Source organism: Denticeps clupeoides, chromosome 12 (assembly GCF_900700375.1).
Source record: "Denticeps clupeoides chromosome 12, fDenClu1.1, whole genome shotgun sequence".
NCBI lineage: Eukaryota > Metazoa > Chordata > Actinopteri > Clupeiformes > Denticipitidae > Denticeps > Denticeps clupeoides.
The window spans coordinates 3,630,190-3,691,137 of NC_041718.1; the positions used below are offsets into that span (position 1 = coordinate 3,630,190).

General features: G+C 43.1%; 5 protein-coding genes across 8 annotated transcripts; 4 read left to right on the plus strand and 1 right to left on the minus strand.

Moving 5' to 3' along the window:
- Positions 1-10,254: 10,254 nt before the first annotated feature.
- On the plus strand, positions 10,255-22,379 carry LOC114800282 (von Willebrand factor A domain-containing protein 1-like). Of its 2 annotated transcripts, XR_003751370.1 has the most exons (7): positions 10,255-10,368; positions 13,921-14,475; positions 15,508-15,783; positions 16,617-16,892; positions 18,684-18,941; positions 20,246-20,759; positions 22,115-22,379. XR_003751370.1 is itself a non-coding variant. In XM_028997447.1 (6 exons), exons 1-6 carry the CDS (start codon positions 10,308-10,310, stop codon positions 20,257-20,259), a joined length of 1,440 nt encoding a protein of 479 aa, XP_028853280.1. In that variant the 5' UTR covers positions 10,255-10,307; the 3' UTR covers positions 20,260-20,812. The 2 variants fall into 2 exon arrangements, 1 of the variants encoding a protein (XP_028853280.1); XM_028997447.1 differs by lacking the exon at positions 22,115-22,379 and having other exon boundaries at positions 20,246-20,812.
- Positions 22,380-36,443: 14,064 nt separating this feature from the next.
- On the plus strand, positions 36,444-45,203 carry LOC114800280 (glutamine-rich protein 1-like). Of its 2 annotated transcripts, none has more exons than XM_028997445.1 (12): positions 36,444-36,868; positions 37,830-38,106; positions 38,341-38,421; positions 38,609-38,749; positions 39,545-40,285; positions 40,430-40,589; positions 40,732-40,886; positions 41,013-41,127; positions 41,517-41,625; positions 43,511-43,662; positions 43,760-43,850; positions 44,320-45,203. In XM_028997445.1, the coding sequence occupies exons 2-12, from the start codon at positions 37,858-37,860 to the stop codon at positions 44,507-44,509; spliced, it is 2,184 nt and encodes a 727-aa protein (XP_028853278.1). In that variant the 5' UTR covers positions 36,444-36,868; positions 37,830-37,857; the 3' UTR covers positions 44,510-45,203. The 2 variants fall into 2 exon arrangements, with proteins under 2 accessions (XP_028853278.1, XP_028853279.1); XM_028997446.1 differs by having other exon boundaries at positions 38,341-38,415.
- Positions 45,204-45,791: 588 nt separating this feature from the next.
- Positions 45,792-48,580, minus strand: LOC114800286 (mitochondrial RNA pseudouridine synthase rpusd4-like). Of its 2 annotated transcripts, XM_028997455.1 has the most exons (8): positions 48,309-48,580; positions 47,677-47,873; positions 47,400-47,565; positions 47,118-47,322; positions 46,938-47,031; positions 46,543-46,693; positions 46,355-46,452; positions 45,792-46,273 (listed from the first exon to the last, which is right to left on the minus strand). In XM_028997455.1, the coding sequence occupies exons 2-8, from the start codon at positions 47,764-47,766 to the stop codon at positions 46,067-46,069; spliced, it is 1,011 nt and encodes a 336-aa protein (XP_028853288.1). In that variant the 5' UTR covers positions 47,767-47,873; positions 48,309-48,580; the 3' UTR covers positions 45,792-46,066. The 2 variants fall into 2 exon arrangements, with proteins under 2 accessions (XP_028853288.1, XP_028853287.1); XM_028997454.1 differs by lacking the exon at positions 47,677-47,873.
- A 1,152-nt stretch (positions 48,581-49,732) lies between these two features.
- On the plus strand, positions 49,733-55,942 carry LOC114800287 (twinfilin-2-like). The gene is made up of 11 exons (XM_028997456.1): positions 49,733-49,908; positions 50,838-50,918; positions 51,288-51,466; positions 52,160-52,255; positions 52,643-52,747; positions 52,854-52,868; positions 52,985-53,026; positions 53,250-53,369; positions 53,939-54,089; positions 55,505-55,626; positions 55,709-55,942. Exons 1-11 carry the CDS (start codon positions 49,884-49,886, stop codon positions 55,874-55,876), a joined length of 1,104 nt encoding a protein of 367 aa, XP_028853289.1. The 5' UTR covers positions 49,733-49,883; the 3' UTR covers positions 55,877-55,942.
- Positions 55,943-56,502: 560 nt separating this feature from the next.
- LOC114800291 (cytokine-inducible SH2-containing protein-like) lies at positions 56,503-60,570 on the plus strand. The gene is made up of 3 exons (XM_028997460.1): positions 56,503-56,644; positions 58,056-58,255; positions 59,836-60,570. The coding sequence occupies exons 2-3, from the start codon at positions 58,078-58,080 to the stop codon at positions 60,309-60,311; spliced, it is 654 nt and encodes a 217-aa protein (XP_028853293.1). The 5' UTR covers positions 56,503-56,644; positions 58,056-58,077; the 3' UTR covers positions 60,312-60,570.
- Positions 60,571-60,948: the final 378 nt, after the last annotated feature.

Sequence of the window (60,948 nt, forward strand, 5' to 3'; positions counted from 1 at the left end):
TGACAAAGTGCATAATGCTATCTTATGCTGTGTCTCGCTCTCGCTCTATTTATCTTAGTCAATATGTCTTTCTATCTCTCCCTGGCTCCATCAACACATCATCTTTGTTAACCTGTACAGTTTTCCTACATGCTTTTTCTCTTAGGCTCTGCTGGCTCCTGTCCTATAATAACCTTTTCTCCCCATCCCCCTGAACTTTCCACCCCCTCCATCGGTCCTTCCACTTCCAGCCCGACCTCTAAGAGTTTTCAGAGGGCAAAAGGAAACATCAAACACAATGAAATCCATCCCCGGAGCTTACCTCACTTCGGCTCTCATCAGCACTCGCCGAATGGGGAAGAACTCCAGTCACTTGCACCAGCTTATTTAATTTATTTGCTAATCTTTCTTTGGCTTCCCATCGTTTTTATATAAAATTTAATTCCTCATATCACATCGACTTCTTTGTGTTCCATTGTCTCTGCTGGTTTCCTCTCAGCAACATATTACAGGCATTACACAGACAGGAGCTATTCACACAGACAGGCGTTGCCACCACCTTTGTGCTGCTCCCTGGGAGGTTTGTACTCTGCAGAAGGTTCCTTTAGAGGAAATTGGGAGGCGTATTGTATCCCCTTCTTACTGAGAAATGTAATCTTTTATGGGGGCATCTCATGGCTAAGTACTGTTTTTTGGGTATTACATCCCGTTTTTATATCCTTTTAAGTACATCCCACACATTTAGTATGTTTTGTGTTGGGTTAAAATATTTTGCTTTTTTATCTCAGATGTGGTAACATTCTTGTTTAAATGAAAAACTGGTTATTTGACTGGATCGGGTTTAAGTAACAGACTCCAGATGATGTTGAAGCTGAGGAGATGTATGTATGTGTGTAGATACACCATGTCTGAAGACACACACACACACACACTCACACACACACACACACAGTAGACTGGCCAGGACAGGCAGTACCTGCTGAGGTGTTGATGGAAGGGATCCAACTAAGAAGAGTAGACAGGTGTGAGGGTCTTGAAGAAAAAACACATACCCATAGGTAGGTTTCTACAAACACAGACTCTACATCTTAAAAGTGGGACTTAGCAAACAAAGCAGACATAGCCTCTAGGCAAGAAATTAAAAGAGTTGGATAAAGTTAGGCAGTTAACAAAAGGAAATAATAATAATTCAGACGTGTGGGATCAAGGTGAAGAAAGCGAAACGGTGGTAGAAATTAGAGTTGAAGGTGGCTGGGAACAAGTAAAAAAGAAACAGGGCCCCTGAACAGCTGGGTCCTTTCATTCCTTAGTCACAGCTAGAGACAGGACAGGTCTATCTTTCTATCTGTCTGTTTATGTCTTTAGTATGCAATTATCATAATTCTGCCCCCACAGGCTTGTACAGTGGGATTATAAATGACGGGTACATTGCAGAGGTGAAAAAAATGTAATTAAGTCAAAGTATCTTTACTTTGCTTCAATTCTTCTCAAGTAAAAGCAAAAGTACCCATCTAAAAATCTAATTGAGTAAAAGTACAAACAGTACTTAATTTAAAATGTACTTATATTAAAAGTTACTTAGTTACTTTGAATTACTAGATGTAAAACAGGATTAGTCATAAATCCAGTACAGCACTAGTTGTGTTATTAAACTTTTAGGCGGTATATTGTATATTCAAACTAATTAAGTACTATATCCAAGGTCAAACCCATGCATTTGTCACCCCATGGCTGGATTACTGTAATTATACTTTGGTATTGGGCTGTCTTTAACCCATCGGCTGCAGCTAGTGCCCGTCTTCTCACTGGCAAGCGAATGCGGGATCACATTTCGCCGATTCTGGCCTCAGTTCATTGGTTAGTTAAATTTAGGATAAATTTTTAAGATCTTGCTGATTGTTTTTAAAGCTGTTAATGGGTCAGCACCTCGGTACCTCTGTGACCTTCTCCACATCTACTTTGATCATCTGATAAGCTGCTCTTGACCACCCCTAGGACTAGGCTAAAGATTCGAGGAGATAGAGGGGTCACAGCTCTCAAGCTGTGGAACCAACCTTCCCTGGTATATCAGATCTGCTCCCACTCTAGGTTTTAAAGACAGAAGAAGTCAGTACTGGGTAAGGAGTGATGTTTATTGTCATTTTTTCTACTTTTATTTTTTTATGTGCTCTGGTTATGTTTTCTTGCTTTATGTCCTGCTTTTATGCTTTGTTTATTTTATGTTCTAAATGTTTTATGCTTACTTGCATTAGTTCTTAGCTGTCAATTTTATGTACACATTACCTTGTAAAGAACCTTGGTCAACTGGTTGTTTAAAGGTGCTCTATAGATAAACGGAACTTGTTTTATATAGGTATTAGTGGTCTCCTAATACTGTATCTGAAGTCTCTTTATGAAATTCAGCCTTGGAGCAGAATTACAGTCACTTTGATCCAGTCCCACAATGAGATTTCCCCAGGACGGGCCGTTTCAGTGTCTGTAGCTTTAAATGATAATGAGGAGGAGAGAGGCGGGACGAGTTGAAGAGCGGCCTATAGAAGTTGAGCATTTGACGTCATCAACACCATTCACCAACCACAATGTTTGGTGAAGACAGGAAGTTGTGTCTGCATTTTTCCAGAAAAATAAGATCTCACATGACAGAACTAAAAATACATTTGTGCTCATTTTTACAACCAATCACAGAGCATCTGCAAAACTTTGCACATTTGTCAGTGGAGATATTGTTTTAGGGGAAGGGTTGGAAATTCTCTGGACGGAAAAAGCATGAGAAACAGGAGGGTAACCTTTCCCCTTGTGACAACATAAGGGGGCAAATTCCAGATCGAACAGTGAAGCAGAATGACCAAAGCACTCTTTACACCATTTCTAGCGACTACAGGACCATAGACAGGCTAGGGGAACTCGTATTAATGTTAAATAATCTCACAAAGTGAAATCTTCATGTCATAGGACAGTTGGCCACAAAAGAACCAAATTCTGAATTGCATGGTCCAACAAAATAAAGCCAAAATGAAGCAAACTGTGAAAATGTTCAATAACTCCTTATTAACAAATGGTGCTTTTTGTTCTTTCTTTAGCAAACAAACAGTGGGTGCAGAAAGTATTCAGACCACCTTAAATTTTTATTTTTGATTTTTTTTCCGATGACAGGAATAAAAAGTGCTTTGGTCATTCTGCTTCTCATTAATGTACACACAGCACCCCATGTAGACAGAAAAACACAGAGTTATTACCAAAGAAAAACTGAAATATCACATGGTCCTAAGAATTCAGACCCTTTGATGTGACGCGATGCTGTGAAGTGATAGTCATTGTGATTCACAGCAGCACAGCACACGGTGCACACAGTGAAATGTTTCCTCTGCATTTAACCCATCACCCTTAGAGATCAGTGGGCAGCCATGACAAGGCCAGGGGAGCAGTGTGTAGGGACGGTGGTTTGCTCAGTGGCACCTTGGCGGATCGGGATTCGAACCGCTAGACCAGCACTGCCCCCCTCAGGTGCTGTCCATTTCTTCTGATAATTCTTGAGATGGTTCTAAACCTTAATTTGAAAAGCAACTTGTTCAGTTTCAGCAATATTTGGCATAAAAAGCTTTACCACCACAGGCTTTCGCAGATTTCATGTGGACCTTGTAAAACACTGACAGCTCTGTCCAATGGAGCAGGCCTGTCTCGTTTGTGTTTGAACACAAAGAGCTTTGTGTTCAAGTGGTGAACAGCAGGCAGTGGTGACCTAGCGGTTAAGGAAGCGGCCCCATAATCAGAAGGTTTCCCAATCTGCCAAGGTGCCACTGAGTAAAGCACCGTCCCCACGCAGCCTGTCATGGATGGCCACTGCTCGCCAAGGGTGATGGTTAAATGCAGAGGACACATTTCATTGTGTCACCTTGTGCTGTGCTGCATTGTTTCACAATGACAATCTCTTCACTTTCACTTCACTTTCTGCAGGGATCTCAAGATTTGAAGACAGGTAACCTCCACACAAACACCACAACCTATGTCTATGCAGTGTCACTGTCATTTGTCATTCTACCTTGTCTTGTATGTGTTTACTTTACATGTCTGCATGAGGACCAGTGTGCACTGCTCCCATATTGGGCTTATTGGGAAGTGGCTGCCAAATGCCATTCCTGGACATGCTCTGCCTACCGCAAAATGCCAGCGGCAGGGCTGAGCTGCACTGAATCACACGGTATTGCACTGCTGGTATTTAGGTATGCAGTGTGATGAAGGGTCGCGAATCTCCAGTCTCTGTGGGCTTTTGGGGATGATATATCTGTCAGCTTTCCAAAGTAAGCTGCTAAGCCCCACCTGGCAGGGTCAGCTACATTAATGTCTCACTTTCAAATGGAGTCAGACAGTACTGACAGATGGTGGTGCATGATCTTTTTCTGGCATGTCACCCTTACCCTTACAACTGAAGGGGTGCCACACAAGGGGAGGTGTTCAGCTAGATAGCATAACACCCTCATGTGTTCACGTGCTCAGATCTTGAAGACACTTTCAACAGAAATGCTGATTTTACTTGTTTTTTCTTCAATCCTGCACACAGACTGCCGGTAAAATTACTTTGCTGCTAAGATTAAAAAGATCTGATAAAGATTGATAACAAGAATTCTCTACAGACCAACCAGCATGAACACTCTTTTTTGCTGGGTTTTGGTCATGGGATTGCTGGTTTGGACACTTGTCATTAAACATTAAGGTACAAGAAGTAAATTAAGTAAGTAAATGAAATGCAAATGAAATGCCACACAGTGTCCATATACTGGGTTTATTAGCTAAATAAGTGCACATGTAAAGTGAACGTGTAAAGGGCATTTAGTTAGATGGTGTATTGTACTTTACATAGAACTAACAAGGTCCAGGAGAATAAAGAGAGAACATTAGCTCATAGACTGCAAAATGTGCCACCAACCTCATTATGTGCCTTTGGGCAGTGGTGGCCGAGTGGTTAAGCAAGTGGTCCCTTAATCAGAAGGATGCTGGTTCAAATCCAGATCCACCAAGTTGCCACTGAGCAAAGTACCATTCCCACACACATCCAGTGGGTGATAACCAATCTCACGTGTGGGATGCACCCAGAGAGGAAGAGTCTGATTTGACCTGAAGTCTTCTGTCTTATTAGCCAAGGATAAGTAGCACTCCCATTTTAGAACTGCTGAATGATGTCCTGTCTTGGTCTATCGCGGCTCTCTGAGCATCAGCTCATCATGCTGTGGAGCATCGGATGGAACCTTGTTGTCCAGAGCGACATTGTATCTCCTCCCACTTGGTAATAGCCAACTACCATGGCGGAATGTGATGACTGTCATTACCCTTACTTAAGTTGGCCTGTTTAAGTATTTATCCTACAATATTAGATCAATTAAACAAAGATTTTAAATACATATTCAAAGTCTTCTTCTTCCCCTTAGGCTGTTCCCATTAGGGGTCGCCACAGTTTGCATCATTGACTTGGTAATACACTATCATGTGCATCCCCAGTGGCCCCGTTAAACAGTATATTCAAAGTAATAAATACTTAATATATGTTCATATGATTAAGAGAAGCAGAGATCTAACAACATAGACAGGGTATGTTATGAAAATCACAAGCCCACTACCAGGCTGGCCCATGTTTTTCAATTCAATAAAAGAAATAACTTTTCATTTCAGTTTTTTTTTACATTTTGTAACAATCTTTGAGTTGTCCAAGTACACACACACAGATCTTACAAAAGCCATTGATGTTACTGCTTACTCAGGACCTTCTGCTCCTACACAGAGAGTGTCATTTGTTTTTCCATTGTCTGCTGGTATCACTCCATCAGCCTGCAGTACAAGCCCTTCTGCACAACACAGGGAAATTCTGCTCTAACATGATTGGACTCCCGATCAGAGTACTTTCATCTTTGTGCGAGCAGCATTCAGGATCGTACAGAGCCCCTCCCGTCCTCTGATCCCGGAGTTTGAGTGGCTTCCCTTGGGACGATGGCTTTGCTGTGCAGGATGCAGGACACAGCAAAGGAGAGTGACCTTTGTTCCCAGGAGTGTTCGTCTCCTCAATTCACAGACTTCTCCTCTCCCTGTCTCCCTGCAACAGAACTTCATTCATCTTGTTCTGTTATGTTTTGGGGAAAATTAAAATAAATTTGGATGGAATGGAATGGAATTTTGAATGGAATTGAATTCAGACCAGATCTCAGAACAACATCTCTGAAAAGCAGATTGACAGGCTGAGAATAGGACACAGTGAAATGCGGCTGGCATAATTTGTGCATTGAGCTCAATTAACTATCAATTCCACTCCCACTCAGGAGCCAGCCTTGGCTCAGCTCCGTTTAAAAATGGTTAAATAGATAGCGGATCCCTTAATGTGGGTGTCTAGCTGATTCCTGCAGAATCTGTCAAGTATTCACAAGCACTGAGCATGAATGTTCCTCTGGTGCTACTGGGATACTCCAATCTGTCAAGACTTCCCATGAAGAAACTCTTATTACGACTTCAGGACTAAGATATTCTGCTTCTTGGGGGATGCGGAAGCTCGCTCAGCTACTTTGGCAGAGTCATTGCATTCTTCTTTGTATTCATGGATCACCTAATGGACAGTGAAGCCCTCCAAACAATGGAGCACAGAAGGCTGACAGCTCATTTGACACATGTTTCATCCAAGGCTTTGCAAAAATGCATTATATATTGGGGAAATTAGAAAACTAATCTCCTCCTGTCTTCTTAGGAGCCTTGAACCTCATGGTCAGATTATTTTTGGCATGTACTTTTACAGTAGATCATCTGAAAGGCTGAGCTTCCGTGGCACTTCATCACAGACCAGCATCCAGACGGGGACGTTTTTCATTCTCGCGCCTGTCACCATGCAGGAAGTGTGGACCAGCTCAACCTGTGATCCAGCCCTGCCTGCAAGAAGACAGCTACAGTATAAATTACTGCTATTCACGTTGAGAGATGAGTCACTCTACCAGAGGCCTTCACACACACGCACACACACACACACACACACACACACACACACACACACATCCACATGATAAGTTGTCTGTAGCACCTCTGGACACACATCCACAGGGCCACACAATGATGGACTTCACTTCTAAGTTGACTTTGATGTGGTTCCCTGGAACTAACCACTGCCATTCAATGGTTACAAAGGGCAGTCTTTGATAAAAGGCAACAAAATAAAGACTGGAATTGTGTCATTGTTTGGCTTTTTTCCACTGAGGAAGACACTGCCACTGTGTTTCCAGTTCATATATTTCCTCATGCATAAAGCCCCACAAGCGACGCTGCAGAATTTCCACACACACTCTCTCTACCTCATCTGGAGACCCTGGGAAAACGAATTCTGCTATTCCAAATCCTATTTGGGAAGTGTGTCTGTCTGTCTGTCTGTCAGGGGATGTGTTCCTATCAGATATTACTCTGGGATAGACTCCATCCTCCCTGTTATTCTGGCTTCAGAGAACAGATCAGTGCCACGCTGACTGCATCCTTTCACAGGGACCATTATTAACTCATCAACTGTTGCATTTGTTTTTATAGACTTTCCATAAAAATAAATCTATTTTCATTGTAGGAATATAAAAGTTCTCCAGTACTGAGATTCTGTTTTTCTTTCTGGAAGAGAATGACAGACAAATCGAAGGACATCACACATTTGACATTTAAACTCTGTTGAATTTGCTGCTGTTCTTATCAAAAAGGCCATTGTGAGTGTGACAATTGCTTCTCTTTTCTTATTCTGTGGGCTTCCAATGCGCAATCCAGTTCCAATACACAACCTCTCTGTATTGGCAGAGCACACAATACAAATACCACGCCACAAAAAAAGGGACATAAGTGCTTCTGTGACATTAACAACGTCCTCGGTCTTCTCTTCCCATCTCTATTTGTACAGGCAGCTGTCTATTTTGCACCATATGCAGGAACAATCATAAAAGGACATAAAAAGTCTTTTTGAAAATATGTATTCTCTGCAGATACATTGAAATCTCGAGCTTAAATGGTATGCTTCATCCACACTAATCAGCATTTACATTAATATCACCCACCTAATTTTGAGTAGGTTCCTCTTTTGCTACTGTCCTATCCAGGCATAGACTAGACCTCTGAAACGATGCTCCAGTATCTGACACCAACTTCTGAACATTTTCAGATTTAAAGTATATCATTAAGTAATGGAGCACCTGCATGATCGAAGCTGTCAAAATGTCTGACCAACCTGAAGACATTAATATGCTGAAGTGTCCACACAGACCTCCAACAGCACAAAGACACCACAGGGGGGATTTCCATTTTCCATGTGTGATCTATAATAGAACATGCTGCAGCATGTCAAGCATGAATTTATGGATGGTGTTAGTAGTGGTAGCTTATGGCAGATCATGATCCTGCCCTTTAGATAATGATCTTTCAGAAAACTTTTGCCCACCTCTATGCAGTGGATAATGTACTAGGGAGTATACAGCAGTTTTCTGGAATGTTCCATACTGCGAATCCTTCCACATAAGTGCAAAGTATGTATTGATATTTATATAAGCAATTTGCTTGAATGCATACCTCAACTGGCACTTTGAAGACAAAAACCCCACAGGGAAGTTCTTAAAGGTGTATTCAGGCATACTTTGAGGAAGTGCCCCAATAAAGATTGTTAAGGGGTGAGGCCACAGGGCTCAGACATACTTACATCTAAATGCATCTTTTCAAAGCATGCATAGACAAAAGTGCTCATGGAAACAATAGCAATACTATAATACAGTACCTTGTTAGCATTAATGGACTAGTGCACTCTTACATATCAGATAAGACAAACGATTCGCAGTGTTTAAATCCCATAAGGTATATTATAAATTAGCAAAAGTAATAGTTAGAGTGAAAACTCCCTCCTTTAAATACGCTGCACACCTGGGTGTAAAACAGTATCAAACTGTTCCCTTTGTCTCACGTTGTCTCGACTTCATTCAGGAATTCTGATGAACAAGTGAACCACACCCCTTGACACATCATTTCTACCTTATTAGGTTAAATTCAGTGAAATTTGGCTTTGTGCCTTATTCACTTTTCAAAAGAAAGATTACACCAGTTTACACTTTTGCATTTGGTGGAAAGACACACAAGAACACTTGTGAAAATCATTGCCCAATATGTGCAGGCAGCCACCTGAGCTGAACCCAGCCTGAACCCAGTCATGCCATCATGTCCACCTCTCCATACCTCCAGTCCCATTATCGCCACAAAGCGTGGAAAAATGTCACTATTAAAATTCCATTTTGCTGTGGGGAGTACTGGTCATACAGTCAGATGGCTAAATTTCATAAACTGGATCCCTCGTTCACATGCCGCACTAACCAGGTTAATCTGGGTCAGCAGCTAGCAGACTAAAGGATACGGATTTATACTAATCTTATACAGGTTTAAGGTGACTGTATTTGTTATTGACTGTAGGTAGCCGGCGTCTGACATGCATGTCTGAATGAAATATGGTTTTTCTGAGTTCACCACTCTCATGTGCACTTTGAAAGGCCCACCACATCAAAGACAACATAGATGAAAGCTGCAAAGAGGTTTAAGTGTCCATTTCCGTTCATAATTCCCATTTTCTTATATTAGGAAAAGTCATGTGAGTCTTCTGAACAAAACAGAAAATATCATATAATGTAATATATTTCGAATCCAAGTACTCACAGGTGCACACAGAGACACACACACACACACACACACACACACACACACACACACTCACACACACCTTCAAAAGCTGAGTGTATTCGGAAGTTATGACCAGCAGGGATATGTACAAAAAAAATACAAATATATATACACACACACACACTTTCAGTGACTATTAAGTCCCTAATGTGACATAAGCTGACACTGCTGCCTCTGGCTGCTTATGCTGTCCTGTATAACATTTTGCAATCAATAAACCTGATAATTAGAAATCAATGACTATAAATCGATGATTATAAAAATACACACATGTATCGGTTTTAACATGATTTCACCAAGAAATGTAACCATGTACAATGCCTGTATTTTAAAGGATCAGATATTTTCAGAGAAATACACCCAAACCTGAACAAGTTCCAGCATTTTTATAACATTTAGCAATCATTCTACATTCAGTCCCAACGCTATCACTGTGCTGACTTGGTTGATTTGTCGTAGGGGTGAAAAATAAAACAGGCCCAGCCCCAGACGTGGTGACGCATGAATTGCCTGCTTGCCTGGGGTGGGTGGAGGCAGGCAGGCAGGCAGGCAGGCAGAGGGAGAATCAGGTCTGGGAGGGGAGCGGCGTTCCACAGCGTGGCGGGCGGCGTGTTAGGATGCGGGGGACCGGCGTCACCTTGACCTTCACCTGCCTGCTGCTCGGCACTTGCGGTGCAGGTGAGTCACCTTGTCCGGGGAAGATATGACCCTAAACCTGCAGGGAAGCATTAATAACTAGTTTTGGAATTTGCAGAAGAATCTTGTGGGTTGGAAATAAGAATTTTGCTGTTTTGCGTCTCACTGTCTACATTCAGTAAATGTACTGATTCATACATAACGAACTAAACCATGAGTAAAAATAACAGTTAATGTTAAAAGTACTCTCAACGGCTCCATATATCTAGTAGATATTAATGAAGTATATCCCATACATATAATGATTTACTGATAAATGCTAATATTTTCAGTAGTAATTTTTAATGATTAAAAGACCTTACGGTGTGTGTGTGTGTGTGTGTGTGTGTGTAAGGACTAGTTATAGTAATGGGGGTGCTCAAATGGAGTCTTTCTGTATTGGATGTGGCCTAATTGGTCTACGCCACCAAAGTCACCTTATTTAGACCTTCCTTTCATAAAAAATGGATTCAGCTTTGCATGGTCTTGCATGCCTAAAAAAAATAGTGTGTCGTCATCCTCGTCCTTTGGCTGCTCGCGTCAGGGGTCACCACAGTGGACCAGCCGGTCTGGTTGTGCGCATAATCGATTTAGAAGAAGTTTTGCGCCGGATGCCCTTCCTGACCCAACCTCCATTTACCTGGACTCCGGACTGACACCTAGAAATACACGGTCACATGCGTCCCCAGTGGCTGCGTTAAGAAGTTATCGTGTGTATCTTCCTTTATTTACAGATAAATATATAATTTTTGTGTTTTTGGACAGGCTTGAAATTAAATGTTTTCATCTAAAAGATTTATTTGCTTATCCGTTTTGTTCTCCTTCTGGAATTTTGTGGCTGGAGGTATTTGTCAGCTAATATAATCTTTGTTCTTTTTTTCTTACTGAAGCCAGATAAGATGACAGAGTGGATCTGCACATGGTACATGATGGTACACGTTTTTTTTTTTTAACAAAGTGGTGGAGGTGATCAAGGCTTTAATTTAGTTTTCGTAATAAGAGAAAAGCCAATGTAAAACTTTCCAAACTTTCCAACTGTGGAATGCCTTGAAGGGACGGAATCACACCTTTCCTGCGATTGCAGTGCTGCCAACGATCCACCCTCCCCTTTCATGCTTTGTCACGTGTTATTATTGCATTCGTGCCTTTTATTTTATTCATTTTATGTCTGTTTAGGGGCACTGACTGATGTTGCACTCTCCCTCCTTCCCACTTTCCTCTGTCTACCTCTTACTCATTTTCAATACATCCAGAAACCACCTCAGGCTGTTCTTTAAATGGGAATCGAGAGTGTGTGTATGTGTGCTTGTGTGTGTGTCTGTGTATGTGTATGTGTGTGAGACAGAGATAGAGTGAGAGGCGGGTGGGGTAATGACAATAGCAAAGACACTACAGAGTAAGAGAAAGAAAGGAAGTAGAAAGGAACATAAGCAGCTTGTTTGCTGGTATAGAGCATTTGTGTGTACTGTGGTGTACTGTGTGTAGTTTTACATGAGGGGCCGTTTAGGAAATATTTCAGACTTTTGTTACACAAACACATGTGAAACACACACATTCACATATGAAACTGATAAGCATGCATTTATACTACTGAAAACTCGCACACACACATATGAAACACTCACACAGATACATGTGAAATGGACACAGACACACACACACACACACACACACACATATGTATATATATATATATATATATATATATATATATATATATATATATATATGTATATTTGTGTGTGTGTGTGTGTGTGTGTATATATATATATATATGTATATATATGTTTACATGAAACACTCAGACAGAAACAGATGAAATAGACCATTATGTAACAAACAAATGGCTTCAGCATTAAACTTAAATGGTGTGTTAAATGCCAATATAGCATTAGTGACGCTTTTCACATGTTCGTGTGTGAAAAGTTTTCACACACATGAACATGTGAAAAGCTTTACTAATGCTAAATGGGTGTTTAAAATACCGTTTAAGTTTAATTTTAGTTCATTACATAAGAGTCTATTTCACGTGGATCTGTGTGACCGTTTCATATATGTGTGTGTGAGTTTTCAATAGTATAAATTCATGCTTATCAGTTTCATATGTGAATGTGTGTGTGTTTGAAATATTTCAAAAGTCTGAAATATTTCCTAAACAGCCCCTCATAGTTTTACTCCTTTTACATGATCAGAAAGTGGGAAGGAAAGTGCTGGCTAATTAGCCACTGTTCTGCAATGTTCTTTTTTTAGTGGGTTATTATTAAGTCCAAGAATATGCACTTTACCAGTTATCAGTGAACCTGTCCACATTTTGTTTAGCTCAGTGAAATTATGAAAATACCCGCTGCTTTTTTGTGTCTTTATGCAGTTAGTGTGATAACTCATTAAAATGCAATTATGTGCAGAGCTATATGAACAAGGGTGTCATTTTGGGTGGAATTATATCCATTTATACCGCTGCATCTTAACAAAACACCCAAGAATCTGTTTGTTTTAAAAGTAGATGCACTGGTAAGGATCAGACTGACATTCTGAGCACGGCTATGAAGCCATTCTAATACTGACACCCTGCTGTACGTGTACCTGGGAGGGGACAATCACCTCCCTGTACACTTGGCCTTGATCCAGGATACCAAACCTTCAACTTGAGCATGACATTAAAGACTCAGGCTCATTACATCAATCAGGATTTGGTTCTGAAAAGTAGTGCCGGCTGAATACTGACTTATCTGCATAATTGATTTGGCAAAAGTTTTACATCGTATACTTTTCCTGATACCGGATACTCAGGCCTGGGACCAGGACAATGTCACATGTATCCCCTTTGGCTGAGGTAATGACAGAATACTGAGTAAATTGCCACAAATATATTCAGTAATGTATTCTGCTACAATACATAAAATGCCATGCTTTCAGAATACTTTTAAGAATACACATACAATAGTGTTTTAATTTAATATTTTAATTTAATATTGCTGTATCATTATATGCTCATTATTCCTTTGCAGTACTGAGCAATATATATTGATATGAATGTTACATATTATGTAACAAGTCATATTTGAGTGCATGAAATATATGTGTTTACTAATTTAAAAAATACTGCTTATTTAGTATGCTGCTTTGTAAAATGTAACAAGGACAGAAGACATGGACTGAAAACGTTCTCATTATTCAGGGTCATATGCAGTTTACCAGCTTTACAGCCCCAGCAATTAACTCTGCCCACCTCCATCAGTGGAAAGTGGATTTTAATGGCAACCTCTCAATTTTCACCCATAACACAATAAATTGAGATGCTTGTTGTAAAACAGAATAATGTTCAGCAGCAGTAATAGACACCAGTGTTAGATCATGTTGACGGTGGGTGAAATCCTGCTTTCTGGGGTTCCCTTCTCTTTTGATCGTAGCCCCTGTCTGGTCTGAGCCTTTCATGACATTCTCATAGAGGGGATTGCGGAGTGAAAGTGCTCCCTGTAATTTCACCACTTGATATATGATGCACAGGTAGTTTTTTTTTTATGTTGTTCCGTGCCTCCTTCCCATCTGTTGCAGGGCTGGACTGCTGTGAGGGGGACATTCTCCTTCTGTTGGACTCCTCTGGCAGCGTCTTGGCCTATGAGTTCTCCCGCATGCTGGACTTCTTGTCTCAATTGCTCCGACCATTCCAGTTAGGACGGGGCCAGGTGCGAGTGGGGCTGGTGCAGGTGGGAACTGAACCAAAGCTTGAATTTGGGCTGGATGACCACACCTCCCAAACAAGCCTTCAAAGAGCACTGCATAATATCCAGCAACTCCAAGGCGACACCAACACAGAAAGGGCCCTGGCCCTGGCCCAGAGCCTGCTGGGAATGCCTCCTGGGGAATACGGCGTGGCGCAACGGCCCAGGGTGCTGCTGTGGCTGACGGACGCCCTGGAACCAGGAGAGGTAGAAGGACCAATGGAAGAACTGCGTCACGCAGGCATCTTTGTGCTCGCCGTCTCTACACGGCCCAGTAACTATCTTGTCCTGCGGAGGGCAGTGAGCCCACCTATCGAGGCCCATCTGCACTTTGTGGATGTGGATGACATAGACATCATCACCGAGGACTTGAGGGCTGCCATCATTGGTGAGGGCCAAACTGAGAATTGTTAAGAGTCAGAGAGACAAATGGAGCCATGACTAAAACATAATTATTTTTGTACAAAGAAAAGAACAGTAGGGTGAAGAGAAAAGACTGGCTGGCATGCTGAGATCATTTAATGAAAAAAAATATTTGGAGTTATGGAGAGAATTAATTTCCTGTTTCTCTGCACTTCTGTTCAGCGCCCTATAAAAACTCTACAGAAGAGCTCGCACTCGCACAGAGAAAAGACATAGCAACCGTTGCTACTGCTGTGTTAGGCAAGCATGCAGTTTTGCAATCATGAACCAGATGAAGTCAGTAAATTTAGGATTTATGCCTTCATGCACTGATTTAAAAATTTCCCTGGCGACTGTCACCACATTAAAATGTAAGATAATAAATTGTGCTTTCTGTTCCGGTGGCTTAGTTGTATTCAGTGCATCTGCCTGATCAACACTGACTGGCCTATCCAGTCTACAAATGTGCAGACATCCTCCCAAGCACAGACACACAGACATCGAATTCACCAAATGATGCATTCCAGATTGAGGCAAACACTACAGATTAGGTACTGATAAGCATTCATCTGTTAATCAGTTGTTATATCTGCTGTAGTTATAGGTATTTGTTAATTTGAATAGAATTTGTCATATAATTATAATATAAATTATTAGTTAGAGTTTTTGTTAGAGTTTTTTCATCTGGAATAACAGCATGTTTATGAAAAAAGAATTTCCTCTGGGATTAAAAAAAAAAAAAAAACTTATTATCTTATCTTAATACTAATGCCTGAATATGCTTTTTTTATTTGGCAAAATAAAATACTATTACAGTACAGTAAGCAGAAGGCCAACTGAATCAAATGCATGGAGCACATTTTCACTGTCTAAATGCAAGATGTAAATGTAAGATACTGTAATACAATAATGCCTCCCGAACAACGTTTTATGATATCTGATGAAGCAGTTTTAAAATGTGATATGAAAAAAGCCATTTAAACTTCTCAGAATGTTCCTTATTTCTTTCTTGTTGAAGATCTGATCCGAGCAGAGAGGCTGCAGGTTCGAGAGGTGACTTCCAACAGCGCAGAGCTACAATGGCGGCCAGTGCTGAGCAGTGGGACAATAATTTATGACCTGCGCTACGGTCCCACAGGGAGCAACCAGATCTTCAGACAGACCTTGCAAGGAGACTCTAGCTGGGTGAAGCTAACAACACTACAGCCCCAAACCCACTACCATGTCACGCTCACACCTGAGAGCAACCTGGAGCCCCTGAAGCCTCTCATAGTCAGTTTCACTACACTATCTGGTGAGCCTCTCGGGAGGGTGAATGACGTAGGGTGAGCGGACAGAATTCACAGGGCACAAATCAACTGAACAAGGTTAAGAATCAATTTGTTGACTTTAAACGTTTTTTTTTGCCGTGAAACTATACAGGGTTTCGTCATGCTGACTGCTAGTGGTGGCCTAGCAGTTAAGGCCCCGTAATCAGAAGGTTGTAGGTTCGAATCCCAATCTGCAAAGGTGCCACTGAGCACAGCACCGTCCCCACACACTTCTCCCCAGGCACCTGTCACGGCTGCCCACTGCTCACTAAAGGTGATGGTTAGAAGCAGAGGACACATTTTGTTGTGTCACCGTGTGCTGTGCTGCAGTGTTTCACAATGACAATCACATCACTGTTATGTTAACCCAGGCCTTGACCAATAAGGTTGTATGGTATGGTTGTATGCTTGACTGCGGATATGATATGTAATTTATCCATCACTCTTGGTGAGCAGTGGGCAGCCATGACAGGCGCCTGGGCAGCAGTGTGTGGGGACGGTGCTTTACTCAGTGGTACTTCAGTGGCACCTTGTATTTAAACCAGCAGCCTTCTGATTTCGGGTCCGTTTCCTTATCCAGGGTTAATCAGCCATTTTTTCTCAATACCATTTTTTTCAGCTATAGGACTTACTTAGTACTAATTATATATTTTTCTGAAGAACTAATTAAGTTCCTGGGTAGGAAACCATTACATATTTTGACAGTTCCCCCAAAATCTTGGTATGATTGCTGTAAGCCAAATAGCAGGAACTATTATATAGATTTTTATAGATTTTTAGATTTTTTTGTCCTCACCCACTTGTCCTCTCCTATTAGAGGTTCTGAGTCCAGCTGTTGTCACAGTGTCTGAGTCGGGGACAGACAGTGTTCGTGTGAGCTGGGGTCCACAGCAGCCTGGCCAGGTACAGCAGTATACCGTGGAATACAGTGCCATTCCCATGGGTCAGGTCCAGACTGTCACTCTAAATGGGAACTGGGATTCCACAGTGTTGAGACACCTTCAAGTGAACACACAGTACTTGGTGACAGTCAGTGCGCTGCACTCTTCTGGTCAGAAGAAGGCAATATCTGTTAAAGCCTGTCCTCAGAACAGTGAGTAAGAGTCATTTTTTGTGTTTCTAATGCAATGTCTTCCAACCATGTTCTGTATTCCATAGTTCCGCCAGAATTCTGTTTCAACTGCAAATCCGTCATCAATCCAGTCCCAGCAGTGATATCCACTGACTATCAACAATTGATAACATGTTGTCTTATCATAAGACTGTGAGAATGGGCAAAACAGTACAACAGAAGGGTCTTCACTCTGGTGAAAAACCATATACATACCCATACAATTTGGGATGTTCCTTAAATGTGAATAAAATCTACACTTCAAGACTTTCAAATTACATAAACCAATATTTAATTCAAAACAGACCACATATAACATATCAAATTCGAACACATTTATAAGAAGAGATGTTGTCGTCGTTGATATATTTTTTGTTTAATGATGTGTCAAATGTTCTCTATAGGTGAAAGTCTGGATCTGCAGGCAGGCATTTCAGGCCAATAGCCTGAATAGTCCAGAGAAAATCACATGAATATCAACAAGATTGTCACTTTCCCACTTTGAAATGGTCCATTTCAAATGATTCTGGACTATGTTCAAATGTGGCTTACTTTTTGTGTCCACAATATTTTCTTAAAATACCTGAATGAGCTGCTTGTTTATAGTAGATCCAATCCATGATCCTGTAGAAGAATGATCCATGTTTACCTAATTCGTCACAGGAATGTCAGGGAGTGGTTTGTTTCGACAGTTCTTCTCTTCTTAGGAATTTGTCTCCTCGCTGAAATGATTAAGTCATGCAATAGGCACAACAGATCCAAATTCAGCATTTACTGCTGCCTGGAGGTTAATTTTGTGAGCCCTTTTACTGCCAAGGAAAATCTTTCCATCTGAGTCAAAGCCACAGGTGAGGCGGAAAGGTATCCTCAGTAAGTATTAACTTTAACAAAGTAAATACTGCGTACAGTACACACGTGAAATCACAGTAGCGTTTAGCAGTTGAATTTGAAGTCAGTGAGAAGTAAGGCAGAGTTTCACAGCCCCGCTACAGAAGTAACCCCGGCCTCAATACATAATGAGTTTGAATGTCAACCATGACATTCCCACTGGGCTTACCCGGACTGTGTTAGCTTTCTTGGACTGGATCCTATGCAGAAAACACTGTATGCATTACATCAGGATTACATCCTCGAGTACCAGCCGCCATAAAGCTTTCAGTTTAGTACGTCCTTCTCCCTCACTCACTTTTCATTATACTTCATCACGATCCTGACTTTTTGGGACACTCCGGTTCCCTGGTATGGGCAGGAGTGCCATGTTCACTTTGCGTGTCCCTAGTTTCCTGAGTGTGTACACTAAGTATATGTTTAGTATCATTTTTCTGTCCTGTCCCCAGTCATTTTGTATTTTACCGTGACCATGTGACTTTGGTCACTGCTGCTGCTGATTCCTGACACCGCTTCTTCCTTCCCGGGACATCCTGGGACAGTCATGGTTGCACCGGCCGTCATTCACACACCACTCACTCACAAACCCATAACTATGGACAATGTAGTGTTGCCAGTTCACTTGCATGACTTGGGAGGGCAGAAAAGAACCGGAGAACCTAGAGGAAACCTGTGACAACATGCAAATTCCGCAGTCAGGCATGTGACCATACTATGTGCCACATCCCACACTATTCTTAATGGCCTAAAAATGAATGAGTATAGTTGAAACTATATAGTTTAAGCTGTTATATTAATAGATATTAATAACAATTATATGGGCAGATTTGACATCTGACATTTGACATCTGACTGTCAGTTGTGTTTTATTTTCATTCCCCTCAGTTCTCCCTGCCTTGGAAGACCTCCAGTTGATCCCAGTGCGCTGGGACTCCGTAAAAGTCCAGTGGAGGGGAAATGGTGAGGGTCTGCAGGGATACTGGGTTAACTGGAAACCCGAAAAGGAATCCTATTCTTCTTCCAAATACCTGCCTCTGGGCTCTGAATCCACGGTCCTCTCTCACCTTTCGGGCTCCACCAGGGTTTGTGTGTCACCTGTGTACAACGCAACCCGTGGCCACGGTCTCTGCTGCACACACACAGGTCAGACACACGCAATATGTGTCACCATGGCAATATGGCAATCAGAAACCGATCAGTCACAACATTAAAAAACTAGTGGCCGATATTCTGTAGGACTCGTGCAGGCAATTACAGCTCTTCAGCTACACAGCACTTAATGCAGAAACCTGTGATGCAGGTTTAACAGACCCGATGGACAAGCATTGTATGGAATCAGATTTGGTCCAACATTATTCAACAACATTGCAAGAAACAACTTCGTCCTCCTTTGTTTTCTTTCTGCCGTTGGGCGTTGGAGTTGACGTGCATTATGCAGCAGTATTAACATGCACATTCGCACTACACAGATTTCGGATTGACTCTACCAGCATTCAACTCGAGCTCATTCAACTTCATCGTGTGAACTCTGGTAACGTCACATGCGTGTCGAGTATAACTGCTTAGCAGTAACACTTCTGGGCAATCTATCAACTGCACATACAATCTTACATAACAAAAAGGACACTATGGAACTGAAATACACCCCATGCAGACATTTTATATATTAAACTGTGAAATCTGGATTGCAACAATTACACAGAAATAAAACGCTGGAAAAAAATATATATATATATATTACTGATGGAGAAAAAACATGAGGCAAAAGTCCATACCCAAAATGCATTGATGCATTTAGTCCTATAGACTGCCATAGACATTTAAGCGACATCTAGTGTTTATATCTATGGTTTGCGATGCCTGGTTGATCCATAAATTACGTTGCATTATGTTGCTAGCGTATTCTAGCATATCACATCAGTGTCAACAAATTTGCTAAATACTTTTTTAATCGTGCAATGGATGGACAAGGAAAACTTCTTATTGTCTTCATCCCCAAAATTCTCGCTTCTGGAGATGTCACTCAAATATTTGCCACGCAATGATGGAAATCCCTGCCCACAAGAGGTTTGTGTCGAAACTCAACCTGTCAGTAATTTGGCACAAATCTGTTTCCATAGCCTTGACTCTCCATGAGTATCTGTGTACCTTGGGGGTCATTTTAATGATCAATGGTCCTACCTTGGACTAGTTGTCTGGCTTTCTACCATCCCACTTCTTTGTCATTGAAATAATCAATGTGGTTTTAATGTTGTGACTGATCTGATTATTTAACATCTTAAAGGTGTAAATGTTACAATTTTGTTGACTTTCTTAATAATCTTATTTAACATGGTTTTCCTTAGTTTTCATCACTGGCATTGACGTATTGTAAATCTGTATAGTTTATGTTATCGTAATGTTCTCTCTCTCACTTCCTTTCTTTCTCTATCCTGTTCCATCTGCAGCCTGGAGGCAGTAGTGGTGAAGCACATCCTGTGAAATCGTTTTGGTGTGCGGCATGTCATAAACATTAAAAAGTCACGAAACAGCACTCACTGCTTTACAGTCATTCACCATGGTCTGAAATGGAGAGTTAATGAGAGCAGCTGAAAAGAAAACATCGTGCCCGACAACACTAGTCAGCCTCTGTGAAAAACACCATGGAAACAAAGAACGGGAAGTGGCTGTAACAGTTTACTCTGGTCTCCTTGCATCTACAGTGGAACCCTTACAGATGGTCTACAGTGTGGTGGCCTGTCTGTTATCAAATCAGTCAAAAAGGGGACATATCACCCCAGTGTCCATAGGCCTCCACTGGCTGCTAGTGTTGTATTTCATCAACGAAGATGAGACAAGACACAACGTTGGTCATGTGACAATAACTGTAACAAAATACTTGTAGTGATTTAGCAGATGTCTGGGAGAAAATGACAAAATTCCATGTCTGGAATGGATGTCGAGTATTATTGAGTCTATAAGGTAACAATAATATAATAATAAGATAACTTTGTTTTAATTGAAATGGGTTTGACTAAAATATTGTTTTTTGTCTTTTCTACTAGTTACTTGAACTATATTGACTGGGTTAAATAGAATTGTATTACAAAAAATATAGAAACTAAAATATGATTTTCATTGACTAAAACTAGAGTGAAATAGTTATGGATAATTCTGATTAAAATAAAACTGAAAGGCTCAGACTTTTAGTCTACTGAAAATTGAATAGACTAAAATGAGTCTGAATTTAACTCTTAGTCTGGAGTATTGAAACCACACCTTTTCCACCTTTTATTCTAAGACAGTGACAGTAGCATGGCAGATCCACTCCGGATTCTGTTCAAAAAAAGATTCAGGTAGTCAGCTGACCTCAATCTTTGGGGACAGAATGTCACTGAACCTCGACCTGAACCAACTGCAGCAACCCTAGATCATAGCACAGTAGGAACTTGGCATGATGGCAGCATCACATCATGTGTCTCTCTTCTTACCCTAATGTCCCCGTCACTCTGGCACAGACTCAATTTGGACTCGTCAGACCACATGACCTTCTTCCATTGCTCCAAAGGCCCATGGTTATGCTACCTAGCAAATGTTTTTTCGAATAAGCCTCACTCTTAAAGCTACACAGCTGTTTAGTCCAAATCCCATGAGTTCCCTTCACACTGTGTATGTGGATATGCATAGCCGTGAGTCCAGCTTTAGATTTTTTACGATTTTGATTTCACCAAAAATATCAGTGCTCGCTGATCATGATCATTCAAGATTTTTTCCCAACCACTTCAACCAAGAAAATCTTTGATTAACTATGATTAATTGATTAAATCTTTTGAATAATTATTAACATCTTTTCTACTAACACAGGATCTGTGTCTAGTTTTTAAGGAAATGAGAAGCAGTTAACTTGTTACCATCTGAAAGATAATCATCCATGCAGTAATTATCCAATGGGAGACTCCTGCTATTTTTGGACATGTAGTGTATTATAGTGGTGTGTGTTTTTGTTCTTGCTTGCATAGTGTGCCACCCAGTGGTCATTAGATCACACTAGCTTCAGATGTTTCATGATGATTCCCTTTCTCAACATTAATAAAAAGTGTGAAAACATTGAAATTTAAACCAACAATTACTATCAAGCTACATTTGAGTGTAAGAGCTTACATGGTTCATTATTATTTCATTGTGTGTAAAATTAAAGATTTTTTTTTTCCTAGTCACTGTGGAGTAATGCATATTCAGATCCAAACGTCTTTAGATCATCTCAGCTGGTTTATTTGCACTTTGCAAAACAAATGTATTCAGTTATTTGATCTAAATATATATTAATGTTATTGCAGTAACAGACAACTGAAGACATCCAAAGTACGCCGGATGCCCTACTTGACACAACCCTCCCCCTTTACCCAAGCTTGGGACCAGCACCAAGACGTACGCTGTGATGTACATCCCCAGTGGACACCACAGAGAACACCCTCTATGTTCAATTCAATAATCTATTAATATCAGGCCCTGTGTACGTTAATCATCTTCTCTACCCATTCCGAAAAGTGTATGTCAGAAGCCTATTCCATCCATCAAATAATGGAATTAGTCCAAATCAAATACTGGAATTAGTCCAATGATCATGCAAAGATAATCCACAAGGATAGATGAGGCATGAGGTTGACTCTTGGGCCTCCTTGACTCACCAAGGCCGGATCGACGTCACCCAGTAGAAGGGAGCAAGCACAACACTGGCCTGGCCTGTCCATGCCAGAACCTTCAAACAACATGCCTGTCTCTGCCCCTTTCCTTGGGCTGGGTGTCAGAGGTCTGTGCTGCAGAGTCTGATGACATCAGCACATCAAATATCAGATCATATTTGACCTCAGATCATATTTGACCAACCGATATCAGTTTGTGGACATCAATGGTGTTTCGTCTTCACATAGTAAAGTAGAGTTTGGTGTTCCACAAGGTTCTGTCCTAGGTCCGTTACTTTTTTCTCTATACATGTTACCTTTAGGCAACGTCATCCGCAAACACGGTATTAGCTTTCATTGCTACGCTGACGACACACAGCTGTATCTGTCAGCAATGCCAGATCAGAGGCAGCAGCTGAACAAAATAGAGAATTGTCTGAAGGACATTAGACAGTGGATGCTCACCAACTTTCTCCTGCTAAACCCTGACAAGACAGAAGCGCTCGTAATCGGGCCTCAAGCAGCCAGGCATAAACTGGCTGACTACACAATAACCCTGGATAGCCTTTCTATCTCACCGAGTATTGAAGTGAAGGATCTAGGTGTCATCATTGATGCAGGTCTCTCATTCAGTTCGCACGTAGATAATGTCACTAGAATAGCATTCTTTCACCTTAGAAATATTGCGAAAATAAGAAATATCATTTCAATGCATGATGCAGAAAAGTTGGTCCATGCATTTATTACATCAAGGTTAGATTACTGCAATGCATTATTGTCTGGATGCTCTAGTAGGTGCATGAGTAAACTCCAGCTAGTACAGAATGCTGCAGCCAGAGTTCTAACCAGAACCAGGAAATTTGACCACATCACCCCAGTCTTACAATCACTGCACTGGTTACCCATCAAATTTAGGATTGACTACAAAATCCTACTTTTAACCTATAAAGCTCTACATGGTCTCGCCCCACAGTACCTGAGTGAACTTTTGGTTCCTTACTAACCGCCACGCCCCCTTCGATCAATGGGTGTGGGGTCACTACTGGTACCAAAGGTGCAGAAGGTCACAGCTGGGAGCAGATCCTTCTCCTATAGAGCTCCGCAGTTGTGGAACAGCTTGCCTGTCAGTGTCCGGGATTCAGACACAGTCTCAGTGTTTAAATCCAATCTCAAAACCTATCTGTTTTCTCTGGCTTTTTGCTAAAGTCCTAGACCCTCATTTCACTTGATTTTGACGCAGTGTCAATTATAAAGTCCAGTTTATCACAGAGTCCCCCTGTTAGACACAGACAGAGTTAAATTCACCCTAGTTAGGCTGTCCTAGTTAGGGTACCGGGCCACTGTAGCACCAATATACCACTATTACCACATATTTCAGTATCGGTCGTACAGTGCCACCGTCTGCCGCTGCTTCTGTTTGTTTTTCTCCGAGACACGGAATCAAGCACCCAGACTACTGGCAGACCCCAGTGATCAGACCAGCAAATAAATCCTGGTTCCTGACAAGTGCTAAACAAGGACATACCATGAAACAAACCAGAGGGTCACCACAGCCACCACCACCATTACAACTACAGCTTCAGGGATCTTCAAATGGACCAGTAACATCATTACGGACACGTAATCTAGACCATGACACTGAATACATCCTGGACTTCTCCAACCCTACAACTGTAGGACTCATTATATCATATCCAACCCTGCACTGACACCATTTGCAGGCTCACTCTACCCTGGAAGGGGGTCCCTCTCTGTATCACTCCTTCCCAAGGTTTCTTCCTTTCTTTTTTTTTCTCTCTCCTAGAGTTTTTTTTGTGTGGAGTTTTTCCTTGTGTGCAGAAGGGTCAAGTGTGGGGGGTGTCAACTGTAGGGCCTGTCAAAGCCCATTGAGACACACTGTATGTGATTTTGGGCTATATAAGAAATAAATGTTGTTGTTGTTATCTTCAGGGTACTGCCGCCTGTCTTCAATCACACACAGTCATATGTCGGGGGTCTGCTCCTGAGTCCATTCCATGGGGACGTGGAAATCCTCTTTTTGAGGCTGTCACGATCCGGTCCGAAATGGGGGTTACTCCGGTCCGGGATCCGGTTGTTGTCCTGTGTAATGTTCCCTAATCGTTTTCACCTGTGTTAATTGTATAAAGCTGCCCTGTTCGTTTCTGTTCGCTGTCAGGTCTTTAAAGTTATGTTCCGTGTTCACCAGTGTCTACGTCTTGGATGTCTCCCCTGTCCTGTGATTCACCGTTAACCCCGTTTCGTGATGTCAGGTGAACGCGTCCTTCATTCCTCGTCATTCCTCGTCACTCTTCGTCCTCCTCTCCGTTCACCCGCCGCGTCATGCCCACATGGACGTGACAGAGGCATGATGTGTTTCACGGGTCTTGCAGGCCAGGCCAGGAGCAGTCAGCTTCCACCCTTTCAGCTGCTTCTACGAGTTCCTGGAGCGTCCTGGGCACCACGTGTCCCACTACGATCTGAACTGCATTTGGTAGGGCCCATGATGGACAAAGCCAGTGACTGGTCAGCTGAAAGAATTGGGCTGCTTGGGCGTGGTGAGGTTCAGCTGGGGTGTGTTCCCAGCTGCAGTGCTCCTGGGTGGCCTGTCCTCAGGTCAGCCCAGGTCAGCTGGTATGAGGTTAGGAAGGAAACAAGGATGTCAGCCCACTTGGATGTGTGGAGGTAGGAGGAAATGTTGGGCTGAACAAGTCTCCACATTGTCCTCAGCCATCAGATTTGTGGAGGCACCATATGATCTTACAAAAGGCTCAACTGGTGGCCAGTTCGCACATACAGAAGAAATTGTAGCATGTGAAGGTTAAAGGAACATATCCAGTTCCTCTCAATCTTTTACTGCTGTTATGCACTGCAGATGATGAGATTTGCAAAGCCTTTGTAATTTGACATTGAGGAACACACTCGTCCACACATTGGAGAGCTTCAGCTCATCTTCACTTCATATGCTATACATGTGTTATAAATATTTGGGGTGTGAGTGTATCGTTGTATTTTGTGTTATGTGTTATTGTGAAAAAGTATATAACAGCCCTTTCGGGAACTTTTACAAATCTTTATACTCACCACAGATTAACCTATCTAAAGATGAAATTGATCAGTTTTGATCGAAGGGAGGCACTCATTAACATAAATTTGGTTTTCGACACCCTTTCATTAACTGGTTATAAATATTAAATAGTTCCCAAACATCATGTGTCAGGACATGTGACCAAACATCTTCCAGCTTCAGTCTCAAGAGGGGCACCGGGCAGGGACGTCCAATCTCCCCCTCACTGTTTGCAATTTTTATTAATCTGCTAGCAGCAGCAATTTGACAGACTTTAGCAATTAAAGACATTAAATGCAGGAATATGGAATATACAGTTGGCCTTTATAGGGGTGATGTGTTACCTTTTCTCCAGCAGTCACAAACTAGTCTCACTGAGGTAATAACATTAAAAAGCTCTTTCTCAAGAATATCAAACTATTCGATAAACTACAGTTTCACCGGATCCGGAGTTCGGACCGGAGTTTCATGTTCGTGCTGTGTAATGTTCCCTGATCGTGTTCACCTGTTGTCTATTTATATAATTGTATAAAACTATCCTGTTCGTGTCTGTTCGCCGTCAGGTCACTGCGTGTTCATGTTCCCTTGTCTCGTGTGTAGTCTGTATTAAACCCCTGTCCTGTGAAGTCGTGCGAATGCGTTTTCCTTCATCGCCATGTCCAGCCCATCGTGACAGAAGGACCCGACCATGTGGACGCAGCTGATCGACGCCCCGCTGAGATCCAGGGAGCCATGGTTGGTCGGGAGGACGTCTGCTCCACAGTTCCATGTCTAAGGTTCCATGTATGGACGTCCCCCGACGCCACCGTCTCGTCCGGATTCCAGCGATGCACCTCCGGTAAACGGCAGTTCCCCGCCATGATCCAGGTCATGTTTAATCGGTTCCCCAAGCGTGACAGACTCTCGGCGGCCTATGAAAGCTACCGTGGGGTCGAGAGGATCTGTCACACGGTCCATGTACCCCCCGGCGATTCCGGAGGCGGGGAGTATCGACGAATTTGTCGATGGCTACGAAACCTACCGTGGGGTCGAGGAGAGCGGTCGCGCAGTTCAGGTGCTCCCGGCGTTAACCGAGACGAGGAGGCCAGCGGATTTTCCAGCGGGGCGTACCAGAGACTGACCGGAGTGACTGGTGCCTGTAGACAGGATGCCGGTCCCCCACGGACAAGCCGTGCTGCAGGACAGCCGCCACTCGTCCTTATGGACCCCCCCCTTTCATGGACCGTTTTGTGGGGCAGCTCCGGAGGTTGTGCCTTTGAGGGGGGGTACTGTCATGATCCGGACCGGCAGGGTTTACTCTGGATCCGGAGTTCGAACCAGAGTTTCATGTTAGTCTCGTTTAATGTTCCCTGATCGTGTTCACCTGGTGTATATTTATATAATTGTATAAAACTATCCTGTTCGTGTCTGTTCGCCGTTGGGTCATTGTGCGTGTTCATGTTCCCTTGTCTCGTGCAGTCTGTATTAAACCCCTGTCGTGCGAAGTTGTGCGTATGCGTCCTCCTTCATCGCCATGTCCAGCCCAACGTGACAACTGCTCACACAGTCAAGATGACACACCAGATGGGGGTCTTGGTTTTGTCCTGCTTGGGGCATCTGGGGTTCACTGTGGTCCAGGCTGGGATGGGGCTCTGGTGGCTCTTGAAGGGGGGGTTGCACCAGTGGTTGCATGCTGCGCTGCTGCCATAACTCCACATGTGGCCTTTACTGTATATGGAATGAGATTTGTGCACATGATTAACTGCATGATTAACCAATTGTAAACATTGATTAGATACGGATTATGATGTGATCCATATGAGATGGATAATAGCTGATGCTGCTCTGTGTGTTCTTGAAGCCCACGTATCTCACATAGAGTTCCGAAGAACGTAGCTGTCACTCAAATGCCTGCTGGCCAATGGGGCGATGCCCCGCCCACACAAGAGAATTGTGCCAAAGGTATAACCGTATTCTAGCAATTGAAACCGCATTTTAGCAACTGAAACACCAGCAGTGAAACTGTAACAACAACCAACTTAACTGAAAGTCTCAGAAGCGAAAATGAAAAAAACAGAGATGTAAGCAAAATACCTGTCCACACAGGCGTACGTATATTGAGGCATTGATAATTGTAATCGAATTGTGAGACCAGTGAAGGTTCACACCTCTAACGCATATGAAAAATATCAGTGATATATTTAATGAAGGACAGGTTTAAAGTGTAATGGCTGCCAGTACCGGAGCCGTTGGAAAAGAAGACTGATTGTAACTACAGATTTTAAGTCGCTCTGGATAAGGGCGTCTGATAAATGGCATAAATGTAAAGAGGAGGTGCGGCTGGGGACTTGTTTATTATATCAGCAGCTTTGCATATCAGCAAATTTTTTTTGTTCTGTCAAAAAAAACTCTCATCTTCATGAGATAAAGGTTACGTCCAACATATTTTAATTAATTGCCTATATTGTTATCTAGACACTGGGTTTAAATCTGTACGATACAGACTCTCTGCAACACTTTCCTCCATAGACATATTCTCCATTTTCACTTCCTGCCCTCCATTAGAAACCAGACCTATTACATACAAATCCTACAAAAAATTACCATAAACTCCAGACTGTACAGTGCACCCATATATAATCTGCTCCTACTCATTTTTTAAAGAAAAAAGAAATTGTACATACATAAGCTGCATTTACAAGCTGCAGGTGGTCAATAACATGAGCTATTAACAGAGCAAGATGTTACAAAGGTTTTTTTATGGTACTAAAACAGTACTAAAGTACTCTTTGCAATAGCTTCGTTCCACAGGCCATCAGACACCTGAACACTCAGAAACCTTCCCCTCTGGTCTGACACACACACACTACCTCTGTTATATTGAATAATATTATATGTCTGCAATAATGTCTATTAATGCATCGTACGACTTTGCACACCAATACGATAGTTGTTTTCAGCCGGTGAGACATGAGGCGTGTGCTGGGCTGCTATCCATGTTCTCAGTTGGGGTGTTCCTCCAGTGCAGAATAGCTTTCCAGGGATAACCACCATCATGCGCAGCTTTGCACAGAAGCATCTTTACATTTTTAACTGCTGACTCCACCTTGCCTTTGGCCTCAGGGTGCCGTGGAGAGTAGGTCATGTGCTCGAACCCCCAATCGGAAGCGCAACGTGTGAACTGCATGGTAAACTGTGGACCAAACTGTGGAGCAACGCTTGATGACCATCTCACTCATTAGGTCGGGGAGGAGCTCATTCTCCCAGAAGTCTGAGTAATGGTCCTCTATGAGTAAATAGTCCTTCTGCCTGTGGCTGAACAGATCCATGCTCAGAATTTGCCATGGCCTGGTGGGCAGGTCGTGTGAAAGCTTGGTCTCTTTTTTCTGTTTGTGAGCATATTCATTGCATGTACCTGCCTGCACGTTGGGCCAGTAAAGTGTCTCTCGCACTGGATTTCAGTGATTGCAGACATTCATCTTGGTCAGTGTGTTGCTTTAGTTGTTCCAGGCGCTTGTCGCTCACATTCAGGTAGGCCGCCTGATTGACATACCTGCTCCTGTTGCAGCGAGCAAATAGCATGTCTCCCAAACGTCGTTCAACCACCTGTGCATTCGGCGAAGGTGATGCCCAGACACTCCTTCTCAATCTGTGCATCGTTTTTTTTGCTGTTGTAAGAGCTCTTGAAGCAAATGCGACTGGCTGGCCCTCCTGCATAAGGCAGCATCCGAGGCCAGTCTGACTGGCATCGTTTTGGACTGTAATTGGCTTAGTCACATCATAATACCTCAGGATGGGCATATTTGTCACCAAATATCAGCTCGTGAACCGCCGCCTCATGTTTGGGTGGCCGGTGCCAGGGAGTGTCCTTGTCCAGCAGACTGCAAAATGGCTCACAGACACTTGACAGATGTGGCATGAATTTGGCTAGATAGTTTGCAAATCCGACACCTTTGGCATCTGTTGGGTTGGGCATGTCCATGATGGCCCTCACCTTCTCTGGGTCGGGCTTCAGCCCAGCAGCAGAGAGGATATGACAATGAAATTGGACCTCACTGACTATAAACTGCAGCTTCTTCAGGCCCAGCCATAACTTGACCTCACTGCAGCGCTCCATCAGTGCCAAGAGCTTGGCATCATGGTCTCGCTCAGCCTCTTTGTCTGTATCTCCACAGCCTACTACCGGGGTGTCATCGGCAATAGGCTCAATGCCATTCATTCCTGCAAGGCGTTTGTGTTGCTTTCTCTGATACACCTCGGGTGCTACTGACACACCGAATGGCACCACCGAGTGGCACCTTGAGCCACCGTTTCCTCCAGAGTGGGCACAATGTAGTGAGAGTGTTTCAGAATTTAGGATCAATGCATGTTCAAGAATTTAGGATCAATGCATATCCTCATCTTTCCAGAAATTTTAACTATCACCATGTTACTTATCTAATCTGTGACCGGGGCTATGTGCCCGTCAGCCTCGTGCTTGTCCAGCTGAGCCTTGACAGCCACTTTCATGGCAACAGGAACATTGCATGGGGCACACTGGACTGGAGTAATGGTGGGGTCCAGGTCAAAGTGGACATCTCCTGGTACGCATTCCACCGGTGAGTTGAGCTGATTCTTGGTTAGAGGCAGCTGGAACCTGACAGCAGAGGAAGCTGGCTTGTCTTCATTATCTCAAAGGAGATCTTATACCTTAGGCCTCTTACAGTGTATTCTGTCTCAAAAGTGCCCATGGAGCCCAGCACTTCCTCAGAGTACAGCTTCAGTCTAGTATTACTGGGAAAGAGCCATGCATTCGGGTCCAACCTATTCTTGTCATGAAGGCCCATCACATTGCATGTGGCTCCGGTGTCTGACTGGCATTTCTGTGGCTTTTTGGGGAATTTCAGAGTTACAAACCATTTAGTTCCTTTTGCATTTACTGTACAAATTGTTTCATGCACGTAAATATCTACATCATTGGTCTGCTCAGAGTGTTGTGTTGCATTTTCTAAACAGTTTACTTTCCAGTCTTGGTTTGCGGGGAGGTGGCCGTCTCCATTGCCCTTATCCATATGTCCATCATTTTCGCAGAGCGGCACACTTCAATTGCAGTGGCTAGGAATACCTTAGTGAGCAGTAGGCAGCCCGGGGAGCAGTGTGTGGGGACGGTGCTTTTCCTTAGTGGCACCTCAGTGGTACCTTGGCAGATTGGGATTCAAACTGGCAACCTTCTGATTACAGGGCTGCTTCCTTAACCGCTAGACCACCTTTGCCCCATTAAGTTATTTTTTTGGGGGGTTGGAAGTTGACTCAATGCCAACTACTGGACTTTTGCGTATTATTTTCTCATGCCGAAATATGATAAATCACGAAAGAGGTGTAGAAATTATCATACAACATTTTTTCTGCCATACACACATTTGACAAATTAGACAAATTATTTATATATTCATTTATTCTGTACATAACAGCACCACCAGTTACCATCTATAATCTATTTCTCGTGATCTGGATCATTTTAATTACTTTTATTTGGGAACTGGGAACATTTCAGTATAAATAAAGCACACACACGTACACAAAATTACACTTTGAAATATTTTTAAATTAAAGTGTCCTATGGGTAATGGTGAAGCACCCAGATGGTTATGGGATATTACAACCTCGTGATGAATCAAGCAACTTCAGTTCAGGCAATATAACTTGCTTCACTTTTAATATTCTGTGAACCTCTGAAGATTAATTTTAAAACTAGAAGTTGGTGATGTCATCAGTACTTACCAAACTGCTCCAGTCATCATCAGCATTGATGACTGTTTCCTTGACAGTCTCTGGGTTTCTGTTGGCTTCCTCCAACTGAGGTTTCAAGTTTGGTCCAGGCAGACTGGAGTGGGTATCAAGCACCAGAGGCTTTGAGTGTTGCACTCTGTCCTCCAAGCAGTAATGGGGTACACTGCTTGCATCTAGAGCCCATCTGTATGCAATGTGTGGAGGGGTGTTTGTGTTGGTAACATTTATTCTCTGTGGTGCGGTTGAGCTTTCATTCTGTGCAGCAGGTGGAGGTGTGAAGATGCTGCCCACCCCCAGTATGTCATCATGATGAAGGGCTTTGTCAATGCTGCCACTGAGGTCAATGGGTGAAGGTGGAGAAAGGTCAAACTCAATAAGGGAGATGATGCACTCTTGCTCACACCAGTCAGGACCACGTGACCACAATGGGATCTCTTCCAGTTCACAGATGGTGCTACTTACAGATTTGCCAGCAAGGTTGTCTGTGCCTCTGTCTTTGAGAACCTGTGTTGTAGATTCATCAGGGTTATGGATCATGGCCCTAGGGATGTCATCTCTGGCACATTGGTTCCAGGCCCAGTGGTTGGTCATGAACTCTGCCCAGTTTCTGCTCTCTGCTGTCTTCCAAGGACCCACTGGTAATCTCTGCAGCACCCTCTCCCACCAAGATGTTAACTTCCAAATTCTTTCCCTTCCTAATTGATGTCCTCTGGGACTCCAGAACACTCTGGATGCCAGCACCAGCATGGAGAAGCTCCATGCTAGTTCCAGCAGCCGTGCCCAGAACTGGCCCAGCCACCAGCCCCATGCAAAGCGCCTCCAGTCCCCCAGCAACCCGTAGAGCCAGAGCAGTGCATGCATCTGTAGGGCACAGCACAGCACACCAAAGATGGAGCACAAAGTAAACACGCGTCTTGCTTGGTTCTCTGTGCAATGCATTGCACCCCACTGAGGAACGATTGTCCCAAATGAATGGAGGGGGCTGAGCAACTGGAAAAGAAGTCCCAGACAGAGAGGCAGGCCCCAGCACACTGAGACGGTTTGCAGCATTAGTGGTAGAGCTGGGGACGACACCTGGGCAACCATGTCAGAAACAAAAAGGAGGCTGCAGTGTATCATTGCCAGTCCTCCAGCCACATGGGGGTGCTGCAATACGGGGGGCAGAAAGTTGAGCCTATGTCCACGCAAAACCACTATTGATAAAATAGCCTGAGTCCACAGCAGAAGAGGAAGTGGCAAGTTGTAGATGGCAGTGAGGGCAGGGCGTGGTAATATGTGTCGTGTCCCATAAGGGTCAATCAGAAAGTGTGTGCATCTCAGCAGACCTGCCAGCAGCAGGAAACCATTGGCCTGTGGGAGAACCTCTTTGTAAGGACGGAGCAGACTCGTCCCCCATACCATCCCCCAAAAGGCTCCTCCAACTAACACCAGAAAGAGGACAGCAGAGCTGTAGACATGCAGCTCCCAAGTGAATGCCAGCGTGCGACTCAGATCCTCCCACTGCAGCTTGGTACCACTCAAACCCTTTGGGAGCAAACAAGGGCCCAAACCCAAAAGACACTGGCCTGAAGAGAGACATTGAGGGAAGAAAACAGGGAGCATATCAGTGGTAATAAGTCTGCAATGCTGTCACCATTGTCATTACTTTTTATTATTTGCCATTACTTCTTGTAGCCTCCGATGGTGCAGTCACGTTAGTAGACTCTTCTCCTGAAGGAAAAAAGAAAATATTTTTAAGAGATGGTAAGTGATGGTGAAGGGTGGAAGCAACGAATAACAACAACTCCAGTTGTTTTTAAGCATTTAAGAGTGTATTTTAAGTCTGAAATTAAAGGAAGTAATCTACTTCACAACTTTTCAAACTACATTTGGTTACTGAGTACAGATGGAATCAATAATCAGACCAATAAAATAAATAAAACTGATTTAGTGGTTTGTATACATGGTTTTGCTAGTTTGGTCCATTCATATATTTGATATAAGTGGAAACGTAATTTGTTTTTCTAGATCTACCATTTGATTAAACAGTTATTGAATTATAAATAAGTTTTATTGGGTAACTAGTAACTAGTATCAGTTACTTTTAGTTTTTAACACCAGTACTTATGCTGGCAATGTAACAATACTTGTAGTTTAGTACAACTATCCAGTACTATTTCTGATAACCAACATTTGTTTTACCTGGCTTGACCGTGATTTGCTGAGTAACCATCTGCAGCATGCTGCTGTTCTGGGAGTCATGTGACCTTGAGGGAAATCTTGGATTAGCTGTCGGAGTCATATGTTCTTTCTCATAAGCAACAGTCCTCAGTGAACCATCAGCAATAGCAAGTTTTTTGAAAACCTCTTCTGTTCTAGAGTACTGATCAGCATCCTCAGCCACGCCATCATGGACGTCTGTTGATTCTGTGGATTTATTTCCTTCAGTGTCAGTGTCAAGTGCTGATGTTAGGCCAGAGGTGGCTTGAGTGACATCTGTGAAATGCAACCCGTCTGATTGGGATTCATTGAGAGGGCTGTCACCATCCCAGAGCTGTGTCAGTCTGTGTGGCAGTAGGGGCGGAGGTGGAACCAGAGACCACGCCTCTTTTCGGTGTCTCCTCTCCTCGGCCTCTTGCATTAACAACTTCTCCTCAAGTAGGCTAACAGAGAGCATGCGTCCTTGATCTTCATGCTCTAGAAGTCCACTCGCATCACCAGATGCTTCTGAAGCATCCAAATGTTGGTAGGATAGGAGCAGAGGTGAGATTAAGGGACCCGACCTGTTCTGCTCTGCAAAACTTGTCATGCTCAACTCAGTCTTCAGTTTTGGAGATGCTGAATTAGTTATTGCTGTGCAGGGTGAGTAATAAAGCATGGAAAGTGCACATAGTATCAAGAGCAACGGTGCCATAGTTCCTTCTCCTCGTCTTCCTTCAATTACTGCAATATGACAAAAGATTAATGAAGTACCTCGGTTAAAACAATACTATTCAGAAATTAATATTTCATCTGGAGTATTCCTAACACACATGTGAGGTGTTTAAGCAAATGTAGAAATTACCACCTTAGATTTGATCCTTCTTTTTTCATCCTTTTTAAAAAAAGATTATTATGGATTTAACTATAGTGTATTTTAGGTGATGGTGCAAAATATCAAAGGTTATCCAGTCAGATAATAAGGAATAAAAATAACTGTAGCTGATAAAAATGTATGCAGCTGGCTTAGAATTCGGATATGGCTAATGGTGTTTAGCAGAACTCCAGCACCAGTCCTTATCATGTCAGAAAGTTATCTAATTTAACTTCTCACAACAAAAACAAATGAACCTAATAGCGACCTATTTGATCAAACTGACATATTGAAAGCACTTTTGTTATAGGAGCTATTTGAATTTGAACAAGAGTAAGACAAGGTTGCTTGCAAGGCTTGCAATGATCGAGTGATGGCCAGAAGGGTTGAATAGCCCAACTAGGTCTGTTTAGGGTATTTTTGTATTACCATAATACAATCATTTCTAACAAATTTGAGAAAGCACTTTTTAGCACTCACCTTAGACAGTTTAACCCAATGACGTGCAGTGCTCACTTCTTTTCATCCAGCAAATCAATTCATGTGGGACACGATCCTCACTCACCCAGTTCCTCCGTCTGAGTCACTTAATCATTTTGGTGATGCTAAGAGACCTTTTCCTCAGCTGACGTCAGTCAGCCGGCTGTTTTGCTGGCAGCATTTCAAGTTTCTCATTCCTGATGGAGACGGCTTCATCTGTCAGCTGCAGCATGTGAGACTCCACGGTTATTATTATTTTTTACCGTCATGAACGCCACTGGGAGAAATCAGCATCTGGCATAGTGAACAGCGTTCAAAGAGAATGCTGAACTCTTTTATTTCTGACCAGAAGGAGGTCTCGGGGTTACATGCAGTCTCTGCACAGCTGTGTGCTGGTAATCTTATCAGTCTAAAGGATTTGTCTAAGTTGATTAGGCAGCAAAAAGTCAGCAGTGCACAGGAGGAGAGAACACACACACACACACACAAGTACGACCCATATTTTTTTTACTCGGTGGTCTATTCAGTCAACAGCCCTCCTATATCCCCCAGCATCTATTGCCAATAATATGATTTATAGTGACAAACAAACTAGTGACATATTGTCCCAGTTGCCTCCCTCAAACTGTTAACTTCAGATATTTTTTATATTAACAAGGCTGCTGCTATGAAAACAAACATGAGTGATGAATGAATAATGCAAGTGACAATGCAATAGAAACGCGTTGCCTGCTCTTGTCAGTGTTTGGACATTGTGTGTCGACCGCGAACAACGCTTTGCGACACGTGCCGTGCTCAATCCCTTTAAGTTTTAGACTATAACAATATTTTGCACGGGAACGTGGAAATTGCGATTTTTCCTCACCCGTATTTCCGAACGGGTCAGCGGAGGGTTAAGGGAGACGGCGTGGGAATTAACTGCTTGCCTGCCGTCCTTTGCGACACTGGCACGGCACGATTGGGATTTCAGCGGGTCCACCTTAAGAGTGCAGCGAGGCCGCATGCTACAGGACGCACGGGGGGGAGGCCCGCACAAGCACATGCCTCGCTCTTTAAGGCGGACTGAAACAAATAAAGTCTCGTTAAAGGTGTACGCACCCTGCGTCCAACTAGCGCTGAAATGCAACGTCGTTAACTTAGTTGTCTCACTCTATATTACGGCTTAACCAAAGAACGTTCACGTGTAAAGATGTTAGGATTTTGATTTTTTTTTTTCTTCTCGTAAACGTTTTCCAGACTTGTTTCTACGCATAACGCTAATGATCAACCGTTTAGTGAAACACTGCGTGTGACGCAGGCACGCACGTTTGTTCTGAGCGGCGCAGGCTGGATACGCGTAACATATTGATCGTGTTTGGGTGTGTGTCGAAAGCTTCGACATGCATTAGTTTGTGCAAATATGATAAATTACTTTATTTACTTTTTTACGTAAGGCTGCGATGCTCCTAGCTGAGTGCATCGGGAGTATCGGGTCGTGTTGCCAAGATTGCCTATTTCTATCGATTTATATATTTTCGTTTCATAAAGTCTTTTTTTTATATTGTCAGTCGTAATCCTCTGTAGTTTATTAGGCTTATATAACAATTATTGTTTATTCCTGAAAACTAAAAAATATTTAGACTAAAAATTGAGAATGTCAAGCCAGAGGAGTTGTTTTGTTGAACCTCGATCGGTCGGCAATTACGTTATTTTATTATATAAGGTTTTATTCGAGTCGACAGGAAATCCTCCACACATTTAGGATTTGACGTCTGTCTCTTCAGACATGTCCCTCTCATTGTTGCTTGTGAGCGACCTGGCAACTGAGCGATCTGCTCTGGAAACGGCTGCGCGGCGAAGCTCGACCTGAAGGGGGCGCTGCATTCGCTGCTCTCCGCTCTCACACGGCCTTCGCCAACCAGGACAGTCCGAGGACGTGTGCTGTCACACCGGGCCTCGTTCGCCAGCATTAAAGTGTTTATTTTATTTGCTTTTTTTTCTTTTATTATCATTTCTATGTGCTAAACACAAACCCGCTGCGCACTGGGCCAGCGAGCAACTGGACGCTTTCACATTAAGCACTACGGTAGGGTCACTTCTTATGCGCGCCTTGCAAGCAAAGTGCTCTAACCGCGGGGAAATAAACCCACGTCACTCCGTTTGTTTGTTTGGTGGGGAAAATGGCACAAAAAATCGAATTGGTTTGCCCGCTGGTGCGCGGTCCCGGGTAACCGGTGCCGATGACATGTGGACGGCGGGCAATAAGCAGGACTTTGGTGGGGGTTTTATTTTTGAACGCGGTGTTTTGGCGGAACTGCGCTCCGGGTTTTATTTAAGGTAGCATTGGGAGGATACCGCGTTAGCCGCTACGCTAGCCCTGCTAGCTATGAAAAAAGCGCTTTCGTTCCAGAAAACATGATTAGACCAGCAGAATACACAACAGTGGCCATATTTTAAAGGACAATTCACAATAACCATATATACGCACGAGTTTGTGTGCAGTTTTATCAATATACATTTATATCTATTCGTAATGGCTTTTGTGTACTGCAGCATGCTAGCTTGCTAACCAGTGTTAAAGCGGCAGTTAGCATTAGCCAGCCCATTTTTGGTTATTTTTCATAGTGCCTGGTTAGCGCTCGAGTTGCCAAGCAATCGTTGAGCGATTGCTAGAAGGGTTGAATAGCTTAATGCATTCTGTGATTATTATTTCTCGAGTCCCATTTGTAGCATGCGTTCTTGTGCCAATGTATGTCTATAGTCACAGTTTCTTTAGTCCTACAGGTCGGGTCCCCTGGTGCGCTTTTCTTTCCTGGCAGGCTGCTTGATCTACAGACGTGCCATTCATTTCATGCATAGCGTCTGGTGCTAATTTACAGAAATTGCATTATTGTTCATGTGGAGATAACTAATTCTTAAGGCCCTTTCAATATAAAACTGCCCTGTATATAATTACATATAATATGTCTTTTGTGAAGGGTCGTCAATTTAAGTAATTGCTATTAAATAATGTACTTCAAGCAAATGTTGTGCTTTCTCATTTGCAGGCTCCATCGGAGGGCGGCCTGAGGTGTCATGAACGAGCCAATTGAGGGCACCGCAGTCTCATTTGATGAGTTTGTGCGGCAGAAGGCGCGCACCGTGCCCCAGCACCAAATGAAGGAGTTTCTGGAGTCTCTGGCTAATAAAGGCCACGAGGTTCTACAAGAATTCAGCCAGCAGGGTGGTGGCACCACAGCCACAATGGTCTACCAGCAGGGCACCAACTGCATCTACACTGACAGCACCGAGGTGGCGGGGTCACTGCTGGAGCTAGCTTGTCCGGTAAAGTTCTTTTGCGATCATTGTACATGCAGATATGCTTGGGGTTCTCTGATTAGTGAGACACAGCACAGCACACAGTGACACAACAAAATGTGTCCTCTGCTTTTAACCATCACCCTTAGCGAGGAGTGGGCAGCCATGACAGGCGCCCGGGGAGCAGAGTGTGTTTTTCAGTAATGCAGTAGCAGTAATGTTTTTCAAAAATGAACTGTTTTCCTTTCTTTCAATGACTAGGTGCAGGTGACATCCGCGCAAATTTCACCACAACAGCTGGCAGCAGCTGTACACCAGACTGATCAGCCAATACAGGTGCAGGTGAGTCATTCCAGTGATGAAGTGCATTTTACCAATTTCTTTGGACACATTTTAATGGCTTTGACATTGGCAGGTCTTTTGCAGTACTGTTATCTTTTTACAGCTATGTTTCACTACTTCAGCACTAGTAAATAATGGGAATAATTAACACATTGACCCCTCCCTCTCTCCATTGCTTGCTGTGAAGGTGCAGATACAGGGGGAACAAGGTCAGACAGTGGGTCAGGTGCTTCAGGTGTCACCGTCCCAGCAGCAGCAGCTGCAGGGTGTCACCACGACAGCACAGCTGGTGCAACAGGGTGAACTCACTGAAGAGCAGCATCAACAGGTCATTACCCCTGCTACAAAATGACAACACATTTAAGATATTTTAACAGGCTACGTTATAGGTCTGTGTGTTGCAGATGGTTTAGTTCAGATTATTAATTATAGTGACCCAACACAACTGTAGAAGTTACTTTTTTGTTTTTTCCGGTATACTGACTTTACAATCAATAAAGTGATTGTACAAAACTAGTTGGTTGTCAGTCAGTATTACAGATGCATTCAGGTAGACATGTTATTCATAGCTTGAAGTACAACTTGGCACCACCCTAATTACATGAACGTGCATGCAAATGTTAACTTGACACATTCTACTGGTACGTCTGCAGCATACAGACACAATAACATCAACAAAAGAATCATGCAAGAAGTTCTTTTGTAGCACATCATTACTATGCACAGTGTGGAATTATGTTGCTGTGCAGAGGGTGGCAGACCTGCTTTTTTTTTTGTTTGTTTGTTTTGTTTTTGGTGGTTTACAAATATATAAATATTACAAATTTTGTATGGGAATCAAAACTATTTTAATGATTATGGAAGCACTTCCATGATGGAAGTAAATTTACATGGGTTGGCTGTTGCCCATGCGAATTTATATTGTATTACGTGCATTTACTACTTTAGGCAACACACAGGAGGTGGCGTGCATTAACCATACGTAACTGTGAAAACGACATTGAAATTTACCCATAATTCACTGTTCTCGAAGTTGAGTTTGATTGAAGTGCAGAAAAGCCTATAGGTGTGAGTGCGGCCTTACACACATGTTCACTTTCTTACTCTGTCCTGTGTCTATCAGATTCAGGCCCAGTTGGTAGCAGCAGTGGCCAGTGGGCAGTCGATTCAGATCCAAACAGTAGAGGCCCTGTCCCCAGGCCAGCAGGTGGAGCAGGGCTCTCCACGAGAGGATGGGGAGAGGAGGCAGGGAGGCAGTACTCCTGCCGTGTTGCAGCCAGCAAAGAAGCGGAAGGTGGATGTTCCAATCGCCGTGTCCTACTCCCTGCCCCAGGGCCAACAGCTGGCCACGGTGCTGGCCATCCCCCAGGGTCAGGGTCAGCAGAGCTATCTGTCCCTGAGGCCAGAGCTGCTGACTGTGGACAGCACTCATCTTTACAGCACCACGGGTACCATCACTGGTCCAGGGGGAGAGACCTGGACCATCCCAGTGTACCAGGCACCCCAACAGCAGGGCGTGGCCCACATCGCCATCCCACAGGAGGCCTACAGCGCTGCCGTGCAAGTACAGGCTGCTCCCACCCAAGGCGATAAGGATAAGGACAAGATGGCTGCTGATGTCGCAGCATCGGGGGGAACGTCAACAATGGTAGCCGCGGCTGCTGCTGCTACGGGCGTCACTACACAGGCAGAGGTGGTGCAGACGCTGTTCCCTGCACAGTTCATGAATGGGAATATCCACATCCCAGTGGCTGTGCAGACGGTGGATGGGACTTATCAGGGGACGACACAGGCGCTGCACATCTGGGACCCACAGCAGCATGGGCAGGGTTCTGAAGTACAGGGGCAGCAACTTCATCTTCAGGTCAGTGTGGAAAGGGCCGTTAGATTCAGAATGTTGGGAAGCGGGAGGGCTAGCGTTACGCTCCCCTAATGTAATCGTTCAGTCGCAGGCAATAAAGTAGATATTATAGAGAAATTAATTTCTGTCTGTTGTGTGTGTGTGTAGGCTCAGGTGGAGACTGAGCCCCAGGTTGAGCCCCCTACTGAAATTCTTCTACCCACCACGCTGAAGCCAGAGGAGGGCCTGGAAGTCTGGCGTGTCTGGGTCCTCCGTAAAAATGCAGAGATGGATAAAGATGAGCAGAACAAACTGGCACCTATTGGACGTAAGTTGTATTTTGTCAGGACAATTGAGATGTTTCAGTTTCTGATGTGAACGTTTTGGCTTATTTAGATTTTGAGATGATCAGGTTTTTTATGCAGCTTTAGGTACAGGATTTGTGTTACTCAGTCTGTAATATCGTGCAGGTCGCCAGCCATTGCGCTTCCAGGAGGACCTGGTGTCAAGTGCAGTTGCAGAGCTGAACCTGGCTCTGTCCCTGATGACACAGGAGGCCCGCGGCCTGCAGGGGGAGACGATTGAAGCTGACGCACTGTACTACGTCTTCCTTTGTTTACAGAAGGTGAGTAGAGTTGAACCTCTCAAAAACAGCGTTTTACATATAATCCAACTTAAAAGCTTATGCTGACCATGGCAACCTTCAGTTGTCTCGCGTGTTCATTTTCCCTTTTTTCCTGCTCTCTGTCAGTATCTGTGTGAGAACGGACGAGTGGATGATATTTTCTCCGATCCTTATTACGCCCGCTTCTCTCAGAGTCTACACAAAGTGTTGGAAGAGTGGAGGCCAAACATACACCCACTGGGTAATAGTTTACACTTTTTTTTTTTTTTTTAAACAAGCACATTATGTAAAGCAGCCAAAATACAGGTCAGCAATGGTGCAAAAGCCCTATTTGATCATTTTTTAGGTGATTCAGGGTCTTGGCTATGTTTTAATGATTGGTTCTTATTTTATGGTGTGATGAATGGTTGATAAAGATTGATTGGTGTTTATCTAGGGTGGTAGTAACCTAGTTGTTAACACACTCGCCTATGAACCAGAAGACCCAGGTTCAAATCCCACTTGTGTCCCTGAGCAAGACACTTAACCCTAAGTTGATCCAGGGGGACTATCCCTGTAACTACTGATTGTAAGTCACTCTGGATAAGGGCGTCTGATAAATGCTTTAAATGTAAAATGTATCTCTCCTAGGTTATATCATCCCCAGTCATGTGACAGAAGAGATGCTGTGGGAATGCAAGCAGCTGGGTGCCCACTCACCTTCCACACTCCTCTTTACTTTGATGTTTTTTAACACCAAGTGAGTTTCTTTCTTACGCACGCCACTCAAAGTGTCCAGTGATCATTTGTATTCCATTATATATCCTGATGGACATCTTAGGAATTTGGGCTTGAACAAAAACTGTTTTGCTGGGTCCTTTCCTTCCCTTCATCACTTTTCATATGTAGAAACAGTGTTGCGTATGTCAGTATTAGAATAAATCTTTCATAAACTCTACATTGTGAAGAAGCTCTGCTCCTACTCTGCTGTTTTTGCCAGCTTTGAGGCTGTAGCTTTATCCTCTTTACAGGAGAGTGGGAAAACTTGCAGGACACAAGTGATTAACAAAGATGCTGTCCATCCACGACTGTTATAAGAGGTTTTTCACACTCTGGGGCCTTGTGTTAAAAAAAAAAAACCCTCTTTTGACGGACAGTTGTGACTCATTACAGGCCTATCTCTAAATTGCCTTATCTCTAAAGTAGTTTGAAAAAATAGTTTATAATGAGCTGATTGCCTTTCTCTAACAGAGAAATATTTTAGAAATTTGTCAATCTGGTTTTAGGTCTTTTACACAGCTCTGAATCAGCGCTTTTAAAAGTTAACAATTTATTTTTAGCCACTCTTTCTGGAGACTGATATTTTTGTACTATTAGATTTGAATGTGGCTTTGATACAGTGGATCATGCTATTTTAATTTTGTGTTTGGAGCAGTGGGTGGGCATCAGGGCTATAGCCCTAGAGTGGTTAAAGTCTTATTCAAAGGATCAAACTTTTAGTGTCAACCTGGGTGACCATGTGTCTTCCTCTGCTGTCCTTCTGTATGGTGTCCCCCAGGGCTCAGTTTTAATTCCGTTACTTATTCTGTTATTTTTTTTGTTTTCTACTCCCGCTTGTCTATACTTAGGAAGCATGGTATAGCGTTCCACTGCTGTGTGGGTGACTGCCAGATCTATGTCCCTTTAAAACCAAAAATTCTGTCTTGAAGGGTCTGCAGCTGTCCTATAACTTCTTAAAATGTAATGATGATAAAACAGAAGTAATGGTCTTTGGGTATTCCACTGAGACCTGCAACCTACAGTTAGGCTCTTAAGCTCAATATATTAGGCCTACAGTCACAGTGGATACTGACCAGTTGAGTAAACCCAAGCCAATTATTTCTAAAAAGCACTTTGAGACTGTAATCCATGCTTTTATTACTACCCATATCAATTTCTGCAATGCACTTTACATTGGGGTTGGTGCATCCTATACCACCCAGCTTCAAGGGGAGCAAAATGCTGCTGCGCGTCTTTTAATTGGCACACAAAAAAACATGACCATATCTTACCAGATTTATCCACGCTTCATTGGTTACCTGTTCATTTTAGGATTCATTTAAAAATGGAATGGTCTTGCCCTTTAGTGTGCCAAATCCTGAGCATAAAAAAACCATAGAGGGGACCACGACAATGCAATGCAGCTCCAAGACTGTGGAATGACATGCTTCCTCACACTCATCCCATCTCTTCTCTTTTACTTTAGACTAACTCTAAGATGTTGACTTTAAATTATTTTTATGTGATATGTATTTTTCTCTCTTTTTCAGTGTTCTGTACAGCACTTTGTGTCCTAGGACTGAATGTGCTTTATAAGATAGATTTGGTTGGTTGGAAGCACTAATGCATAGAAGACTAGCTGGTCATCTGCCATGTGATAAAAGGAAAAAACATGTTTTAATGTACTGCATGTAGTGACCCACGCATTTCAAACCAACTGCCAATGCCCAGTGCTACATTATAATGTGGGGTCAAGTATCTGCCTATATAGTCATTAGTAGGCATATGTATGCAAGTAGGAATGGTCTAAAATGAATCGCCAATTTCATAATAATGTCAGATCAGAAGAATTGCATAGTTCTAATGTGCCATTGCAATTCTCATAGGTATTTCCATCTAACGACAGTGGAGCAGCACATGAAGGTAGCTTTTTCTAAAGTGCTAAGGCACACCAAGAAAAACCCTTCCAACCCTAAGGACAAAAGCACCAGCATACGCTACCTGAAGGGTGCTGGGCCACACCATATTGGACAGAAGGGTAAGAAAACAGAGTTGTATTAGCTATAACAGCTGAAGCTGCTGTAAAGTTTGAATGCTATAAGTTGAATGTGGCTTATTCTGCCTTGGTGCTATAGTGACAGATGACATGTATGTGGAGCAGTCAGAAGACCCAGAGAACCCGCTGCGCTGTCCCATCAAACTGTATGACTTTTACCTCTTCAAATGGTAAGTGTCTCTGGGTGAAAACACTTGGTTAATCATCACAATTAGAATAAAGCAAGTGCTTTAAACAGTATCTTTATAATTTAAATAAATGACAGAGATTGTATTTGTCATTTGTTATACACAACAAGCACAGCACAGGGTGACACAACAAAATGTGTCCTCTCCCCATTTATACCTAATGTAAGTGATTATGGGCTATATAAGAAATAAATCATGATGATAATTCAACATTCACCCTTGGTGAGCAGCAGGCAGCCAGGAAAGGTGCCCGGGGAGCAGTGTGTGGGTACTGTACCCTGACCAATGGTATACCAGTGGCACCTTGGCGGTTTGGGATTTGAACCAGTAAACCTTCGGTTACGTGTCCGCTTCCTTACCCACTAAGCCACCACTGATTAATCTATACTTGGAATAGAGTAATTTGTGATGAAGCGTTTTTCTTCCTCTGCCCTTCCACTTCTTCTCTTAGTCCACAGTGTGCAAAAGGCCGCAACGACACCTACTACCTGACTCCTGAACCGGTGGTAGCTCCCAACAGCCCCATATGGTACTCAACACACCCAATCCCAAGTGAGCAGCTAGAACGGATGCTCACACGCATCATCATGGTGCGAGAGATCCAGGAGGCTGTTGCCTTGGCATCCGCCAATGTACACTGAAGAAGTGAGAGAGACAGTGAGCGTGTGGTTCTGTTCACCCTGTTCATTTCAGAGGAAACAAAGCCTCTGATTCACTGGCACCGTGTCTGGGGCTCATGGCATTTCCCATAGCAGGACTGAACATGCTGGCCTTTTTTTTTTTTTTTTTTTTTTTTTTAATAAAAAAAAAAAAAAATGTATCTATAATATACATACACAGATATGTTTCTCTGTTAAATTACCTGAGGAAATTTGCAGCATTGTGCACCAAAACTGTTTGTGAGGGACTTGCTACTGCTTGTTGTATATTGTACCTAGCCTGCAGTTACACACCTTGCTAACTTTTATTCAAGGCCAAATTTTGTTTCTCTCGTGAAATGGCAAATCTGACAGTTGTGTGAATACATTATGATTTCTTCTCCTTCAAATCCCTTTCTACATCAAACTGCTAATGGAAGTGTGACCTTAACAGACGAACACATATACCAGGCTAATCAACCCAGATCTTAGACACCTTCAGAACAAATCAGTTTACTGTTGCAAGACTGCTGGTAAATGGGCCTTCTGGAGTATAGTATGATTTTTTTTTTATTTTTTATATGGGCCACTGTAATCTCATGTATGAATGGTCGTGTTGGAGGTCATGTGTGTAAAGACCATGTTTTGAAAGAAGAAGAAAAAAAAACATGCCTTTTGTACAGTCACCTGTGTATAATGCTGTGTAGTGTGCCTTCATTTGCTGAAAACTATTTTGTGTACTGTAAGGGTGCTTCTCTACAAATATGTCAGCACACCAGTGCAGTTGGGTTTTGTACAAACTTCACTGTGTTCTGAATATTTAGGCCATGCTGAACACCGCCTCGTGGCCATTTCTGAATTTAGTATAGTAAAAGCCGTCTCCCGTTTATGCACACGCAAGTTTTAACAATACCTAGCTTCTAGACTGCTTCTTAGATTGCCATTCAGACAGACTTGCCATTGGTTATTGATATAAACCAGCTTTTTTTTAATTCTTTTTTTAGTATTACATATGTAATAGTACATAGTGTATTATAAGGTAGTATCAGTAGATTTGGCGGCCTGATCGCAAACATTCCAACTGTCACGCGATCAAGGCGGTTTCATATATAAAGCATAGAGCTTTTCACATCAATCTCTTGTGGCCTGTTAAAGGTAAAAGGTCCAGACTAAATATAAAAAGTCACACATCTTGGGCACCTTATTTAAATGCTCTTACTCTTGTAGAAAATCAAATAAATATAATATGAAGGGTGACTTTCCAGAGTCATCCTATGGACTACAGTTTTATATTCACTCCACAATATTGAACTTTATTTTTTCTGCTCCGCTGTTACATTTATACCAGTTTCTATGCCAGCAACCACATAACCACGTCAAATTACATCTACATTCTCCAAAGCTGAGCCAGCCTCATACCTCATATACATTAATGAAGTCACACAACTCAGAAAAGCTGGTTATTCCTTAACCACTGGCCAATTGTCAGTCAATGGTGAAGAGCATGTTGGTCTGTTCTTCAGACCCACCATCCCCACCAGCTGCCATTACAGTGTCTCCTCAGAGTTCTTGGGGTTTCTCTGGAAAGGTAATCTGTAGCCTCTTAACAGTGCTTGTGAAGAACTTTGGCAAAAAGCAAGACACTGTGATGTCACCATGACCTTTGAACTGTGGCAGGGTCAGCTGACGAGCGTGTAGGTGGAGAGGGAGGTGCCGTACTTTGTTCTGTTCCAATCCCAGCTTCTTCAGGATGCCCTCTGGTAATTTCTGGGGCCAGAAATTTTTTTAATGACATTTAAATGGAAGAAACTGCAGTATGTTATGTTTTATAAAGGTAGTAACATGTACCTGGGGTGCAAGCTTGTTCCAGTGGGCATACTTATGGTCCCCAAGAATCGGGCAAGACAGACCATATGCCATGTGGACTCTTAACTGGTGCTTCACAACTAATAACAAAAATGAAGATTTTAACGTTGCTTTACCAGGGCAAGATATTCACCCAAACCCAAGTGTAGACCATTTCCAAAGGCGAATACCTGTAACTGGCTGGAGCTCCACCAGGCTGCAGCCTTGACCGTTGTCCAGCACCCTGTACCGTGTCACTGCCCTGGCGGCTTGCCGCTGACCTCGCACTCGTGTCAAGCCCTCTCCAGAGTCGCTCACCCTGAACACGGGGCTCAGTGACATCTGTTGGGGAAGAAAAGGAGCCACGTGTGTGTGCCCTGGAACTCAGCAAGGCAGTTTTAACAAGCAATAGTGGCTAAACACCATGAAGTAACAGCAATACGTTATGCATACATAATCGGAACAGCAGCTTGGAGATAAATTCAAATACAGAATTCTTTAGGTGAAGTAGAATAAAATACGGCAAATAAGTCAGCATAAATTTAGCTGATTGACACTACTTTTCTAAATATAAGACTTTATTCACCTTAAAATGGGGCTGTGGCCCAGCAACATGTCTCTCTACGACGGGGATATCAACAACACCCTCAGCAGGCACGGGAGCACCAACAGTAACCGCCCTGTTGAGGACCGGACGAATGCGACGGATCACTGTGCGGCACGTTTTAAACGTTGAACGAGCGACTCAAAAAGAGCTTCGACATACCAGAACTTCCTCTCCACTTGGTGTGTCTGAAACAACGTGCGAATATGTTCCGCTGTCTCCTCATTCCGGGCCAGCAGCAGAACCCCCGTGGTCTCCTTGTCCAATCCATGGCAGAGGTGCAGCTGAGAACCGGCGGTCAAGCCGTCCATCATTTTGGCAAGGACTGGCAGCACGCTTTTGATGCTGTTTGTGGTTCCTGGTCCATCTAACAAGGACAGTTCAATGTTTTATGCCAGTAAAATAATAAGTGTTCTACGGAAAAAAATAATAGGGGAAACCCACCTTCCACGGGCACCCCAAATGGTTTGTTAATTGCGATAAAGTCCTGGTTTTGGAACAGCAGACCTCTGTGCAAAGACTTGGCCAGGACGTTCGGATGCACCTTTTGTAGCAGCTGGCTGAACTGCTTGAGCTCGGCCACCCTCCGCTGCAGTCGCGTGACAGGTGGCTTCCGAAGAACCGAGGAGAGGAGGGACACAAACCTCAGTCAAGTCAGCAGTCACCTCTCTACATTTAAATGTACAGCATTTATCAGACGTCCTTATCCAGACTGACTTACAATCAGTAGTGACGGGGACAGTCCCCCCTGGAGCAACTTAGGGTTAAGTGTCTTGCTCAGGGGGGTTTGAACCTGGGTCTTCTGGTTCATAGGTGAGTGTGTTAGCCACTAGGTTACTACCACCACCTCTCTATTCGACACATCTTCGCTGGATTTTCTCCCACCAAGAGATGTCTGCCTTCATGCATGTCTGTGTACTTACACACACAAACACACACACACGTTGGCTTTTCGATTGCTGAAGCCGATAAATTGTGAAAAATGTAAAATAACAGTTGTAATGCGACGTCTCAAAATAAAAGTTCCAAGTGGAAAGACAGGGAATGATTTAAATGACATTAATACAGCGGGCTCCATTTACACGTGTAAATTCACAGACATCATGCACTTCCACACTTGTAAAAAGTATTATTTCGCATTTTCACCATTTATCGGCTGCAGCAATTCAAAAACTAACACACACACACACACACACACACACACACACACGACTTTGTGACACTTCTAGGTTTGTGTTTAACGAGTAAGAGAAAGTGTGGCGACGTTCTATGAATTCAGAGCTCCCTGCTGACACAAGCCCAGTCTTCAGAGCCCGTACTCAGAAGCCACGTCGCTATTTACTGCGGACCGACCTGGTCTTCAGCGCGCTTCGCCTTTTCGCGGTGCAGCCTGCGGGCGAGGTCGGCCGCCCTCAAGCCTGTTCTGTGTCCCGGAGCTGAAGCGCCGCTGTCCGTGTCGGGGACCTGGGGACGCGCGCCGGTTGACATCCGGACGAGCGGCAGGGATTTGGTCCATCGCGACATGCAGACGCAGCTCCGGGCGGTGCTTAAACACCCCCAGGATATAATTTCCCTCATTTTTCAGTGGTCGTGGGACAAAAAAAATGCCCGGAACATTACGGCGCCCATACGTCTCATGCACTTCCGGATCACAGAAGTTTATAAAATATATTAAAATAAGAGTTGATGGCTTCATGAATTTCGCCATACATTCCTGGCGCATATCAAAAGAGGGGAAAAAAAACTAATCTACAATTAAATTCTGTAAAACCGAGCGATGTTTTTCACCACGATTAGGCGACTTTTATTCTATTGTACTTCCGGCTGCTGATGCATGTGACAGCGTCTCCAATCTTGGTTTGGAGAGCAGCTGCTGGTCACCTGTTCATCTAACAAAACGTATTATAGTATTCAACTAATGTATCTGACAAATGCCAAGCCTAGTCTTCTTTTAGGTCTGAAAATTAAATCCCAATTAACTTTTTTCCTAATTTGTCATTTCAAGGAGAGTTAAAAATTGCAGAGTTGACTCTTTATAGTAACAACATTTTTTGTGTTATGTCGTGCATCACTCATAGCAGCGACCAGCGAACTGTCCCCTCATTTGCCCACTCTGCATGTCGGGGACTGTCCCATCTAAGCCGTTCACTGTTTGCAAGAAGCACAGAACCGAGGACACTTGATCTGCACCGACCGCCACGTTAATGTCTGACATGAGCTCGCATATATCAAACACATCTGTAGATTTAAACTGTAGATTTAAGTGTCCGGAGTTTACTAGGACGCTCGTAGAGCAGGCAGGTGGGGGTTGTGCTGATTAATAATGGAAGGCCTGGAGGTTTGTGGACTCACAGGGGAGTGAATTATGAATGAACCCTTTGCCAGCATTCTCATCAAAGCGAGAGCATGCGCCACCATACACATATACACTTATGGAGGCAAAATTTCTATTTCTCGTTGTTTAGAATTTTCTCCTGTTTAATGTAAGCAAATTTTGTAAGCGAATGCATGCAGCCTTGTCCATAAAAAGTGCAACGACTCAGTAGGCCAGGGCCACAGCCAGAACCGCGCCTTTGCCATTAATGGTTGTATTATGCTGTCGGGACATTTTCATTCGAGTTGAGTGGTCTTGTTGGAGCCAGTCGGTGTCACGAAACGACGTTTCACGACGATCGCATGTCGCTCGATGACCAACGCCATTAAAAAAAAAAAGTTTTCGTCAGGAGCCCGACACGGGTCGGCTCGCCGCCAGGTTATGGCCATCGATATGCGAAGAATTTCAGATCGGCGGCGACGCCGCGTATCCGCTGACGGGCGCAATATTACACATCTTCCTCAGTTCCGCAGATCGGGTTTCGGCCGTCAGGAATCCCCCACGTTCGGCCCGCGGCCGGTGTCACAGGTGCGGAGGACAGAGCTGCGGTCACCATGTCTCACCAAACCGGCATCCACTGTAAGCGTTTTTTTAAATTATTATTATATATTATATCTTGTTTATATTAAATAATGTCGTTTCTTTCGTCTTGTGATACGCAGGAAAGCTGCGTTGCACCGCGTAACGTAGAACTGTCAGATGCCACATGTGACTGCTTTACATAATAATTTATATTCAGAGATGCATGATGCGCAATATTGCCATTGGAGTCTTAATAAAACGCCTCAAATGTCAGCATACAGGGCGACCTGGGGTCTGAGGTCATTTTATTCTGAGGTCATTTTATTCAGTTGGATATTATTCAGCTTGGATATTATTATCGTTACTTTATTGTTAAAGTGTGTGTTGTGAATTAAATAATTCGTATTCGGTTTAATAATGGGCCGCTGAATTCCACCAGAAGAGTTTGTAACAGGAGATAAGGGCGGAAGCAGTTCCTCACCTGCCGCTCCTGCACCTGCATTATTTATGGGTTCAGAATGTTTGGTTGGCCAAGTTAAGGCAGAAGTCTCTTCATTCGGCCACATAAACGATGGAACCCATGGTGTTCTGCGGCCCTGGAGGCGAGCATGACTTTTTTTTTCAGAGGTTAAAGGCTCAGGCCTAGCTAGAGTACATATATATTCTGTCATGCCTGCTACAGGCAAATTTGAAAAGTACGAAGTGACATTGGATATTCTTCACACGAAGAATCATCTTGTCATAAAACCAGGGCAGGGGGTTCAGTCCTGACCCAAGTTCATTCACTAGAAAAAGTGGCTGAGTGACGGAACCTGAAACAGTTATATACCCCTATCTCTGTCACCACAGCCATGTGGATATCAGATTCTCTCGCTGAGGAGTCTTATGTCCACGTCAGTGTTCTCCATATCTCCCCCTCTTTCTCGTCTTGATTTCTTCAGTGTCTCTGAGATGATCCTGACCTGTCATTTGTCTTGATTATGTAGCATCAGCCGACCTAAGGGCATTCCTTGTCAAAGCCAGAGGAGGGCCAACAGTTAGACTCATTAAAATTGTTATTAAGAACGGTGAGTAAGTAAATGTTTCAAATCAGTAATTTATATGAGATGTGTGGTACATTTTTTACTCATTTTCACAGTGTTTTACATGTTTTACATAACTTAAAGTTTATTACATTGAGTATGATACTCAAAGTATGGATGTATGTATGGAACCCAATATATAGCGGTAAAATGATGGTATCATTTATTATGTGTGTGTTGTGAGATTTAAATATAGATGTTTGATTCATTATAATATATTATATTTGGTAATATATTAATATTAATATATGGGTAAATTGTGTGAATATGAGTGTAATTTCTGTAAAATTCAATTTTCTTTAGGGTATATGTTGTATAATGGGTGTGTGACATGTCATGTGCTATGTTATTCAGAACAGCTGGTGCTGGGGGCGTACAGAGAGCCGTCTCAGAGTTGGGACCGCGACTATGACCACTTTCTGCTGCCACTGCTGGACGCCCTGGAGCCCTGCTACATCCTGTATCGTCTGGATTCCCAGAATGCACATGGCTATGAGTGGATCTTCATTTCATGGTCACCTGACCAGTCGCCTGTAAGCACAGCCAAAGCAATCTCGGTGTCCTTCTATCTCTGTCTTACACATACACACACGAACACTGTTCCAACTTTAGGCACATTGTACCCATGTACAACGTAAAATGTGCTTGCTGTATAAATAATATATTGCATATATAAATAATATGTATATGATCATTTTATTGTTTAATCCAGTCAATTTTAGACCTGAAGGACCATACATTGATCAAACCGAGGCTCAGTTCCCTTGCTTTCAATTTGAGGAATATTAATTTGTGCATACTATAGTTGGTTTGACACTGCCTGATCTCTTTCTTTAAAAGATTACCAGATTTATTTGACTTCTTATGTGGTAAAATATACATTAAATAAACAAAATCGATATTCCTGAAAACAAGCCTTGTATTGCGTGACCTGAGATGGTGTTAAATTAGTTCCACTGCCTCAAGGAAATAATTGGATGATTTTCCCTGTAAATATTTTGCACAGCATGCAGCAGTTTATGGACGGTCCCTTAATCATTACCAAGACCCACATTCTGATGTCGGAAACACCAAATCACAATCTTTTCTGTTGTAAAGTTTATAACGTTTGGTTTGCTGCAGATGGATGTTCAAATCATCTGTCCAGCTGGAAGGTGCCTTAACCGCTGATGTTAGTCCAACACTGAAAGTCATAGCTTCTGAAAGCCCCTTGTCTACCTCTCCAGGTGAGGATGAAGATGGTGTATGCTGCCACACGGGCTACACTTAAGAAGGAGTTTGGTGGAGCTCATCTGAAGGATGAAATCTTTGGAACTGTGGAGGTGGGTCAGACCACTTCGGCCAAAGATCCTTGAGTTGACATACCTAAAATCTGCATTTTCAGACTTGTTGCATGATTGCCCTGATGCTCGAGCCCTTATGAAATTAGCGCAATATAATTTAACAGTGGTTTCTTCAATCAAATTAAGACCACAGGTAGAAATTAGGAATGAGTGTGAGTTTATGTCTCACAGAAATATTGGACATTTTGTATGACTGGCATGTGTTATTATATGACATCTACACACATCTCCTCCTATTCTGAGCAGTAATACTATAACTTAATGGCAGATATTCTTAGGACGTTGTGTTTGGCTATTGGAGCCATATGTGTCATCACAGGCAACTCATGTATGTATGATGGCTTCAATGGGCTCTGTTGCCTGCAGGAGGACCTGTGCTTCCAGGGCTACCTGAGGCACATGTCATCATGCTCCTCTCCAGCCCCACTGACTGCAGCCGAGCAGGAGCTTCACCAGATCAAGCTTACGGAGGTGAGCCGGGCACGCTTAAACGCAACACTGAACTGCACCCATAACCTAGAAATCAAGTCACACTGATGTATGGCCTGTGCATTTGTTCCTATTGCACTTCACACAGGACAAGGTAGCAAGGGTAAGTGATGGAACATGTTGATGAGTTCGATTTCTTCGTAATTAAGCAACTGTATAGGAATATGATTGGATTGGACTGTGCTAAATGCATGCATCTGTGATTTCACATTAACACAGGATGAACGTAGACGAGTAGCCACTCCTACAGGGCGACCAAAGGTAAATGTCTCAGCATCGTCACCTGGACTCCAGGATGTGGAAACATTCCAACACTATAACATAACCCTTTTACTGCTTTGCCCTTTCTCTGATCTAATTTCGGGTAGAATAATATACAGGTGGCCAGGTGACTGTTATATGCTTTATATTTCATGTCATATGGTCCGACTGTACAGTTGTATGACAACGTGTATATATGTCAGGTGTGTGCTGCCTCCTGCAGGTGAAGACAGAGATCAGCGTGGGGAACCGGGCACTGCAGGGACTGGCCTTCCCACTGCAGGACGAGGCCAAGAGGGCGCTGCAGCAGCTCAAACAGAAGCGTGTCAACTACGTCCAACTTGTGAGTCAGACCCCTGGCTAGACACTGGACACTCGTATCTGTCTGAGTTTGCAAAAAACATTTTATTGCAGAAATTATATGCACAGGTATTCTGTATCAAGCAAGATGTTACAGAAATACACTCTTTTAAATTTTGTATTTCATTATGACTGTTTAGAAGATATCCTTCTTCTTAAGGCAGTATATCATACATCATAATAGGTCATGTATAGGCAATGAGCAAACAAATTTTACATGGAAAGGGATTTACCTCGATGTTTTATATACATCATTTACTCAAAATGCAATTTCTTGGTGATCTTCTTTCTTTGAGTGCTCCCATTAGGAGTCGCAACCAGATTGGTTGTCTGCAAGACTGAAATTGCAAAGGCTTTGTGATCAATGCACTAATGTGTCTCCAATATGCATTAAATCAAGATTAACCAAATAAACAATTCAGTAATCTAGCTCAAGCTCTAATTCATTGCACCAGAGTCAATAGAAAATGACAGAGTTGTACTAATCAATCTTTTTGTTTTGTCATGCTTGCCTATAAACTGAGGAGAGGTTGGGTTTTTTTCTTCTTCCAGAAAGTGAATGTTGAGAAAGAAACTATCGAATTGGTGCACACCAATCCCACCGAGACGCGTGAACTGCCCTGCCGTATTCCCACAGACAGCCCACGCTACCACTTCTTCCTTTACAAATACTCCCACCAGGGACAGCCGGTGGAGGCTGTGGGTCAGTAGTGCTGCACCACGTACACCTTCTCTCTGCATTTCCTCGACTGTCCACTAGGTGTCAGTGTGAATTCAGCGGTCTGGGAAACAGCACAGGCTTGCAGGTCTAGGGAATCATATTTGTCCCAAAGTTATTGAGCGAAACATTTCCAACATTCCGCAAAAACTGAACCCTGAAAGAAAAAATTCTTATGCAATTTTACTGTGAAAAGTAACATTTCTAAGATGCATTCAAATCATTTATGTAAACATTTGTTTTAATCTTTTTAACCAAATAAGATTTTTTGCTTACAACTCTTTTACTCTCTTCTACTCTCTTACGGTGATCCCTTTCTCCAGTTTTGGTGCTTCCTGTCATTTGCCAGCAATGTTTGAGTGACAGTAATTTTTTGCTTTCAGTGATGCAGGTCAAAACTAATCTAATTTACAACAGGCAATAAATTAATTAGCTAATCACACATGATAAATGAGAAATTGTTGGATGGGGACCAAGAACCAGACTAAGTATAAACTTATTATCATGTTATTATTAATTATGACAAAGAAGTGAGCATCATGTAGGCTATTGAGCATATAATACAGCATACTGAACAAAACAATCATTGACTGTTAGAAAGAGCCAATAAAACTATTCCTCAGATTAATGATTCAGCAGTGACATAATGCAAAAACAAGATGCAGTTTGATTAAGTTTTATTAGCCGTCCTGTGTTTGGATTGAAATGATCGTGATGTAGATCATATATCTCCAAACAGCAAATTACATTTTAGTTGGGCAGTGGTGGCACCCCATTAAATGTAATTTCCGATTACCATACCCGTACTCAGAAGGTTGCCTGTTCGAATCCCCACTGAGCAAAGAACTATCCCCACACATTGCTCCCCGGGTGCTGCGCTGCATGTTTTCACAATTACAATCACTTTCACTCATTAAGACTGATTCCGTAATTATGATTGTTATGTAATGTGCGTTGCTGCCCCCACCCTAACTATGCTATTTATTATAAATGTATATTATACATTTATATAATATACATTTTGAGCTCAGGAATAAACAGAAATAAACATAATAAAATGTAACATGACTGCAGCTTGGTATTCAGACAAATCCGCATTTCTATAGCAGCAGACAGCAGTACTTTCAATCTAGCTGAGTCATCTTGCACAAAAGTGCATGCATCAGCCATGAGAAGCAGTTTTCCAGGAAATGGACACAATTCATGCAGAAAAGCCTACAGTTGAAGAGATTTTACTAGAGGTGGAAGTCAATGACTAGACATGGCCCTTTGCAACAAAAAACTGCATGCTATTCATTGAAATTATCTTTAACATTTATCTAAATGTCTTGTATTATTATAAAAAAAAAATTGGGGGGTGGATGGCACTGATTTAACTCTCCTCGTGCTTTCTTCTTCAGTGTTCATATATTCCATGCCAGGGCACAGTTGTAGCATTAAGGAACGGATGTTGTACTCCAGCTGTCGAAACAGACTCTTGGACGAAGTGGAAAGAGACTACCATCTGGAGATTGCCAAGAAGGTGAAGCTCAGAAGAAATGATAGATAACAGTCAGGAAGATGTTCAGGGATGTATTTAATGAAGTGTGTGTGTTTGTATACAGATGGAGATCGACAGCGGGGAAGGTCTGACGGAGGAGTTTCTTTACGAGGAGGTCCACCCCAAGCAGTCATCCCTGAAGCAGGCTTTTGCCAAGCCTCGCGGCCCGGCCGGAAAGAGGGGCAACAAGCGCCTCATCAAGGGGGCAGGAGAGAATGGGGAGGATAACTAAATGGGTCCATCGACACGCCCCACCCACTGAATTTCTTGCTGCTTTCCCTACCAACATGTTCATCCTCTTCTCTCTGTTATCTCTAAAGCTCTTCAATTTGCTGGAACCCTAGTACATTTTCAGTACAGTTTATTCAGTTACACATTTTTTCAAGGAACAAATAATTATCACAAAATAAAATATTTTCTGTACATTTAAACAATACTTGGTGTGCGGCCTCTGCATTATATTTGATGCATGATTTAACATCGATTCAACAACATTTAATAGCACATAATAGACACAGTGTCAATCAAACAGGACAGCAGGTCAAATGGTGCAAATTACATCATTCTATCTTTTTTTTTAATAATATGTCAATTTTTCCTGCCACTGGCAGCGTACCACAAGTCTATGTGTTATTAATTATGAATCAAAAACGTCCACTTTAAAGCGTTACACTGCTAGCTGGATTGGTACAAGGTCAGACGTGTCTAAAAAATGTTCCATTCCTAGTACAGTATTGGTAGATTCCTAGCTAGTTTGTTTTGCTGGAACGTTCTCTCGCGAGATCTGGCAACCCCGGCGGGGCGGCTTTATGAGGTGCTGCGCACACGGGTCAGTCTGAGACGCCGCTGCGGCTTTCCTGGAAAGAGTCGTACTAGGAAAGCCATCCACTCCGCATTACTGGCAAAACCCGCCGGGCCGCATCACATCACGTCACACGGCAAAGGCGCAGCAAGCACGGCCTGGCTGGCTGGTGGTGTTGCCAGGTTCGCTCAAAATAAGGCAAGTGGGGAGAGTAATATGAAGAATGGAAGGAACAAACCAAAAAATAGATAGGGAAAGTTGTGGAGTGTCACTGTAAGTCCATCGATAGAAGGTAAGTGGAAGACGGGGAATATGTGTGGACCACATTCCCAGCGTGACGCCGACCCGTTCCGGCCGGTGAAACGTCCCGCACTTATTTCGGGCCGCTTTTCCGCGCCGCACCTGGCAACACCGGCCCCACCAATCACGAGGCGAGCGGCGGCGTGAGCCGGCTCGGTTCTGCGAAGCGCTGCGCGCAGATGCGGCTTCTGGTGGCTCAGCGCGCCGCAACACAAAGCCGTTCCGGGAAGGCGATTCCTAGAAGCCCAGCGGCGCCTCGCCTCGCCTTTTTCACGCCGCTGTCACCACTGCAGTCCGACCAGCCAACGGATCCCCTCGGGTCTCTTTTTTTATTTTTTGTTCTTTATTCTTGGAAGCGTTTCTCAGTAATAAGCCAGCTTTATTGCGCCCTCCCGACCTGTTATATTCCCAGTTGCGGTGACCAGATCTTACGGGCCGAATTTAGTGAAAGTAAAAGTGCTCCTGCTGGTTTCGGACTCTACGTGATGATTTTGTGCATACGAAGGTAGGCTCGCCCAACAGCGACGCGTTTATTACAGAACATAATAATTAAAGAAAATATCTGTTGTCTGCATTTCGGTGTCCATGAAAGGCTTTGTTCGCGATGCACGACTTCTCTCGACCAACTCCGGTCTTTTACAGCCTACTGACACGACGCCAACTTTCTGCCGTTTTTATTCGCTCTTACAATGGCTGCACCTTAATCTGAACCAAATGGAACTTTAGTTGTTCTCTGTCTTGGCTTAAGGTTTTATTTCAGAAAGCCCCTACTAGTGTGGCTGAAGTACATCTTAGTTTTAACCATTTGCACGAGGATACGTGCATAAAACTGGAATAGTCCCTTCATCAAATAAATTGATGGTTCTTTCAATATTTTAGGGTGTGTGTGTGTATATATAATATATAAATAATATTTTAAAAATAATATAAATATAATATAGAATCTATTAAAAAATACAAGATGTGAATCTGGACTAAGTGAATAATCCAGGACAATATTACAGAAAACATAGAAAAAGCCTTCACACAGATAAAAGGATAAAATGGCGACATTGCAGCAGACATCGTATGTGGTTTATTTTTAACAAGCAGCTGAGCTAAGATAGGCTGTTTCCCAATTTGATGGCTATTTATACCAGATAATATGAATATAGATATAATCAAACTATTTTAAGAACTACATTTCAATATTTTGGCTTCTGCCATTATATTATTTATAGTGTAAATTGCACTATAAATAATATGCTCATGCCAGGTCAGTTTTTTAATTTTTTTAGATAGGATTAACGAACACCCTCTCTTTTATTAGGGTTGTGTTGCCATCTTCAGCGATGGTTGCCAGGGAAATGAATTTGCCGAGTGATGGGGATGGCAGGGAACCGATGGAGTCAGATCCGGGCCACCTTCGCCCCAGCTTTCCATGCAGCTCCCATGACTACCCAATGCTGTGGGACCCCACAAAGGACCTTTGCTGCCTCAGAAGCACTTTCCACCACCTACATACCTCAGGTAAACCATATTTCTTCCCACATCACACACATCAAGACAACCGTACCAGCCCTTCAGATCCAGTCTGGTATTACGCAGAGTGACTGCAAGAGACCAAAAATTTCCCTGTTAAAATGTAACTGTTAATTCTTCTGTAATAATCTAGTTAATCTAGTTATAGAGCAAAACAGCACCACTGTTGTTTTATAGCCACTTCTAAAATAGATATTCTGATGTCATGAAGCTCAGATACATGAAGAAAAGCTCCTGCTAAAATACTATAATGCATATTATATAATGTTATATAATAATGCATATTAATAATACTCTTTTAAGATTGCAAAATGTTGGAGCCAGGAAAAGCATATTTGATTATGAATATGTACGGTTTATTCAATATTACTATTAAGATCATTGCATATATGGGTGGTAGTAGCCTAGTGGGTAACACACTCGCCTATGAACCAGAAGATCCAGGTTCAAATCCCACTTACTACCATTGTGTCCCTGAGCAAGACACTTAACCCTAAGTTGCTCCAGGGGGACTGTCCCTGTAACTACTGATTGTAAGTCGCTCTGGATAAGGGCGTCCGATAAATGCTGTAAATGTAAATATATTTATTTATTTTGTCGATTACATTAATTTTCTTGGTGGTATGGAGTTGTGAGTCTGGATTTGACTCTGCTGACTGCAGCACCTGACTTACTGGGTTTAACTTTAGCGCAGACTCATTTCCAGGAAGTAAGGCATGCAGACTTGCAGTTTTTGACCAGGACAGGAGCTACTTAGGAAAGTTCAACTCAGGAAACAAGGAAACTGGTGGAAAACGCACTAGGCATTCTATATCATAAGGTAGGAACAGCTCCTTACTGCATTCAAGGACTCCTCCAAATAAATCAAATTTCTGTACATCCATGAGTCCACTGGCTTTTTATTAAGGACAAGAGCGCCTGAGTGCATCAGCCAAGGACGTCCTAAAGGACGCAATTACAACAAAATACACTTTGACATAAATGACCAGGAATTGATCACAAGAATAGGGGGTTGGGGTTTATGAGTGGGATACAGTTACTGTTAGATTTACATCATGTGCATATTGTATAATCTATTTGCAAATGTTGCACTTAATTACTTCAATTTCTCTCAGGCTAATTAATCCCTAATGTATTGTTCCTTTAAAATATAGTACCGAACGTAGTGATGACCTTGGCTGACATTAAAACAATTTCTTGTTGGTTTTAACTCCAAACTGAGATGTGATTAATAGAAACACACCATGTCATAAAAAAACACGTGTTTATCTGTGCTGTAGAAGAACCATTTGAGGAGTGGGCTATGGTCAGTGATCAACCTTGGCTAATAATGGCTCTTTTTTTTTTACTTTGTGAACATATATATGGCTGTGATATAGCAGCTAAACCTTGAGGTCGTATATGAGTGAGATAAGAGATAAGAAGCTCTTTACTGACCTTCTTCTGCCTGCACTTCCGTCCCTGGAAATGGTTTGAGATAACAGACATATCATTCGAGAAGTGTACATCGCTGCTCTTTAATCAGCAAAGTAAACTGCATAATAAAATAGTGATTCGTGCTTTTGCAGGTTGGTACTGGGGGGGCATTTCAGCAGCCGAAGCCAAGGACCTTCTCATACATGCATCAGAGGGCACGTTTCTGGTGCGGGACAGCAGCCACCCGCTCTTCATGCTCACCCTCTCCGTGAAGACGCAGCGTGGCCCCACCAACGTGCGCATCGAATACAGCCGGGGCCAGTTCCGCCTGGACTCCAGCTCCCCAGAGCTGCCACGCCTGATGTCCTTCCCAGACATACCCAGCCTGGTGCACCACTATGTCAGCTCCAGTCAGGCAGGGGAGGAGGCGAAACCAGGGACGGCGGTGCCGCCCAAGGACAACGTGGTGCTGCTGAAGCTCAGACGGCCGTTCCGCCAGCCCGAGGCTTTTCCTTCACTCCAACACCTCACTCGCCTCACCATCAACAGGCATGCGGTCAGCCTGGACCAGCTGCCTCTTCCTGGCCCGCTGCGGCGCTTCCTCCAGGAATACCCCTTCCAGGTCTAATGAGCTTTTGTTCTTGACCTGACCTGACCTGACCAGGCGAGGCATGGGCCACCGAGACTCATGTGTCGGGCAAGTTCAGGTAAAGATGTGACTCAGTTCTCCTCAGGCTGGTGCCATGGACATAAATGCTCTCGTCGTATTTTTTTAATAAAGATTATTTTTATATAAAAATATGCACATCAAAAAAATGAACATTAATACGAGTTCCCCGAGCCTGTCCGTGGTCCTGCAGTGGCTACAAATGGCGATGGTGTAAAGAGTGCTTTGGTCATTCTGCTTCACTGTTCATAGAGGAGGGGACTCGTCATAAGGGGAAAGGTTACCTCCCGAGAATTTCCCGCCCCTCCCCTAAAAAAGGAACTCCACCAACCATCATGGCTTCCAAACGTGTGAAGCATTGCAGTTGCTCTGTGATTGGATGTAAAAATGAGCATAAATGTATTTTTTTAGTTCCGTCACGCGAGACTCCAGAACCAGTGGATTCATTACATTTTTTTCTGGAAAAACGCCGACACGACCTCCTGTCATGTCAAACATGTTGAATGGTGTTGATGACATAATTTCCGCGAAAGCCCCCCCGAACTTCTACAGGCCGCTCTCCTCCTCATTAGCATTTAAAGGTACAGACACTGATACG

Bases quoted from the DNA above. Each gene is read 5' to 3' on its own strand.
- LOC114800282 (XM_028997447.1), top strand. From the start codon at position 10,308: ATGCGGGGGACCGGCGTCACCTTGACCTTCACCTGCCTGCTGCTCGGC. The intron at 10,369-13,920 runs GTGAGTCACCTT...CATCTGTTGCAG, and splicing joins GCTCGGCACTTGCGGTGCAG to GGCTGGACTGCTGTGAGGGG. The intron at 16,893-18,683 runs GTGAGTAAGAGT...CATTCCCCTCAG, and splicing joins TAAAGCCTGTCCTCAGAACA to TTCTCCCTGCCTTGGAAGAC.
- LOC114800280 (XM_028997445.1), top strand. From the start codon at position 37,858: ATGAACGAGCCAATTGAGGGCACCGCAGTCTCATTTGATGAGTTTGTG. The intron at 40,286-40,429 runs GTCAGTGTGGAA...GTGTGTGTGTAG, and splicing joins GGCAGCAACTTCATCTTCAG to GCTCAGGTGGAGACTGAGCC. The intron at 43,663-43,759 runs GTAAGAAAACAG...TTGGTGCTATAG, and splicing joins ACACCATATTGGACAGAAGG to TGACAGATGACATGTATGTG.
- LOC114800286 (XM_028997454.1), bottom strand. From the start codon at position 48,533: ATGAGGGAAATTATATCCTGGGGGTGTTTAAGCACCGCCCGGAGCTGC. The intron at 47,032-47,117 runs GTATGTCGAAGC...GGTCCTCAACAG, and splicing joins CAAGTGGAGAGGAAGTTCTG to GGCGGTTACTGTTGGTGCTC. The intron at 46,694-46,937 runs GTGAATAAAGTC...CTTCCCCAACAG, and splicing joins GGCCACAGCCCCATTTTAAG to ATGTCACTGAGCCCCGTGTT.
- LOC114800287 (XM_028997456.1), top strand. From the start codon at position 49,884: ATGTCTCACCAAACCGGCATCCACT. The intron at 52,256-52,642 runs GTGGGTCAGACC...TGTTGCCTGCAG, and splicing joins AAATCTTTGGAACTGTGGAG to GAGGACCTGTGCTTCCAGGG. The intron at 55,627-55,708 runs GTGAAGCTCAGA...GTTTGTATACAG, and splicing joins ATCTGGAGATTGCCAAGAAG to ATGGAGATCGACAGCGGGGA.
- LOC114800291 (XM_028997460.1), top strand. From the start codon at position 58,078: ATGGTTGCCAGGGAAATGAATTTGCCGAGTGATGGGGATGGCAGGGAA. The intron at 58,256-59,835 runs GTAAACCATATT...GTGCTTTTGCAG, and splicing joins CCACCACCTACATACCTCAG to GTTGGTACTGGGGGGGCATT.